General features: G+C 37.8%; 3 protein-coding genes, 1 non-coding gene and 1 pseudogene across 9 annotated transcripts; 4 read left to right on the forward strand and 1 right to left on the reverse strand.

The window, feature by feature from the left end:
• The first annotated feature begins 3154 nt into the window (after positions 1 to 3154).
• On the forward strand, positions 3155 to 10061 carry LOC107771745 (putative pectin methylesterase CGR3). 6 transcript variants are annotated; one of them, XM_075226247.1, is made up of 8 exons: positions 3155 to 3442; positions 3543 to 3632; positions 4190 to 4338; positions 4482 to 4521; positions 5239 to 5277; positions 6540 to 6914; positions 8250 to 8305; positions 9642 to 10061. In XM_075226247.1, exons 3-8 carry the CDS (start codon positions 4210 to 4212, stop codon positions 9792 to 9794), a joined length of 792 nt encoding a protein of 263 aa, XP_075082348.1. In that variant the 5' UTR covers positions 3155 to 3442; positions 3543 to 3632; positions 4190 to 4209; the 3' UTR covers positions 9795 to 10061. The 6 variants fall into 6 exon arrangements, with proteins under 6 accessions (XP_075082348.1, XP_075082349.1, XP_075082347.1 ...); XM_075226248.1 differs by having other exon boundaries at positions 3240 to 3442; positions 4180 to 4338; XM_075226246.1 differs by having other exon boundaries at positions 3242 to 3442; positions 4186 to 4338.
• A 13286-nt stretch (positions 10062 to 23347) lies between these two features.
• LOC142167687 (small nucleolar RNA R71) lies at positions 23348 to 23454 on the forward strand. Its single transcript, XR_012697775.1, has one exon. It is a non-coding gene; the product is annotated as a small nucleolar RNA R71 (small nucleolar RNA).
• An 11266-nt stretch (positions 23455 to 34720) lies between these two features.
• LOC107787372 (1-aminocyclopropane-1-carboxylate synthase 3-like) lies at positions 34721 to 37555 on the forward strand. The gene is made up of 4 exons (XM_016608927.2): positions 34721 to 34969; positions 35480 to 35611; positions 35983 to 36143; positions 36471 to 37555. The coding sequence occupies exons 1-4, from the start codon at positions 34829 to 34831 to the stop codon at positions 37345 to 37347; spliced, it is 1311 nt and encodes a 436-aa protein (XP_016464413.1). The 5' UTR covers positions 34721 to 34828; the 3' UTR covers positions 37348 to 37555.
• A 1309-nt stretch (positions 37556 to 38864) lies between these two features.
• On the forward strand, positions 38865 to 47311 carry LOC107787371 (hyperosmolality-gated Ca2+ permeable channel 2.1-like). Its single transcript, XM_016608926.2, has 12 exons — positions 38865 to 39097; positions 39757 to 40116; positions 40989 to 41135; positions 41551 to 41614; positions 41743 to 41952; positions 42677 to 42853; positions 43290 to 43588; positions 43952 to 44222; positions 44861 to 45139; positions 46384 to 46617; positions 46694 to 46862; positions 46952 to 47311. Exons 2-12 carry the CDS (start codon positions 39836 to 39838, stop codon positions 46978 to 46980), a joined length of 2160 nt encoding a protein of 719 aa, XP_016464412.2. The 5' UTR covers positions 38865 to 39097; positions 39757 to 39835; the 3' UTR covers positions 46981 to 47311.
• A 120-nt stretch (positions 47312 to 47431) lies between these two features.
• On the reverse strand, positions 47432 to 50113 carry LOC142167051 (G-type lectin S-receptor-like serine/threonine-protein kinase At4g27290; annotated as a pseudogene).
• Positions 50114 to 72089: the final 21976 nt, after the last annotated feature.

The raw sequence follows: 72089 nt of genomic DNA on the forward strand, positions 1-72089 counted from the left end.
TCATCTGAAAATCCTCCCATTAGCCAGAAAAAGGCCGGAAAGAGACCCATGGAGCAAACCCCCCAAAAGGCTGCATGCAAGAAGGGTAAAGTGGAACGCTTGGAATTTGGTCCTGAGGACAAGCTAATCTTCTACGGCCCCAGTGAAAAGGCAAGGTTTGAGTCCTACAAGTCAAAATCCATGGCTTATGGACGCTCTGTAAGTCTCTCTCTCTTAAGAAAAGTCTTCATTGTGATGTGACTGCAATTATCGATTTTCAGCACCTTTCCCCTCTCTTTGACACTATTGGAAACTCTGTGTATGAAGAACCTGTTAGAATGTTTTATGCAAATCTTTTCGCGAATGATAAAGATGATTTGGAATCTATGATTTTAGGGACTAGAATTGTTTTGGACTCATACCAATTTGAAAAGATCTTTTCCGCCAAGTTTAGTGGGTATGATGTGTTTGTCCAAAATTCTTGGCCCAAAAACTTTGAAGTGTCTTTTGATGAAGCAAAATTTTTTATGTTTGATACCCCCCAACATCGGCCCCAAAAATCTTAAGTTTGAACACCGTGTCTTGGCCCACATGATTGCCACTACTCCCATTCCCAGATCTGGGTCCCTTAGCTCTTTGTCCACTAGAGATGTCTTTGTCCTCTACTATCTGGTTAATAATAAACGTCTTGATTGGTTTGTGTGGATTCGTCATTATATGCTTGAGAGTATCGGGGATATATCCTCCTCTACTGCATGTCTGCCCTATGGTCTTCTCATCTCTCATATTCTAGAAGTCATGAAAGTAGACTTGGCACCTTTTACACCCAAGTACATCACCAATACTTATGATAAAATAACTTTTTCAATGATGGGGTACATGTTGGGTGATGATGGATGGGTTAGGCGAGCCAAGGTTGAAAGTGCTACAGCGCCAGTTGAAGTCCAAAATGATCAACCAACTTCTCAGTCAACTGCCTCTCAGAATCTTCAACAAATTCAACATTACCTTGATGGAGTCAAGCTGCTTCTTGTTGAGATGAAAGAACATACAGATAAAATCAGGGACGTCACCAAGGAGACAAGTACAGATGTGGCCAAGCTCAGGATGGACATAGTAGCCACACGGAGACAAGGAACCAGGGCTTTCAATTCTATGAGTGAAAAGATAGACAAACTCGTCAAGGACGTTGAAAACTCCTATGACTCCTTCTGCACCAAAGTGATCAATACCCTCAAATACTTCCTGGGAAGAAGTTAATGCATTTTTTTTGCTTATGCTTATTTTTGTTGGTGGTTTCTCTTAGACAATTTTTTGGGTCTGTACTAACTAAGACTCTGCTGAAGGCACTACTTCTGCTGCTCTAACCACCTTATTAGTATGTACATTTTATCCCATATTATTCTGTATGCTTTTCTTTCCTTTTTGATTGATGTCAAAGGGGAAGAAAAAATGTGAGTAAACACCAGCAGGAGGACCTGCAATTACAATTATTCAGGAGGAGATAGAAACAATATAATCTCAGGGGGAGCAACACAACTCAGGGGGAGCAACATCTTTAAAGGGAAGTATTTTAAATTACTAGTTACTCCTTCTTGATTGTCATCATCAAAAAGGGGGAGATTGATAGGTTTAAGTTTAAATTTCAATGATGACAATATTATCTTATATTATATTTGCAGGACTAACAAAAAGGAAAGAATGGAGATGCTCAGCAAGATGCGATTGCTACAGGATTCGAAATACAAATAATGATCAATCAGGATTTGAATGAAGATGTTGTTACTACATCAATGGTCAATCAAGAGAAGCAAATTTATTCGTCCTCAATCAAAGGAACTCAGATTGCCAATCATGGATACTCAAATCAAGAAGCTCGCCAGCAATTATTCTGTGTCCAGAATTAAGCTCACTCCAGGTGTAAATGGCTCCTTAATTCAAGTTGTGACAAGAAAAGTAACAGTCGAATCTGGACTCTTCAAAGAGCAGGATTCGAAGAGGCACCCCTTGGGTCAAAACCTTTTTGCAAAGATCTCGTGCCTTTGATTTCGCTGAAGACTCAACGACTCTTTTCTCTCCTATAAGAAGGCCGATACTTTCAAGAATAAGACTTGCTCAACTACATACATTGTATTCTAAGTCCGTCTACTTCTTAGTTCAAACACTGTAATCTTTAGTTATTAGTGTCTCAAAAGATAGAAAGATCTAGAACACAAAAGAGAATTGTGTCAATTACTCAGAACTCAAGGTGTGATACTGTTCGTTGGTGGTGAACGCATTAAAATCATATGTATTGTAATATTTTCAAAGATTTTAAGGGAACCCTTGTGACCCAAGGGAAACTGGATGTAAGTACCACAATAGTACCGAACTAGTATAAATCGCTGCGTGTTATTTACTCTTCTTTACTGCTTATTTTCATTCTGCATTGTGATCAGTCAACTAATACTTTTGTTAGTCAACTAATTTTTAAATAGTCAACAATTCACCCCCCTCTTGTACGTTTAAAATCATGTTACTGAGAATGGAGCGCAAGAGAGTTTGAGGGTGAGGAGTTGAAATCGTGGTGAGAGATCGTGGGATTGAAATACCAAATCTGTAGGATTGATATTTTTAGGGCAAATAGGCGTTGTGTTCCCAAAAAACATTGAGTGTAGAAATTAGCGTGTTCCTTAAAAATGGTAGATATAAAGTGTAGAAACTACTTTTTTTTCTTCTTTTAAAAAATAATATATCTAATTAATTATTTTCAAATTCAAAATTTAAAAAGAGAAACTAATTTTACCTAAATTAACTAATTTATCCTAAAATTGCTACATGACATTTTATGTACACGACACTTGGTAAAATCTCAGAGCTTGACTTTCTCCCTTTTAAGTAAATACAGATTCGAATATTCATTTTAACGAAATAAAATCATGCTTTTGCCAGTGGTGTACTATATAGATAATGTTTAATATATTTATACTTCTATTTTTTTATTTGAAAAAATTTAATATATTTATTTTCGATTTTTTTTATTTTTTATCATGCTCTAAGGTTAAACATTCATCTCGTCGTCCGTTCAACACAAAATACATAATAGTGCATTTTAGAAAATATTAAAAATAATGGCTTTTATCCACCATTTAGAACTTTTTTCATTTTGTCTTATTTTAGTTCAAATAAAACTAATAGTTACGTGGGAACAATATTTTTCAATAATTATGTATAAAATCAATGTTATATAAAATTACAGTGTCAAGTGATTTTTACTTGGGCTTTCATGAACTCTTGAACCTATACACTTCTTCTTAGACACTTATTTAGTTCATAACTCATTCATTTTGCTATTAACAAAGCTCAGTTAGTAACAAAGGATAACTCTGTGCAGTCTTATGAGAATCGGAGCTCCGAAGTGTGAGCAAAGCCGTTGAATGACAACCGTTCCAATTCCGACGCGCCAAATTTACTAATCTTGCAGGTTCTCCCTTACGCGCCTTACTTTCCAAATCTATAATCTCCAATCAAGAATATCACCTTTTTCTCTAAAAAAAAAAATTTCCAATTGTTGTATTCAATAGATATACATATCCACGAGTACCAAGAATTACTAAAGCACTGTAAATTACAGATCTTGTTTCGGGTTTCAACGCTGTTCACTACTGATTCAGGTACAAATTATGTTTCCTTTTTATTTTTATTTCTTCCCATTGTATAAAAAATGGGTCCAAATGACGTTTTTTTGCTCCTTTGTCTGCTAATTATAGTAAAAGATTGAATTTTTTGTCTCTTTCTTACCCCCTTTTAGTTTCTGTTCATGGGTGTGGTTAATGATTTTAAATTTATCGTTTATGTGCTTCACCATAATACTAATCATTGTATTTTTCCTCACATCGAAATGGGTCCTTTTTGCTCTTTTTGTTGGACTATTGTAGTAAATGATTGAAATTTGTGTCGTTTCTTGGCACCCTTTTAGCTTTCTTTTCATGTGTGTGGTTAATAAATCAATAGTCACATGTTACACCATAATTCCCATCATTGTTTTCTTAAATGGCCGGTTCTTTTCCTAATATTGAGATAATGCCATATTTGGACACTTGTGCAAAAAAAATTAAAGCTACCAGAAATGTTACAGCTTTTGGTATCTAGTTTTGATTTTGACATTACATGTTCTTGAACGATTTTCAATGATTAGAACTTGCCTCTAACATTGCGCAGAAAAAGTTAGTCTTTGGTTGCAAGGAACCTATGATGATGTCAAGGAGGCCTATCAACCCATCTCGACGTGTAGCAGATGGCGGAGCTGCTTCATTAGAAGCCTCAATTCGCTCAAAGACACGATCTCCCCCATATTTAACAATTGGACTTGTTATTGTGGTACTTGTTCTCAGCTTCTGATACTAATGGTTATTAACTTTTATTATTCTGAATGGCAAGTTGATAGCCTTTGGAAAATAACTAGACTCAAATTTTCATTTTAACTGTAATTGTAATTCTATTTTGCCTTTTGGATATTTCAGGGAGCATTTCTTCTCATAGGGTACTTTTACCGTGACACAGGTTTGTACCCGGAACCTTGGCATTTCATGAATTAAATTCATATTTGAATTTATTGTAAAAAGGCCAAAAAGAAAGAGAAAGAGAACAGATATTTAAGCTGATTGTTAAGTACTGGAGGTCTGTGATGAAACTTGACTCCTAGATTCTCTATGAATTGCTTGTACTTGTTGTCATCAATAATGTTGGGTATCGTATGCTTGAACTAGGGGCATTACAGGTGATATAGGTTTATAACTTCTAGTTTAAATGAAAAAGTAGTTAAACCCTTTAGCTCATTTGGAGGACTCCCTACAATTTATTTCTTTAGAGAAAGCTGTATAACTATTAAAAAGAGCAGACAATACGAGTACTCTGCATGATCAGTCTCACCTTCTCAAGGAAAGAAGATGGTTGAAACATAGTTTCATGGCCTCAGCATATGCACAAGAAGATGTGTAGAAGGCATATGAATCATCTTTGACATATTTCGTAATATTATTTTCAAACAAAGTAGTGGTCCTTTTCTTTTCTTTAAACAAAATGTTGGTCTTACCTCATCTTTTGATGAATGTTTTTCTAAATAAAAATATCAATGTTAAATGAGTCTCTGCTGTCAGTAATGGTCATGCAGGTAACTTAATAAGCGTTCCTTATCTCAGCTTGAACGTTTTCTTCTGCCTCTACATATTGTTCTTTACTTTGCTTTGATGCTGATTGAAGGATTATCATTGCTTATAGGTACTTTTGGCAGTATTAAAGGCATCAGTAGAGTGGAAGGTAATTTCTCATGCATTGTTCTGAAGGATTTGAGTTTACGGCATATTTCTCTTTCAAATGACACATGAATTATGTTATATACAAAAGTGCAGAGACATTTCTATTACTTGTTTAGAAATTGGCTCTAATTATATATCCATGATCACAAGGGGCGTATCTAAGTCTTAGGGTATGAGTTCACAAGAACCCATATACCTCTCCCTGAACCATGTATAATAATGTTATATTTTTTGAAAATTACTTAATTATATGTGCGTGAACCCATACTCAAAGACTCCTATGGTGCAATAATCATTGGGGCACCTCTACGAGTGAAATTGGTGGTTCAAATCCCACTCCGGACGGTCTTGTTTTCGGCACGGAGTATAGATATATACGTGAAAATCACTAAAATTTTAAAAAGAACATAATTTTGAACCTATAATTTCAAAAGTGTAGTGGATACATGGTAGATACTAAAGTTAAACTCGTTAAATGTAAATTCTAAATCCACATCTTCACAATAGTGCATCCATCCTCTTGAAATCCTGGATCCGCCTCTGAATTGATCACTTCATGTATGCATTCAAAAATTTAAGTTTGGTACTTACTGATAACCAAGTCTCCTGTCGCTTTTGGGCTGTTGCCGGAGCTTTACTTGAATGATAATTTTGAATATTTACGATAAGAAGACTCGGACAAGCATGTTATGCATTTCTTGCTTCTACTTTTAGCTCATTCAGAGTATAGTAGGAAGTAGGAACCATCTAACTGTAACTTCAAAAATAATGCCTTTGTACATGACATACAGCCGGATTATTGTGTTCCATGCTACAATTCATGTGAATTGTTATTACACAGTCAGTCTATATAGCTGCTTCAATAAACTAATATCAAGCATGTCGGGATTCCTGTTCACTTATTGATTCTCTGAATAATTCAACAGTCTGGTGAGCAACTGTGGTTTTGATGGGCAAACTTCTTTTTCCCCACACTTCGTACATCACTTGACTCAAGGGCGTAGAATAGGTAACAAGATTGGTAATTCACTATCATTTATCATTCTAGGTGGGTGGAGTGACGGTGCATTATGCCTATCAAGAATCTCTATATAGTCTTTATGCGGAGCTACTGACTTCCGATCTTGCTTACTAGAAGATGTGATTGCGTTAGTTTAATTTGGGTAATAGTGCCTTGGTTTCTTTGACTTGATATTTCTGAAGAGAAAGTTACAGCTGTTTGTACATTACAGCCGAGTTTTTGAACCAGTTTTACCTGTGCAGGGGATTTTTCATGTACTGTAGAGGTTCAAAAGGCCATTCCTTTTCTGAAGAAAGCATATGGAGATAGCATGCGTAAGGTGCTGCATGTTGGCCCTGATACTTGCTCGGTAGTTGCTAGATTGTTAGAAGAGGAGGATACTCAAGCTTGGGGTATAGAACCATATGATATAGAGGATGCAGGTCATTTCTGCAAGAAACTCGTGCATAAGGGCATCGTTCGCGTGGCTGATATGAAATTTCCTCTTCCATATCGCGCAAAATCATTTTCACTTGTGATTGTCTCAGATGCGTTGGATTACTTGTCTCCAAGGTATCTCAATAGGACCCTCCCCGAATTGGCCAGGGTATCATCTGATGGACTTGTTGTTTTCACAGGTAAGAGTTTATATCAGCTGTTATGTTTAGAAAATGGACAATCTAAAATGGAAGAATATTTTGCATTCGTTGTACTGTCTGAGCTAAGCAGCTTCCTACCCTTCACTTCCTGTCGATCTCTTTTTAGTCTTGCCTTTTCGGGGTACAGTAATATGAGTGGGAATATTTATCTAAATCCAAGAAAGATAGGTCTTTTAATTCGGGAACTTATTCTTTTATTTTCAGTACTTGGTCACACTATCGCACTCTCTTTGGTAGAAAGCTATTTAGAAATTTGACTATTTGTTGTCTTACTTTGGTTTCTTTCCATACTGATGCTGAATAGGTTTCTATCCCCCTTTTATACTAGGTCCAATAATGTTGTATGCAGTCTCTCATTGGAAGTAGGACAAAGTTGACTAGGAGAGGTTTTTAAGTAACGTAGCCATTCTTGCAAAAGGAGTAAAGAGCATTAAAAGTGAAGGAATTACAAGGAAACTACAACTAATTAGACCTGTAATAAGAAACCACTTGAAATCAATATAGTTAATGCTGCAGAAGACAAAAATACATGCACCATTCCCAAGTTAAGAATAGCTGAATATCTGTAGGATTTCAAAGCAGGGATATGAAATTGATTAAGGACAATTGTTGGATTCTACACACACGCAAAGAAGAGGACATTTGTGTCTAAACGTGTAAAGAAACTTTTTAGATTGGCATTTGCTAATTATTCTTTCTTCAAATGAATATAACAGGCATGAAAGCTAGGAGATACAACAAATGGTAGAATATCGGGTGACCAGGGTCAGTGTATAACTAAAGAGATAACCTGTGTATAGTGGAAGAATACAGCAGAAACAACATGCCTTTTTCCTTTCCTTTCTTTTTAGTAAAAAGAACAAATTCATTCCTGAATTATGTAAGAATTCGTCACTACTATTAAAAAAATTAGAACTCATTATGTCTCTATTCCCGTTTAGCAGTGATAATATATTGTGTGTAATATTCTTAAAGAATGATATGGTGATAGTAGGATTAGGTTTGATGACAGCTCCATATCCCTCTCCATTGCATGAGTAGTTCGATATTGGTTCCAAAACAATGCAATGTGGCTTATTTTCAATTATGCTAGCGTGCTTTTTGTTGTTGTATGACTTTTGGTCAGTTGACCTCTACGGAGTAATATTCATTTTGATGCAGTGGAGACTCTGATTACCTAATTGCTTTCTTAGAGCTGTTAACTCCTTTAATTTTCTCCTTTTAACCATATCATTCTATGCATAAGCTTTCTAAGGAGTTATAAATGCCTTTTCATACCTACGTCCTTTATTCCACATCATTTGATAATTGCAGGTTATCCACGTCATCATAAAGTTAAGGTTGCAGATAAGTCCAGATTCGGGGGGCTGGTAAGTGACATGCTCCTGCATCGTATACATATATCTTTTGTTACAGTGTCTACACATTATTTATGTATCTCATAAATTTGTGGTGCGGAGCAAATGTGTTGGAATTAGGAGCCTTTGACCCTTTTATTAGTACATCTTACGGATTGGGGTGGGGGGCGTTTGTTTGGGGGGGGGGGGTCATATTAGCATCTGATTTGAAAAGATTAATCCCATCTTGCTCTCTAACTTTTAGTTGATCTAAATTCTTGATAGTGCCGTGAGAAAATTTGAGTGCACCTTAGAGGTGGTGTAGCAATTGGTCACCCTGAATTTGGTGAAGGATAGTAGTTTGGATTATCCAATTTTAACTTTTAGGTGGTTACGTTGTACTAAGAAGAATGACAGCTGTGGGTAATTACTTCTGCAATGTAATTCGAAACTCACACTTATCCGTAGAAATCAATCACCAAAACTGAGATGGAGTAAAAGCCTGCGGATCGATTATGCTGAAAACTATGATTGAACATAGTGTCATAGACTACATCAGGGATAAAATTAAAGATGGTACTTGGTAACTTCTTTCGAGAGGGATGATGAGTCTCTTGTGACAAGAGCACTCACTTTGTATAATTGATATCGGATTGAAAGGACGACAAAGTACCACTTGAATAATTAATACAGAAAGTTAGAAAGATACAATGTTCTAGACTTCATTTTAGTTTCATCTCAAAACTCTTGTTTTCAGAATATTGATGTTACTTTTTCCTTTATAATGATGAGCTCAAAAAGCTCTGTTGCTGTAAAAGTTTTGTTTCATGCTTTTAAAATCTAGCACCAGACACCAAATAACAAAATGAAAAACATGACATTCCTCATTGGAAGTGAGAAAGACAAAACAAACACAAATGACATAATTATACCATAGTAATATCAATGCGCGCGATGAGCATAAATCACTTAAACAATGACACAAACAACATGTTATTCATACCAATTGTACATACAAAATAATAGTTTCTATGAATCACCTTCTAATTTGAAACCTCATATCATTGATCATCATTCATGCAGTGCATGTCACTATATGTCAAAAGTCATTTTTTTTCCATATAAAAAAGAAATATTGTTTGTCTATATGTTTGTCGCACAGACTTCATGCTGCAAAGGTGCTACCCCAACAAAATCAGCAGCCGAAGTTGTAAAGTGAAATATCTTAGTGAAATGCCTGCTCCTGATAATATCTTTTTCTGTCTCTTTTTTTCCTTAAAAAAGAATTGATACTATATTGACTTAAGAGTACTCACTAACTTTGGAACCTGATGCCAACTTCCACCTTTGCTTTATGTTCTTCCCGAAGGCCAAATTGAGGAGCTCAACATGGTGGGTCCGGTATTTTGTTCAAACAAGTTTAGAGGAAAATGAAGTTGCCATTAAGAAGTTTGAGCTAGCTGCTTTGAAGAAATCATATGTTCCTAGCTGCCAAATTTTTCACCTGAGATCTTACCGTTGATTTCATTATACGTAGTCGGTCATACACAAAAATTAAGAACCGTGCATAGCTTGTGAATGCGGTCAAGACATGTTATAACAACTTCAGCTCTTGTTGGTAAGTTGTTTCAGAGAAGCGCGCGTCTCCTAGAAAATGTTAGAGTATGCCATCTTAGTGTATTATCATAAAATGCATATGGGGTTTCAGCAGCTTGTTACAGATTAATTGCAAATGGGAGATTGCTGTTTCAGGGGAGACTTTGTCAAGTAATGATATATACATCCTCTATATTCCTCTTTCTTGTTTTTTCAATCTCCTTGTTCAGTTTATTTGTTTATTTATTGGGAATGAATTACTCTATATTATGTTCTGCTTCCATGTCTAACTTCTTTTCTTCTTCTTTTTTTGGTTTTTTGCTAGTCGAAATGTGGGCTCAGAATACACCTAAAAAAAAAACTTTTCGTTGCTGTTATTTATGATGCAACGGAAATTCACCTACTCATGTAGGAAATCAGTATATGGAAGTCAAAATAATTTCTCTATCTCTAAGCTACTTGAATGGGAGCGCCAGTGGATCAATAGACTGCTAAAGAAATTGAATTTGATTAGAGTATCAATACGTAATCAAAGAAATGCTGATATTTTCCTGCATTACTGTAGTAAATGTGAGACCTAAAAAGAAATATGCGAAACCTATTATCCAGAGTAGGAGTTTGAAACTTTAAATGACATGGTTGCAGTCATTTTTCTCTGTGTAGAACCATACTAGAATCATCTCAAATACTCAACCCACTTTTCTAAAGGTTTGAGCTTTCAATTCAAAAAGAAATTAAGGGGCTAAAAGGTCGACAATGACAACAACAACAAATTCAGTGTAATCTTACAAGTGGGGTCCTGGGAGGGTAGTAGTACACAACCTTATCTCTACCTTGTGCAAATAGAAAGGCTTTTCCGATAGACCCTCGGCTCCAAGCAAGCCTGCAAAATCACAACAGTATAAAGAAAAAATGCAGTAGTATAAAAGTCAGGGAAACAGTAGCAATAGCAAGATAGTAGAACAACCAAAACACAAGCAACATCATGTAGCAATAAAATTCTGAGAATATGAAATACTAGAATAACGCTATTAATACTGGAATGAAAGGAAAGATGCCCAACTACCTACTAGTCTTATACATTAATCATTGCCCTCCATATCAGCCTATCAAAGGTCATGTCCTCGGTAAGCTGAAGATGCGTCATGTCCTGCCTAATCACCTCTCTCTAATACAGTGGCGACGCTAGAAAATTCAATAACGATGTTCAAATTTTGAACACCCTTTGCCAGCGGACTATGCAAGGGTGTTCAAAGTCTATTTTTAATCAATAACAAGCAATATTTTATCTTATACGTAGTATAATTTTTCGGCGAAGGGTGATCACTTGACCACCCTTGGGCCAACATAGCTTCGTGATCACGCCCAACTATGCCTTATAAAAAGGACTAAGTGGTCATTGCAAATATATTCCGGCTAATAAGTTCGGAGTCGAATCCCATAGGGAATTAACCTATCAAACACAACTACTAGACTCATACGAACTCACGCAATCAATCTTCAGAATTATTTAAGTAACAATTTGGATGTTTACTAACTAAATATTACGTAATGAAAGTGCAACAATTAATAACTAACTACTACGGGTTGTAGACAAGAATTTGAATGATCTAAGGTTGTGATTTCCCCTATTGTCGGAATCTTTTCCGCTACATTTTCTATAAATTTGCCTAAGTCTTTTCTATCGATCATGAGCACTCTGACTGTCGTAACTCTCTCCCGAGTAATTACTACAATTTACCAGACATATTCTCCCGAATTACGCTAGCTGGCGTTAATTACGGCTCACTCGGATTGCACCAAGGTTTCGGTATCCCTAATCCCACCTTTAAACCCTTCGTATTGATCCCTCATATACGTTAGGAGTGATGTTGTTCAACAACTACTTAAATATGCACTCTCTCCCGAGTAATACACACTAAATAGGTATAGTCGATTGAGGGCCCTTCAATCAACAACAATAATAATATAGTTGAACAAATAGAGAAAGTACTACGGCAAATCTATATTAACGTAACAGGAAAATCATCCTCCAATAGGTTCCATCAAAACCCTAGATTCTGAGTTTAGCTACTCATACTCATAGTCACAATATCCAAAGTATTTTGCATAATTAAATTACAAATTAAGGATAAAGGGATGTAGAAATCGTTGAGTCTGACTCCCAATGGTTGTTCCACGAGCTATCCTTGTCTCCGATTGCAAAAGTCCTCAAAAGTGGCATTTTTAGGTCTATTTATATGCGTAGGAAAATACATAAATGTGTAGTCCAAGTCCTAGTCAAACCATGAGACGAAATAAGTCTTTAAAACTAGGAATGTGCATGCCCAGACCTGGCCTCGCGAGGTCTACCGCCAGCTTGAGCTCGCCCCAGGCCTGGCGTCGCCAGCTCCAAAGCTTGGTGGACCTCGCGTTACCCTTCTCCTGGCCTGCTCCAACGCGTGCTAAAGGTCTGGCGTCGCCTGCTCTAACGCCCACTTTAGGCCTGGCTTCTCACTTCTTTCTTTCTTTCTTTCTTTCTTTCTTCTTTTTAGCTGTTTTCGAGCACACTTTAGACTTTAAGTATTCCTTTTGCTCTACTTTCATCTCCAATTCACCTACACATAAAATAGACTCCGTTACGCACAATTAAAGTGTAGTTTATCATTAAAGAATATAAAATGCAAGGCAAATAATGTACGAAACTATGGAATTATAGCCACACATCAATACCCCACACTTAAATATTGCGCGTCCTTGCGCAATCAAACCACACTTACAGACACAACCTCTTTGAGCGATTCCCTTAACTCATTACACCAAGAATGTTTAAAATAGTCTAAGCACCAAGGTGTAACATCCTCGCCTCAAGATTTGACTCACAAATACCATGACTTATTCACAATTCACTTACTTACTCTAACATGGAGGTCAACGACATTACATTTCCTTTATGAATCACATGCCCTCACCCAACAAAGAGCTCAGTTCCACACACAATGAATTTTAAGAACGTAGGAACTCAAGATAGGAAAAATTCACCCGCTCTCAGAAATAACATTCATATGATACAAATAATGCACCATAGGCTTGCCCGTAGTGTAATACTCTACTAATCGAGCTTATTCAGTCTAAGATCAAATAGGACTTTGATTGGTTGTAATGTAGGCTGCGGGCCGGGTAGGATATATTTGGATATAAGTGACTACACCTCTCTTAAGCACTTTAATACATATACTTTAACATTCAAGCCCATACTTATGTCAAATCAAAACTCCACCTTAACTTCACTTTATATTACCCCATACTCTTTAAGCACAAGTATATCACTGGCCACCATCACCGGGAATTATTTTTCATACAATACACTATTATCAATTTTCTCTCATTTTTTTTTCTCTTCAAGTGGCTTTTATTGACATTTTTTTCTTTTTTCAAGACAATGCACCTTTCTCCTCATTTCAATTGTTCCATTCAAAAGCCAACCCACCACCTCACACTTTAACTTTTATATAATTCATCACAATTCAAGTGCTCATGAGCGATGACAAGGTTTAAATTAATGGTCAATTCAAACAAATGGGTACGACTTATAATGTAGTTACCAAAGAAACATGATTATAGGCTCAAAGGGGTTAAGTACGATACATAACATTTAGGTGGGTAAACTATATATATCTGGCTTAACAAAGAAATGCCTATATCACTTCCTAGACTGAACAAGACTACTATTTCGCTCTGCGCATACACAGGGCAAGTTCTAGACATCAAATGTAATGTACCGAATACATACAAACCTCACACAGACATGGCACATAACTCACTCAGGATTGGTTTCATCGCGACACTCCAGTCCAAGCAGTTAAGCAAAATTAAGAATCTATGATTTAAGGTACTTATACTAGAGTAAAAAACCGAGCCTAAGCGTCATAACCATAGTACTAACTATTCTCAAGGCATAACAAAGCTAAGAGATATTGCTGCAATTAAATGCATAGCCCCGTGGTTCCTACTCCTAAAAATTAAAACTAACTACACCCGGTTCAACTAAAAGCCCTTGGAAAAGAACTGCGACCCAAAGAAAAACCAAGGAGGAATTACTACACTACCTACAAGAAAATATTTTTTTTCTTTTTTTCTTTAGACTTACTTTCCTCAAGAAAACTGTCTAGGAGATCCATCATTGGGAAGAGTAGAGTCCAATATTTTTATTTTTAACGACAAATAACTAAAACAATTAACTAAGCTAATACTTTAAACAATCAACTAAAACAAAGACAATACTTACTAAAAAATAAAACAAATAACTAAGCAACACTAATATTTACAAGTCCCCACCCCAGACTTAGATTATGCATTGTCCTCAGTGCATGCACAAAATGACAAAGCAAGAAAAACTGAGTAGAGTGTAAGGAAAAACTCCCTGGTCATGCTGCATCGTCGCCCTCATCCTCTGAGTTTACCCACTCTTCATCTTGTGCTTCCTCCTCCTCATCATCCTCATTATCTGACTGCTCTGGCTCGGTCTCAGACTACTCAGGTGTGTTGATATCCTCATCATCTGGGAGTCTGTATCCATCACCTAGCCCAACCAGTTGCTGAGCATGATCATTGAGCGGGAACCTCTCCTCTAATATTTCCCTCTCTGCTATAGTAGCCGGCCGACCTCCTATCCTCAGCTGCAAATCCATCATCCCATAGAAATGGGCCATAAAACTATCATCACGAGCATTGCACTCGGCACTTGTCGATGATGGCATGACAGTCTCTTCCTTCACCCGAATGCTAGTAATGTCCATCTGTCGTATGGGTTGATCAATGCTGTGGTCAAACTCTGGCGACTCCTCAACCTCCTCGTGTCTTAAGAACTGAGTCAAAAAATTGGCAAATGGCATTCGATCGACCTTCTTACTCGTCCTTACCGAAGGCATTTGGTAGCGGATCAAATGACCCACATTCACCCTTTGACCCGCCATGAGGAAGTAGAGCACACAAGTCCTCTCTCATCTAATGAGCATGTCATGATTGCATGGTAGGAGCTGTGCATTAATCAGTTTCAACCAAACTTGAGCCTCCGCCCTCATATTCTTTTTGGGGAACTACTTGTGCCGATTTGTTTTCTTATCAAGGATCCATACTGCCGTAGAATTGACACCACATAACGTGTGTCTCAACTCTCTATATGTAGGACAACGAATTAAGTAGTCAAATGGCTCCACAGGAACATCCGGAGCACAAAACAATTACATATGGCTGAGGCTGAAAAGTTTATCAATTATCCACGAATCAACACCAACTGTTCGATATCCTATGGATCAAACCCTGCATTGAATTCCCGCACTAGATTAAGATTAATATCCCATGTGTTCTTAAAGACATAGCTCAACCCCAAATCATGGATGCCCCTCCAAATAGCCTGGTACTTTGCTTTCAGTCGGCGCTCATGGATAGCGGCTTCCGGATGTACATGTTTAAGCCTACAACGCCTGTACCAATCCTTAGTATGCGGAGGTATGCTTCTAATGCCAAACTCCCATTGGCCTTGGGGTTGTGGACGCATGGCTGCTACAGCTGCCACAACTTGTGCTCCTTCACCTTGACTGGAGGTAGCTTCTCCCCCTTTTCTCTTCTTTGGGGGAGGTGCGGAGGTCGCTTATGCTTTAGCCGGAACAGTAGAAGTAGCCTTTCCTTTGCCAGTGTCTTTTCTCGGAGGCATAGTCACAAGTAATCATCAAACAGTAAAAACTGCATTACGATATGACATACATGGTCCTGCCCAATTTACTGAGGTTACTCAGACTTCACCTCGTACTTTCTTAATCATGAGAATCAAACAACACACATGGGTGCTTCCTCCAATTTCGAAGCATCGGGCTACCAGTGAGGCACCCCACACTTAAGATTTTAACATCGTGGATGACTGCATAACACTAGTCTATTAATCCCGGAGACTCGGGCTCCAATGGGGACAAGGAATGCCATTGAGACATTATAGCAAACACGTAGCATGCACTAGTGCCATGGAAGTGCTTGTAGGGGTGAGGGATTGCCTCACCCTCCCAAATCGGCTTGGGCATTCCGTACCACCATATGTTCATGCAATAGCAACACCATTCCTATGAGGTTTATGGGGTTGGGACACACAAACACATTATTACAATGAAGAACAACCCCCAAATCTTGTGTCTAATTTCATACATTCATCCAACTCGAAATTGCAAAGGAAGGTGATAAAAATCATACCTTAGATGCTTTAAGAGGAAGAATTTGCCTTGGTCCTGCTGTTGCAAGTGAAGGAAATAGGAGAAGCTCGATTGATTTCAATGGAGTTAGGAGGGGTAGGGGTGGCAGTGTTGCGTGAGTGTGTGAGGGCAGTGTATCTGCGTGAGTGTTTTGTGAGGAGTGAAGTGTTTTAGGTTAGGGTTTTATGTTTTTGTTTTGTTTTGGGCGTTTAATTGAGGGAGTTAGAATCAAATATGGGAACAAAAATTAAAATAAGCCTGACAAATACTTACCTGGCGCCACCTGCATGATTACCGCGCCCTAGCCCTCGCGACGCGAGGCCCTACGTGAGCTAGAGGGCTTGTTGCGCGAGGCTTGTCGCTTGAACCATCTGGCCTTTTACCTGGCGAAGCCAGATATAACGCTAGTTTCAGCTCACGTAGACCTATGCGAGGCGAGATCTATCGCCTGTTATACCTCGCCTCAACCCATGCGAGGCGAGCTCCAATACCAGGTTTCCTTCAGGCGACGCACAGTGCTCCGTACGGCATGCCAAAATCATGTACAAACTTGTTAGTACCTAAAAATGAAAAGAAAAATTCTAACTACACTAAAAATCAACTACGAATTTGGTTGCCTCCCAACGAGCGCCTTAGTTAATGTCGCGGCACGACGAATACAACATTACAATGGGTTGCCTCCTATGAAGCACCTGATTTAATGTCGTGGCACAACACAGTAATCACACTTAAGGTTCGCTCAACATTGGTGGCTCGAGCAGATGAGCCACCATCACTACTTTCGCATCATCCATGCCCAAATAATGTTTTAACCTGTGCCCATTGACTCTAAATGTGTGAGAGTCATTTTCTGCAGCAATCTCTATGACACCTGTGGGGTGAATCTCTACCGCACAAAATGGTCCTAAACATCTTGACTTTAATTTGCCCGAAAATAACCTCAATCTTGAATTGTATAGCAATACCATATCTCCGGGTTTAAAACTCCGCTCAAGAATATTTTTATCATGCATCATCTTCATTCTCTCCTTGTATAGTCTTGTGCTCTCAAAAGTGTGGTAGCGAAACTCATCAAGCTCGTGCAACTCTATGACTCTACTTGCACCCACAACTTCTATATCGAGATTCAACTGCCTCAATACCTATAAAGCTCTATGCTCCAACTCCACTGGTATGTGACACGTCTTCCCAAACACCAATTTATACTGCGACATGCCAATTAGAGTTTTGAAAGCGGTACGATAGGCCCTGAGTGCATCATCTAACTTTCTCGCCCAATCCGTTCTTGTCGCATTCACAGTCTTTGTCAAAACGCTCTTTATCTCTCTATTCGAGACTTCCACTTGCCCACTCGTTTGTGGATGGTATGGGGTGGCAACCTTGTGGCGTACATCATACTTTTCTAACAACTTTGCGAAGGCTCGATTACAGAAGTGAGTTCCTCCGTCACTGATTATTGCCTTTGGAGTGCCGAATCGAGTGAATATATTCTATCTCAAAAAACCAATTACCCCCTTTGCATCATTTGTAGGGCACGCTGCAACCTCCACCCATTTTGACACGTAGTCCACAACTACGATTATGTACTTGTTTTCGTATGAGCTGACGAAAGGCCCCATGAAATTGATTCCCCGTACATCAAACACTTCTACCTACTGAATTGGGTTCATAGGAATCTCATGTCGGCAGGAAATATTTCCAGTTCATTGGCATTCGTCACAACCCTTCACCCATAAGTGTGCATCTTTGAACAATGTCGGCCAGTAAAAGCCCGACTCCAGCACTTTCGCAGCTATCTTTACTCCCCCGAAGTGGCCACCATATGTTGACGCGTGACAATCCTGCAAAATAGAAGATTGGTCTATCTCGGGGATACATCTCCGGATCATGTTATCAACACAAATCCTGAATAGATAAGGTTCATCCCAATAATACATGCGACAGTTACGAAAGAACTTTTTCTTTTGAACAGAGGAAAGGTCATAGGGAACAATACCGCTTGCCAGGTAGTTTGCAATGTCTGCATACCATGGCGCTACCTCAAGACTTGTGGCTAGTAGTTGTTCATCCGGGAAAGTCTCCACAATCGCTTCCCCCTCAACCTTCTTTTCGGCTCCTTCCATCCTAGACAAGTGATCAACCACTTGGTTCTTCGTTCCCTTTCGGTCACGGATTTTCAAGTCAAATTCTTGCAGCAGTAGCACCCATTGAATCAGGCGCGACTTTGACTCCTTCTTATCAATTAGGTACCTGAGAGCAGCATGGTCAGTATAAAAAATTACCTTCGAGCCTATCAAGTATGACCTGAATGTGTCAAATGCGTACACCACTGTTAGCATCTCATTCTCGGTCACTGTGTAATTTAGCTGCGCACTACTCAAAGTTCTACTTGCGTAATATATTGGATGCATGGCTTTGTCTTTGCGCTGCCCAAGTACTGCTCCCACAACATAATCGCTTGCGTCACACATCAGCTCAAATGGTTGCTCCCAGTCAGGTGAAACTATGATAGGTGCCGTTACTAGCCGCTTCTTCAATTCCTCAAAAGCTACCCTGCAGTCATCAGAAAACACAAAAAGGTGATCATTTTCAATTAATTTACACAAGGGATTAGCAATTTTGGAAAAATCTTTTATAAACCGTTTATAGAACCCGGCGTGGCCAAGGAAACTTCTTATTGCTTTGACGGAAGTGGGTGGTGGAAGATTTTCGATCACATCAACCTTTGCACGATCTAACTCAATGCCTTTACTCGACACTAGGTGCCCCAAGACTATACCTTCCTGTACCATAAAATGGCACTTTTCCTAATTGAGCACCAGATTAGTCTCGATACATCTTTTCAGCACTCTTTTCAAATTCCTTAGGCAATCATCGAATGAGTTTCCCACCACCGAGAAATAATCCACAAAGATCTCCATGATGTCCTCTACCATATCCGTGAAGATGGCCATCGTGCACCTTTGAAATGTGGCAGGTGCATTGTATAGGCTGAACGACATCCTCCGGAAAGCGTAAACGCCATATGGACAGGTGAATGATATTTTCTCTCTATATTCCAGGGCAATGGAGATTTGATTATACCCCGAGTATCCATCCAGAAAGCAAAAGTGGGACTTCCCGGCCAATCTATCTAGCATTTGATCAATGAACGGCAAGGGAAAATGGTCTTTTCGGGTGGCCTTGTTCAATCTTCTGTAGTCCATACAAATTCGCCATTCCGTGAATGTTCTTGTTGGTATCAACTCATTGTTCTCGTTTTGCACTAAAGTCATCCCAACCTTTTTAGACACACATTGGACTGGGCTGATCTAGTTGCTGTCGGAGATGGGGGAAATGATCCCCGTATCTAACTACTTTATCACTTTCTTTTTCACAACTTCCTTCATGTTGGGGTTCAGCCTTCTTTGATGTTCTCTGGAAGGTTTGTGGCCATTTTCCAGTAGAATATTATGCATACAGAAGGCCGGGCTGATCCCCTTAATGTCTGCAATGGTCCAACTAATTACAGTTTTGCACTCACTCAATACCTGCAAAAGCTGTTCTTTCTGCACATCTAACAAACCAGATGAGATAATAAGAGGTAAAGTTGAGTTAGGTCCGAAGAAAGAATACCTAAGGTGAGGTGGTAGCAGTTTCAATTCCAACTTTGGTGGCTCTTCTATCGATGGCTTAGTTGGAGGAATGTTTCTTTCTTCTGAGTGTAAAGGCTCAAATTCGAGCTCTCTTTTCCAAAACCCTTGGCCTTCAAGAGACAACACCCACTCCACCAAATCCTCTCTATTTACTTTATCTAAGTTCAAGAGACAGGTTGCTAGAGGGTCTTTAGCATTCAAGGTCTCATCTTCCTCCTCCAAAATTACATCCACGACTTCTATTAGAGAGCAGTTAGCAAATTCACTTGGTTGCCGCATAGATTTCTACACGTTGAATGTTATCTCTTCATCATTTAGTCTCATTTTGAGCTCTCCAGTTTCACAGTCAATTAAAGCTCTCCTAGTGACCAAGAATGGTCTTCCCAAAATTATGGGAATCTCCTCGTCAATCCGACAATCTAGAATGACAAAATCTGTTGGGAACACAAACTTCCCAACCTGGACTAATACATCATCAAGGATACTAAAGGGCTTTTTCACTGTCCGGTCGGCTAGCTGTAGTAACATGGACGTGGGTCTAGCTCTTCCTATGCCTAACTGATAAGTAGGGATTTTAACCTATTATTTGCTCTCTTTTACTTGTGTTTAGGGCCAAAAATACGTGAAGGTATTCCCAGAAACTAATGTAATATGCTTGCCTGCATGGATTGTTCAAAATGAGCCAAAGGAGTCATAATCAACTCATAAAGGACTCAAAACTTGAACAAAAGAACAAAAAAACCAAGACTAGGCAAAAAGATGTGAAACGCGGACCGCACAAATATTGTGCGTCCGCGAAAGCTACAACGCGGTCGCGAGCACTATTTCGAGGGCCGCGAAAGGAAGATTCAGAGAGATGGATTTTTGGGCCAAAACATGAACGCGAACCGCATCAGAAAGGTGCGGCCACAAAAGTACCTGTGCAGCCGCGATTGGAATTACGCGGACCGCGGTTGCTGAGGTTCAGAGAGATTACATTTTAAGTAAAAACAAGAAGTGCGGTCCGAGTCAAGATTATGCGGCCGCGGAAGTCTCCTACGCGACCGCGATGAAAATTACACGGTCCGCAAAACCATGCTCAACCCAGATCTAGAAGTGAAGAACGCGGATTGTGATCAGAATTACGCGTCCGTTAAAGCAAGATTGCAGCTGCGCTCAGAAGTACGCAACCGCGTAACCTCCGCAGGGGTATTTTTGTCCGAAAATTTCAGCTTAGTATAAATAGAACTTTTTGTCATTTTTAGAGAGGGGTGTGTATTTGCTGAGCACGTGAGACAGTTGGAACTTCCCTTTTGGGCAATTTTATATTAGATTCACCTTATAACATTAGCTTTTCATCTTTTAATCTAGTATTATGAATTTTATCTTCTTTTCATCTTTGATTTCTACTATTTCTATGAGTAGCTAGACCCATAGCTAGGGTTGTCACCCAACCCTAGTGTGAGTATTTAATGGGTACTGAATTTTAGGGCTTGAATATTTATGGGTTAGTGATATTTAGCTCAGTTCTTGCTAGAATTGTAGAATTAGTGGTTGCAAACACTGATTCATGCCTTTATGACTTAGTCTCTTCTTGAGAAAGAGGGACTAAGTCTAGGAAAACTAGGCTAACAAGGAATTGGGGTGAACTCAAGAAATTGATAGCCCCAATTAAAGGGTTACACCTAGAGATAGTAATACCCGACCTGAGCTAATATCACGTGACTTGTATGAATACCCATTTGGACTTGAAAAAGCCAAATTGAGCAAAATCACTCAAACTATTGAGAGGTATAGAGTGAGTACTTGGGTGTGATAGCTATATTACGACTCCAAATTAATCAAGCTTGTCCTAGATTCTTGCTACCCGTTAGATATCCACCTAGGTGGAAGTCACTACCCTAGTCCTTTTAAACACTTGAAAACCAATATCAAAAAAATATTGTACTTAGCTTTAATCATTGTATACAATATAATAGAATTAGAAATAGAATCAAAACCAAAATGTGTGGAAGCGTAATTAGGAACAAAACACGTATCTAGACTTAGATATAAACCTAATTCCAAATCAATTAACTCCCTGTGGATTCGATCCGGACCTTGTTGGGTAAAACTGCATCGACCATCCTCGCTACTCAATAGTAGTGCAGGCTTGGACCCGATCACTAACATTTTGTAGATAGCCAAGGGCATCAAGTTTATGCTGGCCCCTAAATCACACAATGCTTTAGCAAAAGCATAGATGTCAATCATGCATGGGATTGTGAAACTCCCTGGGTCTGATAACTTCTCAGCTATGGGTCTCGTCATGACTGCACTACAAGTCTGTCAATGTAACAATGGACATGTCTTGGAAGTTAAATTTCTGAGACATTAAATCTTTCATCATTTTGGCATACCCAGGCATCTCTCGCAATGCATAAATCAGTGGAATGTTCACCTGTATTTGTTTCAACATCTCCATGAATTTCTTATATTGATCGTCTTTCTGATATTTTGCTAATCTCTGCGGTAATGGTGCTGTAGGTCACTTCTTTCATGTGATTTGAGTTTTATCTTGCTCAGGCACTGCTTCTACTATTGCTTCTTGTGCTACCTCATTCTCCTTCGCAACCTCTTTTTCTTTGCTTGTGCTCTCTTGTGCATGTTGTACCGTCGCCTCAGTTAACCCTGTTAAATAATCGATCTCAATGGGTACTGACACAAATGTTTTAGTAGGTCAACTTTCGCGATCAATCTATTGCTTCAGATCTAGGTCTCTACCATTTCGTAGACTCACTGCCATAAGCTGTTTCAGACCCTGATCTTTTGGATTGATTTGTATGTGTGCATGTAATGTCCCTTGGGGATGATTGTTTAGAGCCATAGAAATCTATCCTAATTAAACCTCAATACCCTTTATCGCTGATTCATGTGAGTCTACTCTCTCTTGCATTTTTCTAGAGGACCCAATTAGTTGTTGCAATATTCTATTGTTGTTGTCCAGCATTCCCTTAAGTTCAGGGAACCCATCATCTTGTCTCACAATCTGTTGTTGTTGAGGTTGTTGATAAGGCAACTGCTGATTTTGCTGGTTGTAACCTTGTTGCCTTTGGTAAGGCACCACTTGACCCTGTGGTCACATAGCTCTAAGATTGTTGATGTTATTGTACTGCTGCTGTGCTGATCTATATTGTTGATTCTGTTGCCCCCAATTCTGACCACCTTGCCTCTGTCCCCCATAGTTGGCCACATAGTTCATATCTTCCTGATAGTGCTGGTTGTCACTTTCCGCACTCCATGAGCATGCATATGGTTGGTTAATGCATGGTGTACATAAGCCCCCATTAGTCGCATCAACTATGTGTACCTACTGCTTCTGGCCTGATTCATCGATCTTCTTGGTGAGGATACTCATTTGTGTCATCAGAGTGGCCATATTTTTGGCTATAGAGTTGTTTGGATCCAAAGCCACAGAGTGAACCACATGAGTGATCGTAGAGTCTCTTGTCATCCATCCTGAGTTTTGAGCCATTTTATCGAGTAGGATCTTGCATTCTCTAAATGATTTGCTCAGAAATGCTCCACTCGCTGATGTATCAACATTGGCCTTTAAGCTGTCTGCCAATCCCATGTAGAACCTCTGCCCCAACATTTGCTCTGGAATTCCATGATGTGGATACTTAACTAACATACCCTTGAACCTCTCCCACGTTTCTTGTAGTGTTTCTGTTGGTCTCTGCCTGAAGCTCAATATCTCATAAATTTGTTTGGCAGTCGTATTGGGTTGGTAGAACTTATTTAAAAATTGCTTGACTAATTCCTCCCAAGTAGTGATGGAGTTTATGGTGAGTGAATTAAGCCATGTCTGAGCCTCTCCCGTCACCGAGAATGGAAACAATAACAACTTTATTACTTTCGATGTCATATTAGGTTGCCTTTGTGTGACACATATCAACGGGAAATTATTTAGATGCTGCCGAGGATCTTTAATGTAAGACCCTGAAAACAGTCCCTTGTTCTGCAACAAATGTAGCATGTTGTTTGTGATTTGAAATGATTCCGCTTGTATTTGAGGGACTGCAATTGCGGTTGCCAGATTTTCGGCGGTGGGTTGTGCCCAATCATATAAGGCTGCTTCTGTCACAAGAGGTGCCACACCCTGATTGTTTGGGTCATTCGCATTATTTCTGTTATTTGGATTTTTTATTACGTTATCCATGTCTAGTTTGATTCGTTCTGTTGAGTTCTGTTGCTGTTTGCCCTTCTTGTTTGCACGATTCAATACCTTGAAAACTTTCTCAGGATCTGATAATGCTTCGAACAATTCACCAGTTCTTGAGGAGTTCCTAGGCATACACCTGTAACAACCAAGACTGCAAACATTAAAATTTTAATGTATTTGGTTTAAAATGAAGAAACTTGACTACACTAAGAATTCTAGCAATTCTTTTAGCTGCAATTAATACACCGTTAATCCCTGACAACGGCGCCAAAATTTGATCACGCCCAACTATGCCTTATAAAAAGGACTAACTGGTCGTTGTAAATATATTCCGGCTAATAAGTCCGGAGTCGAATCCCACATGGAATTAACCTATCAAACACAGCTACTAGACTCGCACGAACTCACGCAATCAATCTTCAGAATTATTTAAGTAATAATTTGGATGTTTACTAACTAAATATTACGTAATAAAAGTGCAACAATTAATAACTAACTACTACAAGTTGTAGACAAGAATTGGAATGATCTAAGGTTGTGATTTCCCCTATTGTCGGAATCTTTTTCGCTACATTTTCTATAAATTTGCCTAAGTATTCTCTATCGATCATGAGTACTCTGACTGTCGTAACTCTCTCCCGAGTAATTACTATAATTTACTAGACATATTCTCCCGAATTACGCTAGCTGGCATTAATTACGGCTCACTCGGATCACACCAAGGTTTCGTTATCCCTAATCCCACCTTTAAACCCTTCGTATTGATCCCTCATATACGTTAGAAGTGATGTTGTTCAACAACTACCTAAATATGCACTCTCTCCCGAGTAATACACACTAAATAAGCACAGTCGATTGAGGGCCCTTCAATCAACAACAATAATAATATAGTTGAACAAATAGAGAAAATATTACGGCAAATCTATATTAACGTAACAGGAAAATCATCCTCCAATAGGTTCCATCAAAACCCTAGATTCTGAGTTTAGCTACTCATACTCATAGTCACAATATCCAAAGTATTTTGCATAATTAAATTATAAATTAAGGATAAAGGGATGTAGAAATCGATGAGTCTGACTCCCAATGGTTGTTCCACGAGCTATCCTTGCCTCCGGTTGTAAAAGTCCTCAAAAGTGGCGTTTTTAGGTCTATTTATATGTGTAGGAAAAGACGTAAACATGTAGGCCAAATCCTAGTCAAACCATGAGACGAAATAAGTCTTTAAAACTAGGAATGTGCACGCCCAGACCTGGCCTCGCGAGGTCTACCGCCGGCTTGAGCTCGCCCCAAGCCTGGCGTCGCCAGCTCCAAAGCCTAGTGGACCTCGCGTTACCCTTCTCCTGGCCTGCTCCAACGCGTGCTAAAGGTTTGGCGTCGCCTGCTCTAACGCCCACTTTAGGCCTGGCTTCTCACTTCTTTCTTTCTTTCTTTCTTCTTTTCAGCTGTTTTCGAGCACACTTTAGACTTTAAGTATTCCTTTTGCTCTACTTTCATCTCCAATTCACCTACACATAAAATAGACTCCGTTACGCATAATTAAAGTATAGTTTATCATTAAAGCATATAAAACGCAAGGCAAATAATGTACGAAACTATAGAATTATAGCCATACATCACTTCGCCCCTGCTCTAATACTTCTTCGGTCTACTTCTACCTCTCCTCAGACCCACCATCGTCAATCTCTCATTCTCCTCGCTCACTAGGACATTGAAAAGAAAAAAAACAAAAATAGGAAGAATCCACGTTGCAATGACTTACTGCTACCAGTGAACAGTTTTTCTTTCAGAACTAAAGCCATTATTTTCAAAACTTTAGTACTACTAAACTCCTATTAAAGGAAAATGGTGTTAGCACAGATAAAGGGCCTTTTTATGTATACAGCGGGAATATGTTCTCATAAAGAGAGAACAGTCTATAAACAATAGTGGGACAAGTTGGTCAATTCTTGCTTATCAATGTCCGAAAGCAATAGTGTCCAACTTTTGCCATTCACCAATCACGACTTTGATTTGTTGAATTTCTTAGTTTAACTTGTATTCATAAATTTAGAACCGTTTGGCCCCATTTTAAAGGCCAAAATCATGCATATTTGTAGCATTCCATGCAACACGCATAAAATTATCATACTAGCCATCTATCTCTTACCATATATATATATTACGATATTACGTACATTGGTGAAAAATCTTTACACTGTAAGTAAATTTTCAAAGGAAGATAAATCAAAAGAGAGAGATGGCAAATGTAAAATGAGAAAGGCTAGCTTAACTTTTTCGAGGAAAAATATCTTAAAATGGAGTAATAGTTCATTTTCAAGTAAGATCATAAGAGTGCGTCTATCAATTAGACACAGGCAACTTAACAAAAATGGAAATGTACTGAAACACTTAAAAAGACAATTCGACAGTGTTGGTCGGTGTAACTATTTTACTTGATCTTATCCATAGAGTTTTAACTTCTTGTATAAAATAACCTAAAAGACTTTAGATACATTTCCATGACCATGAGTTATCATTTCTAACTTTAGATACATTTCCATGAGTTATCATTTCTAAATGACTTTAGATACATTTCCATGAGTTATCATTTATGTCTCATAACTTAAGGGTACCATAAATTCTACCTTAAATAGAAATAGGGAAAATTATAGAGCAGATAGGAAGATATATAGAAGTACATATTAATTGACTCTTATGCTTTCTCCGAATTTTCTTTTTATCAGCAAACATGATAATTTGGTTATCGATGTACTCACTTTATTACCTCCACAAGAAGCCAATGACAACAAGTTACAATATTTAGAACATGTGGCTGTCTATGTCTGCAGACACGTATGGATGATTTATCCCAAATTCCTAACGTTCTACCTTATCCATATATACAAAGTCAAGTACGCTAATTATTCCTACATTATGTTTAATCAAAGAATTCTAATAATTGTTTCCAATATTTGACATGAAGATATACACGTTCCCACTCTTTACACCCCAGAACATTAGCTATATATAAGAAGAAAAATGGATAGGAATTCCTTAAACGTACTTCATGCATGTGTTCTTTTATTTCCATGTTAGTGCTCCAAGGTATATATGGAAGTCGTTCTTGGACGACAAGAAACACTTAAGAGGAAAAAAAGATATTTACTTTAGATAGATCACATTTTTATTTATAAGAGAGACTTATTGTCGAATGTGTAAAAATTCATTATCAAGAGTTGCAGTGAGACTTGAAACCATGAGCTTTGCGCTTGCTCTAATATCATATTGAATTATGTAGTCATTTAATCTGAAAATTTACAGTATTATTAGAGATAACACAGTTTTATTTGCTTAATAATTATCTTAAGCATATAGGTTTCATATTCATTTGAGCGACCACTTCCAAATATGCTACTAACATAGCAAGAAATTAAGGAAAAACAGGTGGAAAGTTGAAAGAGTACTTTAGAATGAATCAGAAAACTTTTAACAATATTGTAGGTGCTTTTTCCAAACATATTTGCCGAAAACTTGCTGGGAAATCTACTTTTGGATGAATGCATACCAAGAAAGCATTCAATTTTTTTGACTTTTCTTTCACTTCCATATTCTGAAGAGATCTCACCAGGAAATTTCGTTAGTCTTCAATGGTAGAATACCATTTCAGCTGCATGCATACCTAACTGTATATTCATGTTATCAGCATTATTTATTTTCATAATCCATATCAATAAAGGAGCAGAAGTAGGTAAATACATGATCAATTCCTTATCATAAAATTATATTCTCAAGTGTGTGTATCATGTGCATATATGGGTGTGTTTCTTCGTGCATGGTAATTTATAACATTATTTCTCAACAGGATTTAAATAATATACACTAGTCGTGTAAATCGTATATATAAGTGTAGTTTTGCATGTTGTGAGTTGTGACATGTCATTAGACGTAAGTAACAATAACTCAAAAGCAGGTGGCGGAGATTCGCAAAGGTAACCAGATGCCTGGGCATAGGACAAGGAGCATCCGGAGTCTTCACTATGTTTTGGAGCTTATCAACCCATACTTATTTGAAGTAACCTAATAGCGTAAAAAATCTTTACACTGCTTAAAAATATTTTTTCCGGGGGTGGGGGGTGTGGGGTTGTTTAGTAAAGGAACAAAATGTTCCCGTGGGTTTTGTCCTAAGGGTTGGGGTGAACAATGAGTTATGGTGTAACGTGGGCATCACGTTACATGTTACCAAATGAAGTGCCTCTAAGGACCCAAAGATCTTAGAATGATGGTTTTAAGGGTGCATTGAAGGACCATAAAACGATGCTCTCACATGACTATTCTTAGTCTTTGCATTCACAATTGTCACATGATCTCCTCCCTACAACATTTATTCCCAACATTTATATAGGTATTTTGTTGTTTCCTGTGTGACCTATAGGTCACGGGTTTGAGTCGTGGAAGCAGCCACAACTATTTATATTAGGGTATCCTGTTTACATTACACTCCTAGGAGTGCGAACTTTCTCCGGATCTTGCATGAATACCGAATGCTTTATGCACCGGGCTGCTTTTTGGCAATATTTTTTTCACATACTTCTAGAGGATTGTGTTAATTGGGTCGATCATTTAAGTACTAATTCCATCAATTAAACACTAAAGCATATAGTAACAAAGATAGTATATAAACTAGGGCATGTTGCTAACCATGTTCCTAACTAAATATATATACGGCATTGAATAATAATATAGATATATTGCTGAATATGCGTAGTTATAAATGACTTGAAATATCGTGTTAGTATTAATAAACTTGTTTTGTTCAAAGATGGGAAGGAGAGAAAAATGCTGGCCGTTCGTTATTCATTTTCTTCATTTGTTGAAAGTAGAAATTCTCCTTTTCATTATTATCATATTGTATGTGAGTAGGGAAAAGACACTATAGAAACTTGTTGTTTAACTGTAGAAACTTTAAAAGACAGCGACTTGTGAGTTCTCTGCTTTTCTATCAAGTCTTTTATCTCATTTTCTCTATCCCGCGCGCGTTACTATAATTCTGCAAACTTATTTTAGTCATTGTTTCCAAAAATGACAGTAAATTAATTTTTTTTAAAACCCCAAGAACTGAACGTCAAGAATTTGCCAATATTGTGGAAACATGATTTGTTTCCTAGTTCCAAGTGTCAAACGGTGGATAATTTTGGTATATTATCCAGCACCGGCCATTGCGTGGTATCAAATTATCGAGCTGAAGTCTTGTCACAGAGACTTTAAAAACTGATCAGTTTATCAGAGCACTGAGGATAAGAGGAAAAAGAGGCCAGAATTCATTGTTGAATAGTTGTCGTTCCCTTATTTGGGTAGCATTTTCTGGTGTGTTTTGGTGAAATAAAGGGTTTAAATCCATGAAAGAATAATAAGTTAGCTGAAAAAATGGGGCCAACAGGGAAAGTGACACAGTTCTGGTTCAGAGAAAGGCCCTCCCTCTCCATTTAGCCAAAACAGATTATAAGGACCACCATTGGAGCAGGACACGTCACTCGACAACAACATTATTATTGTGATTTAAAGCTTGTTTGAATGGTTGTTACATGTTGTATTGTATCGTATTGTTACTTTAAATACAATATTTATTTTGATTGTTACTTCAATTATATTAATAGTATCGTATTTTTAAATCCGTCGTTATGTAACGACGAAAAGTGCCACTTTATGGAATGACCGTTTGGTGTGGTCGCATCGTTATCTTATCTTTTCTCTCATCTTGCCCTTCTATATTATTAAATAATCCTATTTTATCATTTACCCTACCTTTTATATAATAATTCTACCTCATACCTTACTTTTTCTTTATAATATTACAATTTTATTCTTCATATTGTTGGTGCATGACATTATGAAACGACGGTAAACAATACAATCTATCCAAATATTGAATATATCAAAACGATATAGTACAATACAATACTTAATTATACGATATATTATGAAGCGATGCATAACAACGTCCATCCAAACAAGTTGTTAAGTTATATATACTGACTAAGGGTGTACATGTACCGGGTTGGTTCAGTTTTTATCAAAATCAAACCAAACCAATTATATTGGTTTGGATTTGTTCGGTTTTGTCGGTTTTTTCGGAGTCTTCGGGTTTTTTGTTACTTAAATATTATTTCAATCTTACTTTGTTAAATTTTTTATAAGTAAATATATGTTTAGTAAAAATTTAAAAACTTGACAAACATATTATCTATTAAAATATTTTTATGGGAGAATTTTCTTAGTAACATATGATAGTTAATTTTTTAGTCGTCTGACAATAATTTTTGTTGATGTACACATTCAAGGTTAACCGAATTTAGTAACTAAACATAAAAATCTAGATGATACCTAAATAATAATAACCACTTCAAATTCGAAAAAGATATAAGAATTTAATAGATTTTGACATATTAATATGGAAGAACAAAGAGATTGACGCATTTCAGTAATACTTAATAAGAAAGTGATAATACAACCCATTATTTAAGATTAATAAATACGGAGCACTTCATATTCTATTTAATACTATATCATGTAAGAGAATCCCAAATATTTCTAGACATTTTTTAAAGAAAATTTTATATAAAATTTTAAAAGTATATATAAAAAATATATATTTATATGTCGGTTTGGTTTGGATTTTTTTACTCAATACCAAACCAAATCAAATTTAATCAGTTTGGTTTGACTTTTCGGTTTGGTGCAGTTTTTCGGTTCGGTTTATACACCCCTAATACAACAATAGTAATTATATTTCAATCTCAAATTTATTGGATTGATTATATGAATCTTCTTTCTCCTTATAACTTAGTTATGTATTTAATTTCAAAAGAGATTTTTTCATTCCTATACAATATTTGAAATTTAAATTTACGAAATAAAATTACATGCAATTACCTTTTAAGTGATATAATCGTGTAAATATATATAATTTTTATTGTCAATATATAAAATTTAAACTCTAATGGTTTTAACTTTAGAACTTGCAGAAATACTGTTGAATATAATGAATAAATATATAGCTGAACATATAGTTGATTTTTTGAGTCATATCTTTTTACTATTCCTAAGTTATAGATTATTAATACAATGAAAATCTTTTATCATTGAATTAAAATTCTTCTCTGAAACAGTATTAAATTACTTTTTGAGGTGAGAATATAATGGGTTTATGAATACTGAGGATGAAATATTGAAGAAGGTGAGATTATTTTTATGAAACTTGAATCTTACGCTCAAATGCTATACGACGAGGTTGACGCATTAAATTTTAATTCCAATCTCAGAAACATGTTATATGTTTGAGTTCTCTAGAAAAAAATGGCATGTGGGCCCTAGGTGTTTGATACTTCTTGAGATACAATTATTTAGAAAACAATTTAATTTTTATACACTAATATTTTTTAATGTACCTCGGGGCCTCTAAATTTGGATTCGTTTGTTACTTTATTTCATACATATCTGAGGTATGTTTTATCACGATTATTTTTTATACTTGATTATTTGATAACTCGATCCTTCTGACCATTTTCTTACCTGACTGATGAAGGTAGAGCCATGCGATGTCTTGTGAACCTTTTGTTCATGTGATTTTCTTAAAATAAAACATTTTATTATCTTTTTAAATTCATTATTTTTTAGATCATCTTTTTCCGGTCATAAATTGTAAAAAAGACATGTCTAGAGCTTCATTAATATTTTGGCAAAAACTTTCGTCAGAGGAGGAAGGTCCGTGGTATTATCCCTATTTTAACCTGTTATAGTATGTTACTTATCTTATTTTTTTAGGATACTAACATAATATTTTCAATAGTTATCTTTTAGTTATCCTTATAATGATTATATACTATTAATGTATAAAAATTATACTCATTGAAAAATAGCAAACAAACACATAAAAATTGATCATGTTGTATTTGGCTCCTGTTTTCTAGAGATGTAAATTTAATATAAATCCTGTCAGTCACACGCTGATCATATATTTATGATTCTAAACTAAAATGTCATGTTATCACCTATTAATGACTGCAAGTATAAGCCCAATAGGAAGGTGCTTGAAGATAAAATTCCTTTAATTGGTAATAATAGGCTAAGGACTTGAGAAAGAGGAAATTCTTTTGATGTTTGAATTTTTTTAAGTATCAAAGCAATAGACAAGTGAGACAAGATTAAAAGTTGGACTGTTGGCTATACAAAAGAAGTGCCTGCCTATTGGTTCCACGAAAAGTAGAGAATGTAGAAAAGTTTTCCTTTTAAAAAGAGGGTTACTAATTTCATATACTTCATCAACACTGGCTTTTGTGTTTGGTAGGCACTATACAAAGGCAAATAATGCGCTTAAAAAGATTTGACACTGGCTTTTGTGTTTGGTAGGCACTATACAAAGGCAAATAATGCGCTTAAAAAGATTTGACCTCACATCTTGTACTATAATCCACCTAGTATATAGATAAGGAATTAAGGGTGTGTTTGATATAGAAATTAATATATTTTCTTAAAAAATAAGTAATTTTCTTACTTATTAGGTAGCAAAAAATATTGTTTGATATATATATATATATATATATATATAAAATGTTTTCGTGAGAAAAGTATAGGCAAATACTATATGAGACGAAATAGGTAGGGGCGGGGAGGATGGTCGGTCGGGGTCTAGGGATCAGAGTATCGATGGCGATGTTAGGAGGGGTGGGGCAGGGCTGGGCTGGAAAATATGGTGGGGTAGGTTGAAAAAGAGTTTTGAAAAATGTTTTTCCTTCTTTTGGTACGAAAAATGGAGAAAATTGAGTTTACTAGGAAAACGTTTTTCAAAATATTTAAGCTAACCAAATATAAAAAAAAATTAAAAATATTTTCCAAAAACTATTTTCATGTAAACCAAACACACCCTAAGGCTTCCTACATTTTCCACATTTTTGTTTGTTTGGAAGAATTTCAGTGCAAAGTAGATTGCATAATTGTAACACAGGGACCACGGTAACGTAGATATTCGCTATTTAAGTTAAGGGAGCACTATTTGGGAAAGAAGAAATGGTGGGGCTAATTGGTCGCTAAAGAACCCTGACAAGGGGAAATTAATTTTATTTCATTGATTTTTCATAGCTTTCCTTGAAAATTATCGTAAAAGAAGTGTTGTAATGAAAAGAACTTTTCCTTTCCTTTTTTTTTTCTCGTTATAAACTTTGGTATTTCAATTGACACTCATATATTTGACATATGAGACAATATTTGATACTCCCTTCGTTCAATTTTACTTGTCCAGTATTTTAAAAATAATTTTTTATTTTTACTTGTCACTTTTAGCATATCAAGAGAAGACAATTTCTTTTTTCCTGTTATAGCCACAATGTTAATTACTCATTTCAAATTATTTTCTCAAATTATTAAAAATATGCATCAATTAATATGACTATCATGGTAAATTATACACTTCATTTATTATTTCTTAAAAGGCGTGCAAAGTTCATAATAGAGAAGTAAAAGTAAACGGAGGAAGTAGAAGATAGTAATACCAACCAGTAGACTGTAATAATAAAAGCCATATTGTAACACCACCTTGAAATTTATTGTATGAAGAGTTTGTTATAAATATATTATATTATGGATGTTTATTTAGTACTCCGTTGTAAATAAGTTTTCTGAAGAAACTTATCTATATAAGATTCCGCCGTAAATATGTTTATCTATTTAGTACTTTATTGAAAATAAGTCTCCTGAAGAATATCCTTTTGGTACCCCGTTATGGATAAACATCTCCTCCGGTAGAAGATTATGTATATCTGGTACAATGAGCTTATCCTTTCAGTACCCCATTATGGATAAACATCACACCCGATAGAAGATTATCTATATCTGGTACAATGAGCTTATCCTTTCAGTACCCTGTTATGGATAAACATCACCCCCGGTAGAAGATTATCTATATCTGGTACAATGAGCTTATCCTTTCGGTACCCCATTATGGATAAACATCACACCCGGTAGAAGATTATCTATATCTGGTACAATGAGCTTATCCTTTTGATACTCCGTTATGGATAAACATTACTCCGGTAGAAGATTATCTATATCTGATACAGTAGCAGCTTACACAATAACTTGCTTTCTTCTATAAATAGAGGAGATTTCAGTTCATTATGAAAATAAGTTTGAAGTTTGAATAATATATCAGTTTCTCTCTATACTTGTCTTTACTTTACAGTTTTTATTTTATAACAGGGTTTAACTTTTATATATGTGCTAATAATTTAAATTTAGTTTCATACTATCTGATCACCTAGTCAATAGATAATTATAAGTAATTATTTATAATAAATTGATCTAGTAATTATTTCGAAAATAAGTAAGATAGATAGTGTGGTACAACATGTAAAAATTCACTGACAATGTAAACTTTTATTATAATATCAATGCATATAAATTAAATCCTTAATATTATGTGCGTGTATACGTAATCATACACATATAAAATAATTTGGAAGGGATTAATGGGAGAAGCTCAAACTAAAAATAGAAAGCAAGCTAGGTTGTATTTAATGTAGTAAAAGTTGGTTGAGCGGTGAAACTAAATTTTGATTAACTATTTTTTTTTAATTTATAGAAACTGAAAACAGTAGAAATTTTGTATGGGAGCCAAGAAAGAAAAACCAAAATGGAATTGATCACATTAGTCAAAGTAATAATGAGAACAATCCACCAATAGAAGACTACTGTCGGGATATTTTTTTCCATTTGCAAACTTAGGCGTATAAATATATGCGATCGACATTGCAATACCTACTCAAAGTAGCTTCTTCTCTCTCTAGATCTTCCTTCCTCTTCCACTCGATCATATCAACAAAAAATCCTCTAAATTAACTTAGGCTTATATTATCTGGATAGTGATAGGAGGGATTGCCACTTGAAAATGTTGTCCAAAATGGCTATGTGCAAATCACACGGGCAAGACTCTTCCTATTTCATAGGATGGCAAGAATATGAGAAGAACCCATATGATCCCATTCAAAATCCTTCTGGTATTATTCAGATGGGTCTTGCTGAGAATCAGGTACGTTTAATATATATGACATTTCTTATTATCAACATACACTAAACTCGAGTTTTTTTTTTTCTTTCTAATTTCCTTCTTAAAAAGATATTGTTCGACACACAAAAAGGGTGGTGAGAATACGAATGCATGAATAATTCTAGAGTAATTGTTCGATGATTGAAGAGTTTACAATGGCGTATTATATATATACAGTTTAGTATATATCATGATAAATTATGTATGGTCGCCCCAAAAGATAAAGTTAAGGAATAATGTGCTACTTTTGCTAATATCCTATATCTCTTGTTTTAAAAGGTTGGGTTTTGCTTCATGTGACATTGACCAATAGCAACCAAAAAGTGTTCGATTGAAACACTAGGCGGTACCTCATGTCTGGAATAATTAACATGCACAACCTTTTTGTTGTTTATAGTTTTACTTTCGCTTAGGAAACGTGAGTATATATATCTTTTGAAGCTCTAACATAACCTCATATTTTTCCTCTCTTTTTTCCCTAATCAAACACAGCTCTCATTCGATCTTCTTGAATCATGGCTCACAAGAAACCAAGATGTAATCCAGTTTAGAGAAAATGGAGGATCCATGTTCAGATACTTGGCTCTGTTCCAAGATTATCATGGATTGCAGGCTTTCAAGAACGTAATTTTCTTCCTTTTGTTATAACAGTTAAACTTCTCTATAATAAAGTTTGTTCCGATATTTTTTAGCTGCTATAGTAAAATGATATTGTAGAGAATACATAATATAACATAACATGAGAAACTGGTTCCAATATAGTGAAATGCCGTTATAAAAGATGATTGACAGAGGAAAGTTGACCGTATATACATTTTTTTTAACACTACACTTGGACCTTCTCAGAGTTAGGATCTTGTCTTTACTATTTTACGTAATCTGAAGTTATTTTCACGTGCTCCAGATTAGTAGTCTATTATATAAAATCATGGTCTATAAATTTTCAGTGTAAAATGAGAAAAAACGTCATCTTAATAAGCTACTACATTTTTCAGGTACTAGTGGCATTCATGGGTGAGATTAGAAGAAAAAAAGTAAAATTTGATCCAGAGAAGCTAGTACTCACAGCTGGTTCAACTTCAGCAAATGAAACCCTCATATTTTGCTTAGCTGAACGTGGGGAAGCTCTCCTTATTCCAACTCCTTATTATCCAGGGTAACATGAAATTATTTAGTACTGGTCCATCAGTTTCAAATAAATTAACAACTGATTTAAGTTTTACGCACCGCCAATTAATTTTTTTTAATACCATTAGTGTAATTTAACATGTTATAATAATAAGTTCTTTACCATTTATTCTAGATTATCGATAAATGAATATTCAATAGTTACAGATTGAATTAACTAATCTTTTAAATGATCATATGATGTCAATTGTTTTTTTAATGTTAGTGCGTAAAACTTAAAACTCATTAACTAACTCTTTACAAATTCTAAACCATTATTCTGATTTGCATTTCTTTTTGCTATATATGATGACAGGTTTGATAGAGATCTTAAATGGAGAACAAGGGCTGAAATTGTACCCATACATTGCTATAGTTCAAATAACTTCAGAATAACTGAGTCTGCCCTTGAAGATGCATATGATGAAGCCCAACGACTTGGTCTAAGAGTCAAGGGTGTATTCATCACAAATCCTTCAAATCCACTAGGGACAACCATGTCACGAGACGAATTAAACAATCTTATCACCTTTGCCATGACGAAAAATATTCACATAGTTAGCGATGAAATATACGCTGGAACAGTTTTTGATTCACCAAAATTCATAAGCATAATGGAAGCTTTAATTGATAGAAAACTCCAAAAATCCAAAATGTGGAACCAAGTTCACATTGTGTCAAGTCTATCAAAAGATCTAGGACTTCCAGGTTTCAGAATTGGGATGATTTATTCAAACAATGAAACACTTATAGCTGCCGCTACAAAAATGTCAAGTTTTGGACTCATTTCATCTCAAACTCAGTATCTACTATCTAAAATTCTTGGTGATAAAAAGTTCATAAAACGTTACATTAAAGAAAACAAGAAAGAATTGAAAAATAGGAAGGAAATGCTTGTTTCCGGGTTAGAGAATTCTGGGATTGAGTGTTTGAAAAGTAATGCCGGATTATTTTGTTTTGTGGACATGAGGCATTTGCTTAGTTCAAACACATTTGAAGCAGAAATGGAACTGTGGAAAAAGATACTAAGTGATGTTGGTTTAAATGTGTCTCCTGGATCTTCTTGTCACTGTAGTGAACCTGGTTGGTTTAGAATTTGTTTTGCAAATATGTCCGAAAAAACTCTTGACCTCGCGATGCAGAGGATTGATGATTTTGTCAGTTCTATGAATCTTCAACGGCGGCAGCCCTGATCACGGCGGCGGCGGCGGCTTCTAGCTCAAGGAGGAGGACACTTGCGAATTGGGTTGTTAAGTTATCTTCAGGTGAAGGAAAAACAGATCGTTGAATGATGTGTATTGAAGATGCTCTATTATTGTAGTGTTTGATATTTGATAATTGGAGAGTTGTAGTATAGATAGGGAGCATATACAGTTCTTTTCTTATTATATTATATTGTTCTGTAGGGTTATGGTGATGTTTCAGTGATGGTCAGCTCACTTGGTAGCTTTCATGTTTTATGTCCATTATCAAATATTATAATATATTTTCAAAATTTATAGATTCCAATTTCTTAATTTTTACTATTGATTAGTTGATTCGGACATAGAATATTTATATTTTTTGAAATAAAATTTAAATTTTTAAAAACTACGTAAAAAGTATTATAAGTCACAATAATTAACAATTTAAAATATTCAAAATGCATGAAAAAATCGTAGTTAAAAAAAATTGTTTGACTTTCGATATTTGAATATTGCCATATAAATTAAGACGGATGGAGCATGTTATTTCATTAATTTCCGGACCTACTAAAAAAGAAGAGGAACAAATCAGAGAGTTGTTGAGATTGAGACATTGATATAACTATAAGGAGGAAAAAGACATTCTGAGCCGGTTTGCATTCAAGTAAAAGAATGCAAGACAAATATCTTAGATATAAACAATTACTTATATATTATGACTAAAAAATTTTATGCAGATAGACTCACAGTTTTATTGTAGAAATTAATTAACTTTATTTGTGGCACATTAGTGGTATTCAACTAACAACTTGTTTGGATGGTTGTTATGTATCATTTCATAATGTATCGTATAATATTATACAGTACTGTACTGTATCGTTTTGATGTATATAATATTTGGATAGATTGTATTATTAGTCGTCATTTCATGATATCATGCACCAACAATATGAAGAATTAACTTGCAATATTATAAAAAAAATTAAGGTACGAGGAAGAATTATTGTATAAAAAGGTAGGGTAAAAGATAAAATAAGATTATTAATAATTAATAATAAGCAAGGGTAAGATGAGAGAAAAAAATTTAGAAAACGACACGATCACACCAAATCGGTCGTTCCATAAAGTGACACTTTTCGTCGTTACGTAACGACATATTTAACGATACGATATAATAAAATTTAAGTAACAATCAAAACAAACATTATATTTAAAGTAACAATAAAATACAATACAAACAGATAATTACAACCGTCCAAACAAGCTGTAACTAAGCATGTATTATAAAAGTAATCATCCACAAGTTAAGCCCAATGCATTAGGTACAACAGGGTAGTGCGGCGGGTCAATTTGCATGAAAAACTTCAATCAAACCGGGATATTGACAGTTAGGAGCGGTTCCATTCTGTTTACACTCTCCTCAATCTTAAATCCACGTGGCAACTCTATTGGGCCCCACAAAATCTCACTTCTACAATTTACGCACTCACTCGCAATCGACGCGCCTTTCTTATCTGGCACTGTTTCCTTCTTCCGAAAAATTAGAGCCCATTCGATCCTTCTTCTCTCCTCTCCCAAATCCTAACGCAACTTCAAAAAACGGACCAACGAATTTTCTAGGGTTTCTTTCTGTTTGAAGCAGTCACTATTTTGTTGCTTTAAGCATTCATCGCTTTTTCATACATATATTTTTTTTTTTTGCGTTCAGATTCGTCATTTCGGCATTCTGAAATAAAAAATAGTGTTTTGCAATTTTCAGGTGATTGTTAGATTTTCTGGTAACCTTTCATGTTTTTCTGATTTTTAATCGGATTTTTGTGTAGAATCTGCTTCGGCAACGTTTTGCTGTACGTTTTTGACCATTGTTTTGAGTAGTAACGGACTCAATGTGATGAATTATGGTATTTTGCTGTTTCAAAATACTATATTGCCTCTGAATTGATCTATTTGGAAACTGATATGCAAAAGTGTTTTTTGCACAAACTGATTTTGTGAAGAAGATGGAATTAGGAGTTACCTTAACTGTAAAGCTTTTATTTTTAACTTAATTTTGGTTATAATTGGATTTATTCAGCGGGTTGTGCATGTTACATTGGCTCGTGCAGCCACTGGATTAAATGAACTTTAGTAGACTTCAGTATGCTAGGGGATATTTGAAATGAGCATGCTTGCAAGGCTAAAGCTTTTCCTGTGTAACTTCTTATTTTGCTTGTTTATAGTATCAAAATGTTACATTTTTTATCTTATTCGTATTCTTCTTTTTTGGGTGTATCGTACAATTTATTCGCTGGTTATCACCAGATAATTAGTTGACTGAAAACTGCTTTAGTTTTTCACTGTATCAAATGAATCCTTCACTATGATTTTCACTTCTGCAGTTTCTTGACCTTAATACACCAAACTTGCTGTTGTTTCCAGATCTTTCCAATCTTTAAAGGAAGGAAGCAGTGATGGCATGTCTTAATTAGTGAGGTTGTTAAAATATTTGGGGTCGGAGATGAAGCTAGCTGCTTTGTTGACTTCTGCTGGTGTCAATACTGCAGTGTGCGTAGTGCTGTTCTCCTTGTATTCGGTTTTAAGGAAACAACCGAGCTTTGTAAATGTTTACTTTGGCGCGAAGATTGCTCAAGTGCGAGCAAGACAACAGGATGCCTTTCGCTTTGATCGATTTGTTCCTTCTCCAAGTTGGATCCTTAAGGCATGGGAGACTTCTGATGAAGAAATATGTGCTACTGGGGGATTGGATGCAGTAGTATTTGTGCGGATGATTGTTTTCAGGTGAAATTGGAATTTTCAGCACTTTATTAGTTGTTAGATTTTCTAGTGTTCAAGAAAAGTCAATTTAACTTCTGATACTAATTTTAATGAATTAGTCTAAATTAGCTTCTACCCAATTTTCTCCCATTTCAAGTATTTTCATCATTTGCAGGGAAAATTTCACCAAGCATGTAATTTCTAGTAAAGGAACTTGCATATTTTTTAATGGACGATTAGTATATATGCATAATTCATTTTTCTGTATTGTCTAGTGGGAAGTTGCTTACCTATTGCAAAAATAGCAGTCAGGGCTTACTCTCATTGCCCTGTCATTATCCCCTTAGAAGGATGGATGATTGGATTTCATTGGGGAGCACCGTAAAGGAAAAATTAACAAAAATAAAAGGGAATCTGTGTTCTGGTCATTAATGATGGCTTAAACAACTGTAAGGATGGCCAAATATATATGTGCTATTTAAGTGATTTTGATTGTCTTTCCTGGTGATAGTGGACCTGTGTAGCTTGTGTAAAGTGAGTCATGCATTTGTGTGCTATTATGGGAATGTAGTGACCGAAGAAGCTTAGTTATACTTTTTGTGAATATATCGAATAGTACTACCTATAACAGTGTTGCACTTTTTGTCTCATTGCCTGTAGAAGTCATGATAAATGTTACTTATAAAAGAAAGTACGGTTAAACATTTATATCTCTGCTTAGTATTTTGTTGTTCAACTTCATTCTCTTGATAATTATTTTTACCTTGGCTTTTGTATCACTGCCAACAGTGTTTAAAGTTCATCTTGAAGAACCACCTTTCTGTTGCACTTTGTTATATCTATGAACCATTGCTCCATTGCAGTAGACTTACTCTCCTGCTGCTTATTGTGGGCAGTTTCCGAATATTCTCCATTGCAGCTATTGTATGCAATTTCCTTGTGCTCCCACTTAATTATTTTGGAAAAGAGATGCAACGTCACCAAATTCCAGCTGAGACATTGGAGGTATTCACTATTGTGAATGTTGAGGAAGGGTCAAGATGGTATGAAACGTGTACAAATTTGCTGATAATGATTTAAATGCAGTTGATTAATCTATTCTCTTATCAATGGACATACTTTAGATACATATCGCAAAAGGCTCTTTTACTCACATTTTGGAAATACAATGAGAACTATAAGCTTCTTGTTTATTGAAGTGTCTACAAGTCTGAAAATGCCTTGTTCTGTCTTCTTTTCATTTTTGAAACTTATTTAAGTAAATCCTGAAGTTAATCTTACTGAGAATAGAGAAAGTATTACTAAATAGATTGTGTTGTAAGTTGACCAGGGAAGCATATGTAGAAGGTAGTTTCCTGATTCTTTAATTTTATCTTATAGAAAAAGGTAGTTTTCTAATCTGTTGGTCCATTTTAATCCCGGCTCAGTTTTACCTACATTGCCTTTCATCTTCTTCAGGCTTTGGGCTCACTGCTTTGCGCTGTACCTCATATCGTGTTGTGCTTGTTTTCTTCTGTACCTTGTAAGAAATCGCTATTAATTTTCATTTTCTGCTTTTCTTTGAAAATGTATGTATTTCATACTTGATCCTTAGTAATATGCGATAGCATGTCGGTTCTTTTTTCATAAAAGGTCTTCACTTGCTTTTAGGAGTACAAAAGTATTTCAAGGATGAGGCTGGCTTACTTTACTTCATCTGTTTCCAACCCAAGTTACTTCACAGTTCTTGTTCGTGCCATCCCATGGTCACGAGAAGAATCGTACAGCGGAACAGTGACAAGATTCTTCACAAATTTCTATGCATCAAGTTATTTATCTCATCAAATCGTTTATCGATCTGGTTCTGTTCAGAAACTGGTGGTGGGTATTCACTCCTTTTTGGTAGACTCACTATGGAAATTTATCCCTTGCATCTATGGAAATCTTGATGTGGCTTTGAAGTTTCTCTTCTGTACCACATCTATTATCCTCTTCTGGTTCCAACTAAATATTAATATGAGTTGAAAATTTTCACTTTGTAAGGCCATAGTGGTGAGAAAATGGCTTCGAGTTTGTACCAGGTGCTATGTATTACTTTTCTGTAGATGTTTGTAAATAAGGATGAATATTTTAAAATTTTTCTTTTCTTGTAGCATCCTTGAGATGTTAAAGCTCAAAATGGTTTTGAAACTGCAGTTAATGATACGGAAAAACTTAACTGCAAAAAGAGTTAGTTTTTGATGCTGGCAATTTATCTTCCACATTGAAAACTAGTAATTCTCCTTAGAAATGTAGAGATAGTTTTCTTCATGGTAGACATAAGGTGCCTGAAGCCTCAGGAATATTATCTAATTTTTCTTCTTGAAAGCACTCTCTGCGATTATTGAAAGGGTCAAGGTTATTTAGTGTAATGCCAACTCCTATGAGTTTCCATGGCCCTAGTTTAAAAGAACTACTACTCGAGTAATCATATTTATGTGAACTAAATAAAGTAAATTATCTTGATCTTGATGAAGACTTCTGCTTGCACTAGTGGTTTGACATTATTCGTGCTCTTTATATATTTCTTCTGGTTGTTAATGTGCCACATGTTGCATGACTTCAGACTGATGCAGGGAAGATGTGCAAGATGCTGAAACTGACACCTAGGGAACTACATTGTGGATCAAGTTCCATGAGATGTGGCCTTTGTGGAACAACAGCATCATTTACTATGCTTCCCATGGAGGCGGAAACTGACAAAGGAAGAAGTGATTTTGATGGTTCAGATTTGAGGAAAAAGGTACTTAATTGATTCCTTTATTCTTGCAAATAAGCAGATCATATGATTGTCATGACTAACACTGATTGCTAGAAAAAGTCATAGCATCTTTAGAGAGGAAGTTTCAATATGCCATAGGTGGAACTTTACCTTCTTCGGATTATATATCTGGGTTCATTTGAGGCTTCAGATGTGCAGCACTATTAACTTCTTAGTTCTCATGCAGCTTGGTAAAAGTTACTTCAATGCACAGTTCTCGGTTTGCTTAATCTTCAAAGGGAAGAACAGTACTAAGTTACTTATCCTGAATTTAACTAGTAAAGAGATTAGAGTGTCATATACTAGAGATTGCTTCTTTGTGCTAGACTGTTTTGTCTTGAAGATTTTGAATTAGCTGCATATTTCGGTAGCCTAGCCAAAATAAGAGGTGAAATGAATATGCAAATTTTTCCTGCAGGAGTCTGCAGCTGCTTTAGTTTTTTTCAGGAATCGCTATGCTGCTTTGGTTGCTTCTCAGGGTCTTCAATCTCGAAATCCCATGTCATGGGTCACAGATCTTTCTCCAGAACCAGACGATATGTATTGGTCAAACATTTGTGTCCCATATAGACTTCTTTGGATCCGCAAAATAGCTATTCTTGTGGCCTCGATGGCTTTGGTGGCATTTTTCATTGTGCCTGTTTCATTAACACAAGGTCTTGTTCACCTCGATAAGCTTCAAAAGACATTTCCATTTCTTAGAGGAATTTTACAGAGGTAGTCCTGTCACTACCCATTTTGGTAAAATTTAGCCCTAATTTTCTATGTTTAAAGATTTTACCATAGCAAATCTATTTTTTCACAGAGTACAGGTATTGACCATTCGTACACACACATACACAAAAACACCTATGGGAAATAAATTCCGTTTCTTGACTCAAGGTTGACCTTTTAATTTCAAAATGATTTACCACCTTCCTCAGTCTTTGCACTGTTTTGTTTAGCTACTAACTTTGATGTGTCTTTTTCATTCTCTGTATTAACCTTGAGACTAGAGATCGAATTTATTCCTACAGGTTTGTTAAGTCTGAGCTATATCCATGGGCAACATGGCTATCCTTTTCCTTTTCTTTCTTGCAGGAAAGCAATGAGTCAGCTGGCTACGGGATATCTACCAAGTGTCGTGTTAATAATATTTATGTACATGGTTCCTCCAATAATGTTGTTATTTTCTACAATGGAAGGCTCTATCTCTCGTAGTGACAGGAAGAGGAGTGCTTGCATAAAAGTTTTATGCTTCTTCATCTGGAATGTTTTCTTTGGTAACATCCTCTCGGGGTCTGTGATCGAGAGGTTCTCTAAGTTTTTTAAGGATGTAAAAAACCTACTTGCAACAGCAGTGCCATCAACGGTAAGCTGCCTCCTTTATGTGTATGTGTGTGTTTACCTGCTTTCCCTTCGCTGTACCTTGTTCTCTCAATCCTCAAATACTAAATCGACAAATATTTGATTTTAGGAATTCATCATGTTTCTATAATGCTTCCTTAGAGATAGCAATAACGCTAATACTAGGTTTAAGTTTAGCCATTTTATTGGGTTGATGGACGCTAGAGCTAGTCTTCTTTAGTGTAGTTATTATTTATTAATGTCGTGGTAGGAGAAAGTCACTTCTCAGTTGCACCACACTTCATTCAAGATTAATGGGGTGAGAAGTTATTAGTCCTTTGTGGAAAATACATGTCCTATTTCCTAAATCATTAGATATGATAAAGGGCAGAAACTGCTATTAGTCCAACTTGTGAAGAGAATGTAAGAGGAATTAAAACAAAAACTGCAGAGCATAATGTGTCATCACTGCCTCTAAGCTGTCCAATTAGGAAATGGGAGACCCCGGAAAAACTATACCTACGTCCTCTTTTTCCCTTTTGTTTACATTTCCTTATTGAGTACTTTCCCTTCACAATGAAGTGGTCTATTTTTGATCTCCTAACCTTCACCTTGTGACTTGAAGAATTCACCAAGTGTGATGATTAATATATTTTTTTGCAGGCCACCTTTTTTATGACTTATGTTTTGACATCAGGCTGGGCAAGTCTATCATGTGAACTCATGCAACCATTTGGTCTACTCTGCAACTTATTCTATAGATTTGTTCTCAGAAACAAGGATGTCTCTACATACGGCACATTGACTTTTCCATACCATACAGAAGTTCCAAGGATCCTTCTATTTGGGCTTTTTGGCTTTGTGTATTCCACATTGTCTCCTTTGATACTGCCATTCTTGCTGGTTTATCTTTCCCTTGCCTACCTTGTATACCGTAATCAGGTAAGCATTCCCTTCTGAATTATCCCATTTAATCTGAATCTTCTTTTATTTGTCCAATTTGGATTTATTTTAACAGATGAAACGTATAGGTAGGATCTTAAAAAAAGGAAATCAAGATGTGTCTGGATTATGTAGGGGCAGGTTACTCAAGATACACGTTCTTGCCTTTATATTTTGAAAGTCTGCTTCTCTCTTCTAAATTGCTCATCTCTCTCATATTTCATTTGCGTGAAATTGATGAAAAGTGATACCTTTGGAGATGTTAGCAGCATTTGAATTGTGCTGTTGTAGCTGGATTGAATAAATTTGCCTAAAGTTTTTATGGTTGCACCAGACAATTATGTGCAGTTGGATAGAAAACTCAAAAAAATAAAAATAAACATGAGACCTTATAAATATGATTACCAAGTTATATCCACACAATCAAATTTGGTTCCAAAGTAGAATTACTTCTGGGCATTTAGTACCCCGGTTGTTTTGCTTTGGCCTTTCAGTATTTCGAGATGGTTATTCAACCTTGCCTTAGATCTACTTGAAATAAACATGCAAAAAATATCATGAACAGATTATGTAGTAGAAAGAAGCTTCATTGATTATCTTGGATTATTAGATCTAGTTCTGTGAGAACCGCCAATGTTCTTGGAATTCCGTGACGACACATTTGTGGTGTTTAAAGTGACGAAAGGATCCTACTTGGTTGTTAATGTGATAGTCATAACCAAGGATCTGTTCCTTTGACTGTTAGGAATCATAGATTCATGAGAAAAAATGTGTAAAATGGCTGCTTATACCAGACTTGCACTTGTTGAAATGAGTAAAGATAAAGAGGCAAGCATTTGGCTACACCTTTTGAAGGTTCGACCAACTCAAAAATTGGTGCTTGATGGATCTCAGAACCATAACAGTTTCTTATTCCCTAGTGGAATATTAAAGTGAGGGAAGTACAAAGGGCACAAGTTACATTTGATTTTTCAGGATTGCAAAAAGGAAATAAGTTTATATGACCTGAAGTGTAAATGATGTCTAAAAGGACTCTTCTACTAAAGAAAGTGAATGTTATCTTGAATGGTTAAAAAAAGAAAGGAAAGTCATCCAAGGAGGAGGCTTGGTTTTTTATTAACTTATTGTGCTATTTTTAGTATGATAACCTGAACATCTATGTGCTTATGTACACTTCAATAAGCTTTCCTTGGCATCCACACTTGTAGCCTGTGTTTGTGACACCAATTTACCAAAATTTTCAGATCCTCAATGTATATGTAACGAAATATCAAACTGGGGGAACCTATTGGCCTATTGTCCACAACACAACAATTTTCTCAATGGTGCTGATGCAAATTATAGCCATGGCAGTCTTTGGACTAAAAAAGTCTACAGTGGCATCAAGCTTTGTAATTCCCCTGATAATCTTGACACTCCTTTTCAATGAGTATTGCAGACAGAGGTTTCAACCATTATTCAAGCACATTCCTGCCCAGGTATATTTAATTGCTATGTTCGATTTACAAATATTTTCTGTTGTATGCCTCTTATCCCAGGTGTTCATTTCCGCAGATCCTCATTGAAATGGATCGGCAAGATGAGCAAACTGGGAAGATGAAAGAGATCCATCAAAAACTCACATCAGCTTATACTCAGTTCAAATCCAGTTCCCTCACGCTCGGTGATCCTGTTCCCCCAAATCATAACAACTGCAGGCTTGAAGACCTAGAAATTAATCCAGGTTCAAATTGCTAAATGACTATTATGCAACAATTGTTAAAATTTTTGAATGTCTTTCTAAAAATGTTCTTGACACCATGTTGGTTATAGGAAAAAGCCCTGTCCATCACCCTTCTTAATGGGTTCAACATACGTTGAAAATTGGAGAATCATAATCAAGTAGAGGAATTTCTGGGCATACATACAGCAACATTGCTAATAGAGATTGTTGTAACTATATTTTTGGAGGAAAAGGCATGATGATATCTTGAATAGGGACGTTTAGTATACTCAGGAGATGAATCTTAAAAACTCCTGGGGCTGCAAGATTTTGAGAAGTTATTTAGATTGTATTTTTTATTCTCTCCTTTCTGGATCTCTCTCCGCTTGTCTCACATAGAGATGGGAAGATGAACGTTATTGAGTTTTTGTACAGATGATAGTTCCATGAATGGTGAAAATCTTTTGTTAGAGTATGTTCTCACATGTATAGTTGAAACGCTTACAGGTTAATCTATATGTTCTCACATGTATAGTTGAAACGCTTACAGGTTAATCTATCAGAGGATTTTGGTTGTTCTAGCTTTTTGGCTACTGCCATATAATTTCCCAGCCGGAAAATAAGAAATAAAATGACAAAGTAACTGCTACTATAATACCGGAACTTTCATGGGAAAATCCTCTGTTTCTACGACCACTGATTATCTCTAGCACTAACACGCCGAAGCTAAATACATCTGATTTTATTGAGAAAACACCATGGACATGTAGCCACTGCATCACATATTAAAGAGAAGATAGAATTAGACAGACTATATCATTAGTAACATAAATGTATAGGGGTAGTGTTACATTTCTTACTGTGTCCCAACCACATGGTGTGTATTGGCACCAGTCTCATTCCCTACAATGCTTCTAGCTATGCCAAAATCTGAGATCTTGGGGTTCATGTTAGTATCTAGCAAAATATTACTTGCTTTGAGGTCTCTGTGGATAATTCTTAGCCGAGAATCTTGATGGAAATACAAAAGTCCTCTAGCAATTCCATTGATGATGTTGAAGCGCTTAGGCCAGTTAAGTATCGAGTTTTTCTTTTCATCTGTTAACAGGTTTGTTAGAACACTATAATAATATTGTAAGAAAGTGCAGCTAAAACATGATCAAACTATCAACTTTACTATGTGTACTAATTGAGTTTCATATGTTAAACGAGAGTAACCAGACCAAATATGATAAAATCTAGACTTTTGTTGGGCATGTATTCGTAGACCAGCATTTTTTCTTCTTCAACGCAGCAACCTATAAGCTTCACAAGATTTCGATGCTGAAGTTTGGCAATGCAATTAACTTCATTCTTGAACTCATTGACTCCTTGCGAGGAAGATTTTGAGAGCCTCTTTATAGCTATTCTTGTTCTCCCTCCAGGATTCCCTATGATACCATATCATAACCTGTAGCTGACTGATTATTGAGAGCTAAAGATGTTTTTACTGTGATATCATATAACAAACTCACAATGCTACCTTGTAAACAGATCCAAATCCACCTTGTCCGATCATGTTCTTGTCTGAAAACTTAGAGGTTGCTTTAGTTATTGTTGATAATGCAAAAAGTGGGAGGTCTAGATCATCTTTCAAAGTCAGCTTCATCTTCTTCTTCTTTTTCCAAATATACACCCCTATGGTCATGCCAACGACAGCCACTCCGCTCAACAGTGACAGACTCAGCACAAGTACTTTTGTTTTCTTCTTCGAGCCTGACAAAATAAATGGAGGGTAAATAAACTAAATAAACAGAGAAAAATGGTTTCCTTATAGTAACCAAAGCTCCCCTACTAGACATATACTATGTGAAACAAATAGCGAAGCAAACACAACTAAAGCTGAGAATTGGGAGGTTCAGTTCATTCAGCTAATACTCCATATTGACCAAATAGTAATGAATTTATTGCACAAGTTTAACTTACATAACTCAGAGGTAGCCATCCTTATGTAAATGCCCTGTCCTCCAGGTAATTCTTGAATGTCAGTTAAATAGCCATACCAAAGCAAACAGCCACTGCCACCATTGCGTATATCAAGATTTTAGTAAGCCATACAAAAGCCATTCTTTAAGCAAACTTGCTTAAAGAATACTGTATATCTGGAAGCTTTATACCAGAGTACTTGAGAAATCCATCTCCATTCTGGCAATTAAGGGGTGTCCTTCTAACACACCTGCCGGACCAGTTTGTCACTGACTAATTTCTTGGATCTTTCGGCACAAACTTGTCTAAGCAACTACACACAGGAGAAAGTATGATGTTGCAACTGCCATATCCACCACATGTTCCGTAATTGTCACAGGTATCTGCTGGTGAAGCCAGGTAAACGTGCCATTCATGTCTCTTCTTATCCCACGTCCAACGCTGAAGCATACCTTTACTGTTCAAGGTTAATTTGGATATAACAGAACTATCTAGGAGCGCGTAGCTGCAAAATGCTTTATTTTCATTAAAATCCAGAGTAAATGTATAAACTGGATTTTTTGTCAGTCCTGGTACACCACTCCAGTGGAGACCATTCCATGGTCCGCTGCTGACCAACTTAACTTTACCTTTCCTCACTAAATTTTCTAATCTTCTTCTTCTTCACAAAATTTTCCAGTGTGTTTTATAACTATTGAGTGGTTCGCAGTTCATTAGAGTTTTTTGTACCAATGCACTGGTGAGTTAAATCGTTCTATCCTGGGAGGATAATATTCCAGTACCTCGGATACTTGAGGGGAATAATTTCTTTAAGGACACACTATATATTAAGTGGGCTCGATTTATTCCGATTTTTTTTCCAGATATCATTTCGACATTCTGTTGCTGCTAACTTTCTGTTCTATTTTCTGTTTCAGAAAGTTTACTGTTTCATTATTCATTATAGTAATACAGATTGACTAACAATCTTAAGGAAATTATTTTTTATATTATAATCTGTATTCTCTTTTTGGAGATTAAAACCTGTGTGGTTTTCTACTCCTTCTGAAATTTTCTATTCTGATTTGAAGATATAAAAACTTCATCGGAGTATTAAAATTCAGAAACGATTTGAAGAATATAAAAACTTCATCGTTTTCTGTGAAACAGTATATAAAAACTTTAGTTTTTATTTATTAAACGTACTGTTTATCATTAATTACAATACTGTTTACTGTTCTATTTTTTGCCATTAATTGAACAATTATGTTGTTGACAGTGAGAAATAGCAAATCCTTCTGCGACTGTTGCGCCAGCGATGATAGCATCATCAAGCTGAACTGTTGTGCCACCGACCGAGAAACCGGAAAAATTTTCTGGAGCCAACTTCAAAGGATGACAGCAAAGGGTATTTTTCTGGCTTACCACGCTTGGTATGCAGAAGTTCACCAGTGAAGACCCTTCAGTGCCTACCACCGACATGCCAAACAATGAGAAGTTTATGATTGCTGAGGCGTGGAAATATGCAGACTTTCTTTGCAAAGGCTACATCCTAAGTGCTTTGGAGGATAACTTGTACAATGTCTACAGTATTATGAAAACTTTGAAAGAATTATGGGACGCACTTGAGAAGAAGTACAAGGCTGAAGATGCATGCTTGAAAAAGTTTATGGTTGCCAAGTTTCTAGACTATAAAATGATAGACAACAAGATTGTTGAAACCCAAGTTCAAGAGATTCAACTTATTTTTCACGACCTTATTGCTGAAGGTATGGTAGTGAATGAAGAATTTCAAGTGGCTGCAATGATTGAAAAATTGCCTCATTCGTGAAGAGATTTCAAAAACTATCTTAAGCACAAACGCAAAGAAATGAAATTGGAAGATCTTGTGATTCGTTTCAAGATTGAGGAAGACAACAAAACAGTCGAGAAGAAGTCTCGTGGAAATTCAACGATTATGGGAGCTAATATTGTTGAGGAGACTACTCCAAAATTAAGAAGAGGAAGAGGTCTTCTGGACAGACTAAGGAGCAGAACAAGAAGAAATTCAAGGGCAACTGCTACAATTGTGGAAAAGCTGGTCACAAAGCCCCTGATTGTCGTCTCCCGAATAAGGATAAGAAAAAGGGACAAGCCAACATAGTGGAGAAGAATGATGACATCGATGATCTGTGTGCAATGCTTTCGGAATATAACCTAGTTGAAATCCGAAGGAGTGGTGGATTGACTCTGGAGCCACTCGACATGTTTGTGCTGTCAAAGAAGCATTTGCGACTTACTCTACTGCTGGTCCCGAAGAACAACTTTCCATGGGAAATACTGCAACAACCAAGATTGAGGGTTATGGGAAGATATTCCTGAAGATGACTTCCGACAAGGTGTTAACGTTCAACAACGTTCTTCATGTTCCTACTATTAGGAAAAATTTAGTTTCAACTTCTTTACTTGTTAAGAATGGATTCAAATGTATATTTGTATCTGACAAAGTTGTTATAAGCATGAATGAAATGTATGTTGGAAAGAGCTACCTCACAGAGGGCCTTTTCAAACTCAATGTAATGATTGTTGACAGTATTAATAAAATTTCAGCTTCTTCTTATTTATTGGAGTCAAATGATTTATGGCATATTCGTTTAGGACATGTCAATTACAAAACCTTGCGGAAGTTAATTAATTTAGAAGTATTGCCTAAATTCGAGTGTAATAAATTAAAATATCAAATATGTGTTGAATCTAAGTTTGTAAAACATCCTTATAAGTCTGTTGAAAGGAATTCAAATCCTTTAGACTTAATTCATACTGACATTTGTGATACAAAGTTGACACCATCTCGAGGTGGGAAAAAGTATTTTATAACTTTTATTGACGATTGTACTCGATATTGTTATGTTTATTTGCTTAATAGTAAGGATGAAGCAATTGAAGCATTTAAGTAATACAAGAATGAAGTGGAGAACCAATTGAATAAAAAGATCAAAATGATTAGAAGTGATAGGGGTGGAGAATATGAATCTCCGTTTGTAAAATTATATTTGGAATATGGAATTATCCATCAAACTACTGGCCCCCTATACACCTCAATCCATGGAATTGCGGAAAGAAAAAACCGAACATTAAAGGAAATGATGAATTCTTTATTAATAAGTTCCGGATTACCGTAGAATTTATGGGGGAGGCTATCCTTACAACTAACCGAATACTCAATAGAGTATCCCACAACAAAACGCAATTTATTCCATATGAAAAATGGAAAGGAAGAAAACCCAACTTGAAATATTTCAAAGTGTGGGGGTTTAGCAAAGGTACAAGTACCTTTACCCAAAAGGGTAAAAATTGGACCAAAAACTGCGGATTGCGTTTTCATTGGATATGCTACAAACGGTAAAGCATGTCGGTTTTTGGTTCATAAATTTGATAATCCCAAAATTTATGTTAATACGATAATTAAATCAGATAATGCTGAATTCTTTGAAAGCATCTATCCATATAAAATTGAATGCGAGTCGTTAAGTAAAAGACCTAAACGACCACGGGAAGAACCAAAGGAAAATACTCCAAGTAAAGAAGATCCAAGACGTAGTAAACGTCAAAGAACATCTACTAAATTTGGACAAGATTTTGTGACATTCTTGCTTGAAAATGAGCCTCAAACTTTCAAAGCAGCTATGTCATCTTCTCATTCAGCATTTTGGAAAAAGGCAGTGAATAGTGAGATTCAATCAATTTTGGATAACCATACATGGGAATCGGTTGATCTTCCTCCAGGAAATAAGCCTTTAGGTTCGAAATGAATCTTTAAATGGAAAATGAAAGCTGATGGCACTATTGACAAATATAAGGTAGGACTTGTTGTCAAAGGTTATAGACAAAAGAAAGGCCTTGATTACTTTGACACTTACTCGCCAGTAACGAGGATAACATCTATTAGGGTGTTAGTGGCACTGGCGGTCGTGTATGATCTTGAAATCCATCAAATGGATATTAAAACAACTTTCTTAAATGGAGAATTGGAGGAAGAGATTTACATGGAACAACCTGAGGGTTTTGTGGTTTCGGGTAAAGAAAAGAAAGTGTGCAAACTGGTTAAGTCGCTTTATGGACTTAAACAAGCACCCAAACAATGGCATGCCAAATTTGACCAAACAATATTGACAAATGGGTTTAAAATCAACGGGTGTCTCAAATGTGTTTACATTAAAAATACTCCAGGTCATGAAGTCATTGTTTGCTTATATGTTGATGACATGTTGATAATGAGCAAAAATATGGCGAATATAAATGCTACTAAGCGCATGTTGGCTAGCAAATTCGACATGAAAGACTTAGAAATTGCTGATGTGATCTTAGGAATCATAATTCACAAGACTCCACAAGGTCTAACATTATCGCAGTCTCACTATATTGAAAAAGCACTTGACAAGTTCAGGTATTTGGATTTCAAGATTGCCAAGACTCCAATTGCCGTGAGTTATGCACTTCAAAAGAATGAAGATGAAAGTAACTTACAACTGGACTATGCAAGAGTATTGGGAAGTTTGATGTATATCATGAATTGTACGCGACCATATATAGCATATGCTATTAGCAAACTGAATCGATTTACAAGTCATCCCAATCAAATACAATGGATGGCAATGAAACGAGTTTTGGGGTATCTGAAACATACCCAAATTTATGCTTTGCATTATAACAAATATCCCTCAGTGATCGAGGGATATAGTGATGCAAATTGAATCACCGGATCATTTGAAGTTAAATCCATGAGTGGATATGTTTTCATAATTGGGGGTGGAGCAGTGTCTTGGAAATCATCCAAACAAACGTGCATTGTCACGACCCAAATTTTCTATAGGCCGTGATGACGCCCAACGACGCTGCTAGACAAGCTAACGGTACACTAACCATGTGTTTATCCTTTTAACATTTTAGAAATTGTTGATTTTTAATCACTAAATAAGTGAGAGATGAGGAAGTTTAATAAAATAAAGTGTAACCAATTATAAGATCAAGTATGGTGAAATAAATACTCAAAATTAATAAGTGTCTACTTAGCAAAAATTTTCAAGACCTGGTGTCACAAGTGTATGAGCTACTAGTAGAATATACAAAACACTAAGCTATTGTCTGGAATAAAGTAGACAGAAAGCAAAACACAAAAAGAAAGGCTTCGGGTGCTGCAGAACGGGCTCGGGAAGCAGCTCACCGCTAAGTCTCGGAGTATCAGGAATGCGCACCGGGATAGCCACCAGATGCACCTGCCTCAGAACCTGCACGGTTAGTGCAGAAGTGTAGCGTGAGTACATAAACAACATGTACCCAGTAAGTATCTAGTCTAACCTCGAAGAAGTAGTGATGAGGGTCGACATCGACACTTACTATGGGCTAACAATAAAATACATGAATTATAAATAAGCATGGATTATGTAAATAACTAATACAACTCAATATCAAGCAGCGAATAATAATTTCGTCACTAATAATAAATTTCAAGTCAATTCCTGTCATTTAAATAATTATAACCGCTCAAGCCATAAATTAATATCAAGTATAAATAGGCTCTGAGTATTATCACGCATGATTTATGTCGAGGTTGTACGGCCCGATCTAGAAATATACTGTGCACTGTCGAGGGTCGAACGACACGAACCATAGATACATCTATTAACCTGCCGAGGCGAACGACCCGCTCCTATGAGAGTAGAGGAATTTACCTCGCTCGCGGAAATACTTGCGACGCGAGTGAACATAGATTTCTCAAAGTTATTATAAAATTTGTTCAATTCTTCCCAAACATACAAAATCCAAACTGGGGATTTTAAATCTAAAAATCCTTAATCTCGGTTCTATTGAAGACAATTAATAAACGTAATCAACATAACAGTGTAAACAAAGCATGATATAGATCTAAGACTACTCGGACATCACATGGAAAAAGCTACGCACGGACTCTCATCACCTAGTGCATACGTAGCTCCCAATACAAGTAATTTACAACAAAAATACAGGGATGGGTTCCCTCTTACAAGGTTAGGCAAGAGACTTACCTCGTCTCAAAGCTCGCTTTCCGGTCTCAAATTTGCTCTAAAGCCTTAACTCGGTGTCGAAGAATCCGAACTAGTCAAATGTTGTATAAATAAATCAATATATATTTCAAAGTTCATAATTTAACTATTAGAGTAATTACCCAACCCAAATTGAAAGATTCTTAAAATTTACCCCGGGCCCACATACCCGAATTCTGGAAATTTTCAAAGAAAGTTGTAACCCATAACCTCACGAACTCAAATATATAATTTTCACTCAATCCCATAACCATTTTCGTGGGTAAATCCCATTTTTATCAAAACCTAGGGTTATTCATCTAAACTCATGATTTTCACAAATTTACATATTAAAACCTACCCATAATCTATGTATTTAACTCACATTGGATAGAAATTACTTACCTCCAAATTACTAGGTGAAGACCCCTCTCAAGAAGCTCCAAAATCTTTCAAAAGCTGAGAGAAATGGGTTAGAAATAGCTCAAGTCCCGTAATAAATGAAGCCTTCTGCCTCCAGAACTTTCGCATCTACGGTCACTAGACCGCATCTGCGACACCGTTTATGCAGAATTCCCCAGGCCCAACACTTCCCACTTCTGCGGACGAGTCACCGCTTCTGCGGTCCCGCTTCTACGGATGGTCAAGCGCTCCTGCGGCCCAATCGCACCTGCGGGCTAGTCATCGCAGAAGCGAGGCCGCTTCTGCGCGTGCTTCTCTGCTTCTGCGGCCTCTGGCCAAATGCCCCAAAGCTGCTTCTGCCGACACAAGCTCGCATCTGCGGGCTCACACCTGCGGCCATAAGCTCGCAGGTGTGGGCACACCAGAACTAGTGCACCGACAGCCCCTTTGAGCCCCAATTCGATATGTGCATTGTCTCAATTACACCCGAGGCACCCCGAGGCCTCGTCCAAACATTCCAACAAGTTTGTAAATATAAAACGGACTCACTCGCACCCTCAGAACTCAGAAAACAACATCACAACTAAGAATCACACCCCAGACCAAATCGGATCAACTTATGAACTTCAAGTTCTTCCAACTTACTCCGAACGCGCCAAAATATATCTAAACTACTCGGAATGCCACCAAATTTTTCATGCAAATCTTAAATCACCATACAGAACTATTACCAGGCTCGGAATCCCAAATGGACATCGATAAGCTACTCTAAACCAAATATAAAGAACTTTTTAAGCCTTCAATAAGCCAACTTTCAACATTAAGCACTGAAATGCTCCCGGGTCATCCAAAACTCGATTCGAACATATGCCCAAGTCCAAAATCATTATACGAACCTATTGGAACCATCAATTCCTAGTTCCGAGGTTGTTTATTAAAAATGTTGACCAAAGTCAAACTTAGCCTTTTAAAGCCAAACTAAGGAACCAAATATTCCGATTTCGACCCGAACCCTTCCAAATCCCGATTAACCATCCCCGCGGGTCATAAAATAGTAAGAGCACATATGAAGAGTCTTATTTAGGGAATGCAGATATAGAAAGCAAAATGACTGATTAGGTCGTTACATGCGTCGCCCGTTCTACAGTGGAATCTAAATTCATAGCTTTAGACAAGGCCAGTGAAGAAGTTGAATTGCTCCAGAATTTTTTGGAAGATATTCCACTTTGGACCAAACCTTTTGCACCTATATGTGTACATTGTGATAGTCAAGCGGCAATAGGCAGGGCAGGGAGCGTTATGTATAACGAAAAATTCTCGTCACATTCGATGGAGACACAATACCGTTAGACAACTACTCTCTAGTGGTGTTATCACGATTGACTACGTAAAGTCAAGAGATAACGTGTCAGATCCACTTACAAAAGGCCTATATAGAGAGGCAGTTGAAAGATCATCGAAGGAAATGAGGTTAAGGCCTAGGACAAGTCATCATAGTAGACTGGAGATCCCAATAGCTAGGTTTAAAGAGATCAAACAAAGTTATGAATGACGGTTCAATATTTTCAAATAACTCAACCCATTCTCGTGATGAAGACAATGTTCAGAAATCAGGGTAAAGCATTAAGGCTTGTTGATGAGTCAATAAAGCTTAAAGTTTTTTTAATGATTTGCTAAGTCTGGCAGGAAATGTTCAGATAATGTGTCTATAGGATTACACGATTAGAAATCACGTATATGAGTGTGAAGTGTAAGCTGCTTCAAGGGGAATGAAAGTAAAGGCCCATTCTCTAAGCACTCATGAAACGAGGCGGTGTTCATGGCTGAAACGAACACAACCGTGAGAACCATAGATGGTTAAAGATTGATTGTGTGACTTATGTTGTCTAGGTATACAACAAAGTTTGATGTTTCAAAGATATCAAATCTACCGATTGACCGAGTATATCCGATATAAGTTCACTACGGAAAATTCAAAGGGAAACCTACTTATCCAGATGCAATTAATCCTTGCAGGTAAATCACACACTCGTCAGTGCATTCCTTTGTCTTATAGCCATTCCCTATTCATGTGGGGGATTGTTGGGATTAAAAGATTGGTGAATGGGAAATGGAGGGAAGAAAGTGGAGGGAAAGTGAGCTCCCTTTTGCTTTGGAAAGAGCAAAGTGTCCCTCATTGGTGGTGGAAAGAAAAGTTAATATGCTTATATTAAGAAAGCACTTCTCTTGGTGTTAAGTGGGTTGGAAAGAAAGTAAGCTTCGCGCCATCGCCGTCGTCGCTCACTCGGCTCGGCTTCGGCTTCAGATTTGGTTAAAGATTAATTGATTAATCTTTTTGGACAAAATTTCTTTCAGTTATTTAATTAAATTAATTTACGAAAAATTCAACCCAGAATAACCCAGGACCCGCGACACCACCCCGGTCCGGTTCTTTCTCGGATTATTTTAAATCCTTTTTCCCAGAATATTTCAAATGTGAAATGTTCCCACATGTTCCAACAACCATGGCTGTTTCTGAAAGGTTGTATACTATTTCTGAAACAGTGCCAGAAAATGGCTATAAATATAGCTTGATCCCAGAATCTTTCCTTACAAAATTTTCTGATCTTCTTCTTCTTCTGCACTAAATTTTCCAGTGTGTTTTATAACCATTGTGTTTTTGGTACCAATACACTGGTGAGTTAAATCGTTCTATCCTGGAAGGACAATATTCCAGCACCGTGGGTACTTGAGGGAAGTAATTTCCTTAAGAAAACACTATGCATTAAGTGGGCTCGATTTATTCCAATTTTTTTTCCAGATATCATTTAGATATTCTGTTGCTGCTAACTTTCTGTTTTTGTTTTCTGTTTCAGAAAGTTTACTGTTCCATTATTCATTATAGTAATACAAATTGACTAATAATCCTGAGGACATCCAGTGGGATCACAATGAAATATATAGTCCCATGATGCTGGATCGTATTCATTCTTCCATGAGGAGAGGTAAAATTATTGTCCATTCACGTAATTCTTACCGAGATTCATGCCTGGTAAGAGCGTATCGGTAGGATGATCAAAACTTTACCACAGGAAGTTCTCAGGTTTAGTATGATTTTCATCTTAAGACCTGGTGTATTGTTGAATGTACTTGCTCTATCAGCAACCCATACCAGACTCTTTTCGGGTACTTGATGCTTATACCATATTCCAACATACAAATTATACTTTTCCCTAACATACATGGGAAAAGAATCCCATTTCAAAGCTTCCATCAGATGAAGATGAAGTGACAGCCTTAGCTGTTAGGGATATAGTAGATATGCCCTAGATCCAATCTCATATTTGATGATTTGAACATATTTTTGTGAACACTATTTGATATAAAAATATATGGCATATGATATTCTTTTATCATAGTTATTATTAACTATTTGATTAATTGATAAGGTCCATGATTAAATTTTGAGACTTGACATTGTGATGAAAATTACGATAATGAGAGTGTAATCTAAATTTGTTCTTGATCACACGATTATTAATGTCACGATCCAAAATCTCACCTGTTGTGATGACGCCTATCTTGATACTAGGCAAGACGACAATCTCAATAAAACACCATATCTTTTAAGTTTGAAACATAATAATTAAATTCAGCGGAAGAAATTTTACAAATACATATATAAACACTCTAAAAAAAACCCGGTGTCACTAAATACATGAGCATCTAAATGAATACAAAGTCTGACTGATAAAATCACTGTTTGAAAATATAGAATAATACAATAACTAAAAGGACGGGAGTCAAATCCTGTGGACGCCAAGCAACTATCTTGATAGTCTCCAACAAAATAAACTCTGAAATCTAGCAGATGCCGTATTCGGGAGCACCTGGATGTGCACACGAGGTGCATAATGTAGTATGAGTACAACTAACTCAATAAGTAACAAGACTAACCTTTGGGCTGAAAGTAGTGACGTGCTCAACAGGTACAATCCAGTATAGAAATAACAATACAGAAATGTAGGCATGCTTTCAAGTTCAACAGTTAACCTGTGATGCACCTTTGTGAAAACTCCGTGTACTCACAATCTAAAATACTCAATCACTCAGTACTATATATGGACAATCGAGCCGAGGGAAGATCCATCCCAAATATATATGTGTATCCATTAATTGACAGTCAGTCACTCAGTACTGTATAAGGCCAATCCAGCCCAGGGGGAAGATCCATCCCCGAATATCAATGATTCAGACAAAATCCATGTCCAGGAAAAATCCATCCCTCAATATAAATGCTTCAGGAAAGATCCATACCCAGGGAAGATCCATCCCTCAATATATATCTAAGGCAAGATCCATATATATATATATATATATATATATATATATATATATATATATATATATATATATATATATATATATATATATATATATATATATATATATATATATATATATATATATATATATATATATATATATATATATATATATATATATATGGAGGGGCTCCTTCAGCCCAAGCGCTATAATAGCCAGGTCCAGGCATAAATAATTAAACATAACTATCACTTAGAATCTCTAGTCCCTCGGGCTCTTAATAACATGAAAAATCAACCTGACATGATGATATGAAGTATCAATGAATGACAACAAAGACTGAGATATGATATGCAAGTGATAGATGTGACTGAGTACAACAATTGTAATTTAAACAATAAATCAACAACAATATGACCCATGTGAGTCCCAAAATATATCAGTGTGTAGCCTAAACATAATCTTTAATATGAGTCTCAGCTCAATTTATCTAACACGTGAAGGATATGCGGATAATGTCATTTATTTAATTATGCATCTCCACAGAATTAATTTAAGTCACATTTTCCATGATGCACGCCCACACGCCCATCACCTACCATGTGCATCATCTCCAAACAATTCACACAACACGAAATTTCAAGGATTTATACCCTCAAAACCAAGTTTAAAAGTGTTTCTTCAAAACCGCATAATTTCTTACTCCGCTATGCCCTTGTCTCATGAATTAGTATCCAAACATCCCGAATCTAGCCACAAGCAGTATAGTACAATCAATATAGGCTAAAGGAATCAATTCCACAAAAAAATACGAAATTATAGCCAGAAATCGGCTCAAACCCAGCCCCTGGGCCCACGTCTCAAAATCTGACAAAAGTCACAAAACCCAAAAGCCCATTCACTCACGAGTCTAACCATACCAAATTTACCCAAATCCGATAACAAAATCCGATTCAAAACCTCAAAATTCTAGTCCAAGAACGCTTCCTCATTTTCCCCAAATTTCCATCTCAAAACACTAATTAAATGATGAAAACAATGATATATTCGTGTATATTGACCAAATTCGAGTTAGAATCACTTACCCCAATATTTTTCCTTGAAAATCTCTCAAAAATCGCCTCTCCCCAAGCTCCAATTTGTCAAAAATGGAAAATGGGACGAAGCACCCCGTTTTATAACTTAAAGTTTCTGTCCAGGCGCTGCCTTCGATTTCCTTCCCTCGATTTCCTGCCTCAATTTCCAGCGTCGATTTCCAGCAGAAATTTCCAGTAGAAAAATTCCAGCAGCTGTTTAAGTCCAAATTTTGATCCGTTAACCATCCAAAACTCACCCGAGGCCCTCGGGACCTCAACCAAATACGCCAAGAAGTGCTAAAACATCACACGAACTTAGTTGAAACCTCAAATCATATAAAACAATGCTAAAACCATGAATCATACCCCAATTCAAGCTTAAGGTACTTAAGAATTTCCAACGTCTACATTCGATGATGAAACCTATCAAATCAATTCCGATTGACCTCAAATTTTGCACACAAGTCATAAATGACATAACGGAGCTATGAAATTTTTTAGAACTAGATTCCGACTCCGATATCAAAAAGTCAACTCCCTGGTCAAATTTTCCAAAAATTCAACTTCCGCCATTTCAAGCCAAATTCTACTACGGACTTCCAAATAATTTTTCGGATACGCTCCTAGGTCAAAAATCACAATACAGAGCTATTAGAATCATCAAAAATCCATTCCAGGGTCGTTTACACATAAGTCAATTGTTTGTCAACCTTTTTAACTTAAGTTTTCAACCTTAAGACTAAGTGTCTCAATTCATTCAAAAATCTCTCCGGACTCGAACTGACTATCCCGAAAAGTCACAATACAACTATAAAGTATAGAATGATCAGTAAATGGGGGAATGGGGCTACAACTCTCAAAACGACCGGCCGAGTCATTACATCCTCCCCCTCTTAAACAAACGTTCGTCCTCGAACGTGTTTAGAATTATACCTGGAGTGGTGAAAAGATGAGGATAGCAGCTACGCATATCATGCTCGGTCTCCCAAGTCGCCTCCTCGACCGGATGACCCCTCCACTATACTTTTACTGAAGCAATGCTCTTCGCTCTTAGCTTTCTAACTTGTCTGTCCAAAATGGCCGCTGGCTCCTCAACATAAGATAGATCCTTATCCAACTGGACTGAGCTGAAGTCTAACACATGAGACGGATCGCCGTGATACTTTCGGAGCATGGAAACATTGAACACTAGATGAACTGCAGAGAGATTAGGTGGTAGTGCAAGTCTATAAGCCACCTCTCCAATTCTTTTAAGAATCTCAAAAGGACCAATATAACTAGGGCTCTACTTGCCCTTCTTCCCAAATTTCATAACACCCTTCATGGGCGAAACCCGGAGCAAGACCCGCTCACCAACCATGAATGCAATATCACGAACTTTCTAATTCGCATAACTCTTTTTGTCTAGATTGGGATGTACAAAGACGATCCAGAATAAATTTAACCTTTTCCAAGGCATCTTGAATCAAGTCCGTACGCAATAGTCTAGCTTCATCGGGCTCGAACCAACCAATTGGAGACCGACACCGCCTACCATATAAGGCCTCATACAGCGCCATCTGAATGCTCGACTGATAACTGTTGTTGTAAGCAAACTCTGCAAGTGGCAAGAACTGACCCCAAGCACCCCCAAAATCCATCACACGCACAAAACATATCCTCCAATATCTAAATAGTGCGCTTGGACTGTCCGTCCATTTGAGGGTGAAATGCTGTACTTAACTCCACACGAGTACCTAACTCTCGTTGTACGGCTCTCCAGAACCGTAATGTAAACTGTGTACCCTGGTCAGAGATGATAGATACCGGTACGCCTTGAAGCATGACAATCTCGTGAATGTAAACCTGAGCCAGTTGCTCCGAAGAGTAAGTAGTAACCACATGAATGAAATGAGCTGACTTGGTCAACCGATCTACAATTACCCAAACAACATCAAACTTTCTCAAGGTCCGTGGGAGCCCAACTACAAAGTCTATGGTAATACGCTCCTACTCCCACTCCGGAATTCCAAGTCTCTGAAGCAATCCACCCAGTCTCTGATGCTCGTACTTCACCTGTTGACAATTTAAACACCAAGCTACAAACCCAACTATGTCTTTCTTCATTCTCCTCCACCAATAGTGCTGCCTCAAATCCTGATACATCTTCGTGGCACCTGGATGAATGGAGTACCGCGAACTGTGAGCCTCCTAGAGAATCAACTCACGCAAACCATCTACATTAGGCACACATAGCCTACCCTGCATCCGTAATACACCGTCATCTCCAATAAGGACTTCCTTGGCATCATCGTGCTGAACCGTGTCCTTAAGGACAAGCAGATGAGGGTCATCATACTGACGTTCTATGATGCGATCATAAACAGAAGAGTGAGAAACCACACAACCCAAAACTAGGCTCAACTCAGAAATATCCAATCTGACAAACTGTTTGGACGCATAGGCAATCACCCTACCATATTGCATCAACACTGCGCCGAGACCAATGTGCGACGTATACACAGTATAACACCCTGAACCTATAGGCAACACCAATACTGGGGCTGTAGTCAAAGCTGTCTTGAGCTTCTGAAAGCTCTCTTCACACTCATCCTACCACCTAAATGGAGCACCTTTCAGGGTCAATTTTGTCATAGGCGCCGCAATAGACGAGAAACCCACCACGAAGCGATGATAATAATGGCCAAGCCGAGAAAACTCCGAATCTCAGTAGCTGAAGCTGGCCTGGACCAACTCTGAACTGCCTCTATCTTCTTCGGATCCACCTTAATTCCTTCACTGGACACTATGCCGCCGAACTAAGCCAGAATTCACACATAGAGAATTTGGCATAAAGTCTCTCCTCTCTCAGCCTTTGTAATAAAATACCCAAGTGTTGTATATGCTCCTTTTGGCTACGTGAGTATACCAGGATATTATCGATAAGTACTATGACAAATGAATCAAGATATGGCTGGAGTACACTATTCATCAAGTGCATAAATGCTGTTGGGGCGTTGGTCAGCCCAAAAGACATTACGAGAAATTCATAGTGCCCATAACGAGTCCTGAATACCGTCTATAGAATATTCGAATCCCGAATTTTCAACTGGTGATACCCAAATCTCAAATCAATTTTGGAGAATACTATCACAACCCTAAAAAAACCAACCGTCGTGATAGCGCCTATCGTGGAACTAGGCAAGCCACTACTAGACTATCTTAACATAGTAAAATCTTTGAAAATATAGACGGAAGCAATTAATATTTAAGAAAACCCTTTTTGGAAGAGAAATAAACCCACAACATAATACAATCTATCCCAAAATCGGGGTGTTACCGAGCACATGAGCATCTATGTCAGAATACAGTCTACTACAATGTCTAAGAAGTAAAAACTGAAGTACAGATAAAGATAATGAAGGAGAGTCAAGGCCTGCGAATGCCATGCAGCTACCACGACAGTCTCCGAGATCCTGTCTCCTCGATCAGCAGCCGCCGTCACCGACAACACCTGAATCTGCACACAAGGTGCAGGGTGTAACGTGAGTACAACCAACTCAGTAAGTAACAAACCCAAACCGTGAGCTAAAAGTAGTGACAAACTCAATCGGCACGATATAATATAGAAATAATAGTGCAGAGGTATGCTTTCAAGTTATTTAGATAACTCAAAATTGTAAAATAGATCAAATCTGAACGATATGAAGCATGAAATTCCTCTGCTTTTACATGTCAATGCACATGTTGTATGTGATGCACTATGCCGACAACCTCATGTGATCACGCTCTCAAATGCTCAATCACTCGGTACTGTATATGGCCTAAACAGCCGAGGGAAGATCCATCCCAGAATATATCAATCACTGACCATCAATCACCCAGTACCGAGTAGGGAAAATCAAGCCCGTGGAGAAGATCCATCTCAAGTTATATATAGTGCTTCGGACAAGATCCATGTCCAAGGAAGATCCATCCCTCAATAATATCAACTGCGCTCACTGGGCGTGTGTACAAACTTCGGAGGGGCTCATTCAGCCCAAGCGCTATCATAATTCAGTATAACCGCTGCGGCATGCAGCCCGATCCCACAACTGACACTCCTAATCAGGCTCTCGACCTCACTCAGTCATAAATCTCTTTAGTCTCACTCACGGGCTCACAATATCATGAAATCTAGCCCGAAACAATGATGTGATGTATTAATAAATAACAACTGAGACTGCGATATGATATGAAATGAATGAATATGACCGAGTATGAAATATCAATGAAATGAGTAAGATGACAGCAAGAAATGACCACTATGGGTCCCAACAGTACCGACATAAAGTCTAAATGTTATATCTAGCATGATCGACAGTTCAATTACTTTATCACATGATGAAAACGCGGATATCAACAATATAGAACCACTCTACAGTGCTATGGAGTCAACCAGGTCACAATTCTCACGGTGCACGCCCGCACGCCCGTCACTTGGCATGTGCGTCACCTCAATACCAATCACATAACACAAAATTCGGGGTTTCGAACCCTCAGATCCAAGTTTGAAAATGCTACTTACCTCAATCCGGGCTAAACTCTACTCCAAAATGCCCTTGCATCTCGAATCGGTCTCCAAACATCCCTAATATACCCACAAGCAGTACAATACAATCAATATAGGCTAAAGGAATCAATTCCATAAGAAAAATTCAAAATTCTAGCAAAAATCCAAAATCAGCCCAAACCCGACCCTCGAGCCCATGTCTCAAAATCCTACAAAAGTCATAAAATCCGAAAGCCCATTCACTTATGACTCTAACCATACCAAATATCAAAATCCGACACCAAATGGTCATTCAAATCCCCAAAGTTCACTCTCTAAATCCCTAGCCTCAAACCCCCAAATTTCACCTCAAAAACTCACCAACTAGGTGTAAAATCAGTGGGGAAACGTAATCATTGAAGAAAAATGGACACAAGGATCTTACCTCAAGAATGCAACTTGAAAAGCCATCTCACAATCTCCAAAATCTGAGCTCAAAATGTTGAAATGAAGCCAAAATCGCGAAACTCTCATTTTTAAACATTCTGCCCAGACCCCTTTCGCACGTGCGGCCATTTTACTGCATCCACGGTTCCGCTTCTACAGTGAAACCTCCGCATCTGCGGAAGTCACTTAGTCCAGCTGCCTCCGCTTCTGCGAGCCTTGGACCGCATCTGCGCTTCTGCTGGTGCGGAAAATTCCCTCGCACCTGTGTGCCTGCCCGTATTTGCGGCCCTTTCCCAAATCCTTCTTGGCCGCTTCTGCGGTCACTTTTCTCGCTTCTGCGAGCTCGCATCTACGGTTCCCAATCTGCAGGTGCGATTACACCAGCAGTTGCAAACCTTTAGCAATTCTTCAACTTCGAACCTTGGTCTGTTAACCACCTGAAATCAATTCGAGGCCCGCGGGACCTCAACCAAACATACACACAAGTCTTAAAACATCATATGAACTTAGTCGAGTCTTCAAATCACATCAAACAACACTAAAAACACGAATCACACATAGATTAAAGCCTAATGAACTTTGAAACTTCCAATTTCTACCAATGACGCCGAAACCTATCAAATCACGTCCGATTGACCTCAAATTTTGTACACAAGTCATAAATGACCCCACGAACCTACTGCAACTTCCGAAATTGGAATCCTACCCCGATATTAAAAAGTCCACTACTAGTCAAACTTTCCAAAATTCCAACTTTCGCCATTTCAAGCCTAATTCTACTCCCGACTTCCAAATTACAATTCGGACACACTCCTAAGTCCAGAATCACCCAACAGAGCTAATGGAACCATCAAAATTCCAATCCGAGGTCTTTTACACATAAGTCGACATCCAGTCGACTTTTCCACCTTAAGCTTTCAATTAAGAGACTAAGTATCTCAATTCACTTTGCATTCTCTCCGGACCCGAACCAACTAACTCGATAAGTCATAAAGCAAATAGTGAAGTACAAAAATGATCAAAAAAAGGGAACAGGGCTACAACTCTTGAAACGACCGACCGGGTCATTTCATCCTCCCCTTCGTAAACATACTTGGAGTCTCAAATATGCGTGGATATCTGGTACGCATCTGCCATTCGGTCTCCCAAGTAGCCTCCTCAATGGGCTGACCTCTCCACTGCACCTTCACTGAAGCTATATCCTTTGATCTTAACTTTCGAACCTGCCGATCCAAAGTGGCCACTAGCTCCACATCATAAGTTACATCACCATCCAACTGAACCTTGTTGAAATCCAAAACATGATAAGGATCGCCGATATACTTCCGGATCATAGAAACATGAAATACTGGATGCACACTCGACAAGCTAGGTGGAAAGGCAAGCTTGTAAGCCACCTCCCCAATCCTCTAAAGTAGCTCAAAAGGCCCAATGAACCGAGGGCTCAACTTGCTCTTCTTCCCGAACCTCATAACACCCTTCATCGGTGAAACCTTCAGCAAAACCTTTTCCCAACCATGAAAGACACACCATGGATATTTCTGTCGGCATAGCTCTTTTGTCTGTACTGCACCGTGCGAAGCTGCTCCTAAATCAATTTAACCTTGTCCAAAGCATCCTTAACCAAGTCAGTACCTAGTAGTCTAGCCTCCCCCGGCTCAAACCAAGCCACCTAAGATCTACACCGTCTCCCATACAAAGTCTCATACAGATCCATTTGAATGCTCGACTGGTAGCTGTTATTGTAGGCAAACTCCGCGAGTGGCATAAACGGATCCCAAGAACCCCCAAAATCAATGACACAAGTGCGTAGCATGTCCTCTAATATCTGAATAGTGTGTTTGGACTGTCAGTCCGTCTGAGGGGTGAAATGTTGTGCTCAACCCAACCTGAGTGCCCAAATCTCCCTGCATAGCTCTCCAAAACTATGATATAAACTGCGTGCCTCTATCTAAAATGTTGGAAACTGGAACACCGTGAAGGCGAACAATCTCTCGGATGTAAATCTCAGCCAACCGCTCCGAAGAATAGGTAGTGCCAACTGGAATGAAGTGCACAGACTTGGTCAGCTGATCCACAATCACCCAAATAGCATCAAAATTTCTCGAAGTCCGTGGGAGTCCAACTAAAAAGTCCATGGTGATCCGCTCCCACTTCTACTCTGGAATCTCTAACCTCTGAAGTAATCCACCTGGCCTTTGATGCTCATACTTCACCTGTTAACAGTTAAGGCACCGAGCTACAAACCCCACTATTTCCTTCTTTATTCTCCTCCACCAATAGTGCTGCCTTAAGTCCTGATACATCTTCGCGGCACCTGGATGAATGGAATACCGCAAACTGTGGTCCTCCTCATGAATCAACTCACGTAGCCCATCCATATTGGGTACACAAATCCGACCCTGCGTCCTCAACACCCTATCATCCACAATAGTCACATCCCCAGCATCACCATGCTGAATCCTGTCCTTAAGGACAAACAATTGAGGATCATCATACTGGCGCTCTCTGATGCGATCAAATAAGGAAGACCGAGAAACCACACAAGCGAGAACCCAAATGGGCTCCAAAATATCCAATCTCACAAACCGGTTGGCCAAAGCCTGAACATCAACTACAAGAGGCCTCTCCCCAACGGGAACAAAAGTAAGACTACCCATACTCACTGTCTTCCTACTCAAGGCATCAACCACCACACTGGCCTTCCTGGGATGATACAGAATGATGATATCGTAGTCCTTTAGCATCTCCAACCACCTCCGCTGCCTCAAATTTAGATCCTTTTGTTTGAACAAGTGCTGGAGACTCCAATGATCCGTAAACACCTCACAAGACACACCATAGCGATAATGCCTCCAAATATTCAATGCATGAACGATGGCAGCTACCCATCAAGACACACCCAATACCGATCCGCCAAGCATCACAGTATACTGTATAAGAGCCTGAAGCTGAAGGCAAAACTAGAACTGGAGTTGTGGTCAAGGCAATCTTGAGCTTCTAAAAGCTCTCCTCACACTCATCTGACCACCTGAAAGGAGCACCTTTTTGGGTCAATTTGGTCAAGGGCGACTCAATAGACGAGAAGACCTCCACGAAGTGACAATAATAACCTGCCAAGCCAAGAAAGCTCTAAATCTATGTAGCTGAGGATGGCCTGGGCCAACTCTAAACTGTCTCTATCTTCTTTGTATCCACCTGAATACCCTCACTGGACACCATGTGCCCCAAGAATTCCACTGAACTGAGCCAAAACTCACACTTGGAGAACTTGACATAAAGCTTCTCCTCCCTCAACTATTGCAACACAATTCGCAGATGCTGGGCATGCTCTTCCTAGCTACGAGAGAATACCGGGATATCATCAATGAATACAATAACAAAAGAGTCGAGATAAGGCTGAAACAAACTGTTCATCAGATGCATGAGTGCTACTGGGGCGTTGGTCAGCGCAAAAGACATCACAAGGAACTCATAATGAGCATAACGGGTCCTGAAAGCTGTTCTAAGAATATCTGAGTCCCGAATCTTCAACTGGTGATACCAGACCTCAAATCAACCTTGGAGAACACTCTCGCTCCCTGAAGACGGTCAAACAGATCATCAATACGTGGTAAGGGATACTTGTTCTTGATTGTAACTTTGTTCAACTGCCTATAATCAATGCACATTCTTATAGCACCATCCTTCTTCTTCACAAACAACACTGGTACACCCCAAGGAGACACACTAGGCCTAATAAACCCCATATCAAGGAGTTCCTGAAGCTGTTCCTTCAATTCCTTCAACTCAGCTGGTGCCATGCGATATGGTGGAATAGAAATGGGTTGAGTGCCCAACACGAAGTCAATACCAAAGTCAATATCCCTATCAGGCGGCATGCCTGACAAGTTTGCAAGAAACACATCCGAAAATTCCCGTACCACCGGAACATAATCAATACTAGGAGCATCAGCACTAACATCCCTCACAAAGGCCAAGTAAGATAAACAACCCTTCCCAACCATCCGTTGGGCCTTCAAATATGAAATCACTCTACTTGGGACATAGTCTAGATAACCTTTCCACTCAATCCTCGGCAAACCCAGCATCGCCAATGTCACAGTCTTAGCGTGACAATCTAGAACAATATGACACGGAGACAACCAATACATACCTAATATCACGTCAAAATCAACCATACTAAGCAACAAGAGGTCAACTCTAGTCTTCAGACTCCCAATGGTCACTACACATGACCGTTATACATATTCTATAATAATAGTATCGCCCACCAGCATAGAGACATGAACAGATGAAACTAAGGACTCACGAGGCATATCCAGATAATGAGAAAAATATGATGAGACAAAATAAGTTGAACCAAGGTCAAATAGTACAGAGGGCTCCCTGTGGTAAACTGAGACAATACCTGTGATCACTACGTCTAAAGTAACAACATCTGGTATGGCAGGAATAGCATAGAATTGGGCCTGACCACCACCTAATCGGCCTCCCCCTCTAGGGAAACCCCTAGCTGACTGAGCTCTACCCCAAATTGGCTGAGCGAGTGGTGAAGTAACGGGAGCTGAAGTCGTAGGCTGACTCCTCTGCTGAGATAGACCTCCCATAAGGTGGGGACAATACCTCTTGATGTGACCCATATGTCTACACTTGAAATAACCCCTCCCTGCGAATGGCGGTGGGAACTGGAGGGAGCCCCGAGCACCAGAATACCAGCTAGAAGAAACCGGTGCCGATGAGCCCTGAACTGAAGGTGCATGGGACAAACTCTGAGCTGGTAGGGCACTGAGAGATGACTGGCCCTGATGATAACTATATGAACCATGGCTGGATGATGCACCACGGTGAACTGGATGACCCGTTTGAGCGTGCATGTAAGGACGACCCCTGATGCAGTAAAACAGACCCCCTAAAGGAACACCGCTGAAATCACCTGGTCCACGAGGCCTCTTGGCTCCCTCTCAACCCTCTCCTGATTGCGGACCATCTCTATCTACCGAGCAATGTCGACTACCTCATCAAAAGTAGCACTAGTTACCCTCTCTCTAGTCATAAGCAACTGCAACTGATATGTGAGGCCATCGATGAACCTCTGAATCCTCTCCCTATCAGTGGAAACTAGCCAAACTGCGTGACGAGTCAACTCAGAAAACCTCATTTCATACTACGTCACAGACATGCCATCATGACAAAGTTGCTCAAACTATCTGCGCAGCTCCTCTCTGCGAGACTACGCCACGAACTTCTCCAAGAAGAGAACGGATAACTTTCTACCATGTAGGTGGTACTGCACCGACCGGCCTGCGCCTCTCATAAGCCTCCCACTATCTGAAAGCAGCCCCAGAAAATTGAAAAGTTATGAACGAGACCCCACTGGTCTCCAGAATACCTATTGTCCGAAGCATCCGCTCGCACCTATCTAGAAAGCCCTGAGCATCCTCTGACTCAGCACCACTAAATGATGGAGGTCGAATCCTCCCAAATCTCTCAAGCCTCCTCTGCTCATCATTTGCCATAACGGGGACTACCGGGGCTTGAGCAGCTGCAGCCGACTGGGCTGGTAATGACCACGATATCTAAAGTCCCTGCACTACCTGATCTGAAGTATGGGCAATGGAGGTATGAGTACCTCCCCCGACCTTAGAAGTGGTAGGTGCGACCTGAGCCGAAACCACCTAAGCTAGGCCAGTGCAAACAGTTAAAATCTGAGCTAAGGCCTCCTGAAGGCCTGGAATCACAATGGGCACAGCTGGTGCCTGAGCTGGACCCACTGGCTCAACTGTATCGGGCTAGTGCTTGAGTTTGAGCAACTGGTGGGTCTGTAGGTGCTGCCCTAGTCGTACCTCTGCCCCTACCGCGACCTCGGCCTCTCACGGCCCTAGCTGATGGTACTGGTGGCTGTCCATCCTGCCCAGTAGTACGTGTCCTCACCATCTATGAGAGAATAGAATAACAGAAGTTTAGTTACTGGAATCAACAATCCGCACGACAAGAATACAAGAATGTGAAATTTCCTAAGGTTTCGGCAACCTTTCGAAGATAAATACAGACGTCTCCGTACCGATCCGCACGACTCTACTAAACCTGCTCATGACTCGTGAGACCCATGTAACCTAGGCTATGATACCAGCTTGTCATGATTCCAAAAAAACCAACCGTCGTGATGACGCCTATCGTGGAACTAGGAAAGCCACTACTCGACAATCTTAACACAGTAAAAGCTTTGAAAATATAGACGGAAGAAATTAATATTTAAGAAAACCCTTTTTGGAACAGAAATAAACCCACAACACAATACAATCTATCCCAAAACAGGGGTGTCACCGAGTACATGAACATCTATGTTAGAATACAGTCTACTACAATGTCTAAGGAGTAAAAAACTGAAGTACAGATAAAGATAATGAAGGAGAGTCAAGGCGTGCGAACACTATGCAACTACCTCGATAGTCTTCGAGATCCTGTCTCCTCGATTAGTAGCCACCGTCACCGACATCACCTAGATCTGCACACAAGGTGA

The sequence above is a fragment of the Nicotiana tabacum genome, chromosome 12 (genome assembly GCF_000715075.1).
Source record: "Nicotiana tabacum cultivar K326 chromosome 12, ASM71507v2, whole genome shotgun sequence".
NCBI classification, from domain to species: Eukaryota; Viridiplantae; Streptophyta; class Magnoliopsida; order Solanales; family Solanaceae; genus Nicotiana; species Nicotiana tabacum.

Coding starts and splice junctions, on each gene's coding strand:
- LOC107771745 (XM_075226247.1), top strand. CDS start 4,210: ATGATGATGTCAAGGAGGCCTATCAACCCATCTCGACGTGTAGCAGAT. Junction 5,278..6,539: donor AGGCATCAGTAGAGTGGAAG/GTAATTTCTCAT, acceptor TTACCTGTGCAG/GGGATTTTTCATGTACTGTA. Junction 6,915..8,249: donor TGGACTTGTTGTTTTCACAG/GTAAGAGTTTAT, acceptor TGATAATTGCAG/GTTATCCACGTCATCATAAA.
- LOC107787372 (XM_016608927.2), top strand. CDS start 34,829: ATGTTGTCCAAAATGGCTATGTGCAAATCACACGGGCAAGACTCTTCC. Junction 35,612..35,982: donor GATTGCAGGCTTTCAAGAAC/GTAATTTTCTTC, acceptor TACATTTTTCAG/GTACTAGTGGCATTCATGGG. Junction 36,144..36,470: donor CCAACTCCTTATTATCCAGG/GTAACATGAAAT, acceptor ATATGATGACAG/GTTTGATAGAGATCTTAAAT.
- LOC107787371 (XM_016608926.2), top strand. CDS start 39,836: ATGAAGCTAGCTGCTTTGTTGACTTCTGCTGGTGTCAATACTGCAGTG. Junction 40,117..40,988: donor GTGCGGATGATTGTTTTCAG/GTGAAATTGGAA, acceptor TATTGTGGGCAG/TTTCCGAATATTCTCCATTG. Junction 44,223..44,860: donor CAACAGCAGTGCCATCAACG/GTAAGCTGCCTC, acceptor ATTTTTTTGCAG/GCCACCTTTTTTATGACTTA.